Source organism: Eleutherodactylus coqui, chromosome 13, assembly GCF_035609145.1.
Source record: "Eleutherodactylus coqui strain aEleCoq1 chromosome 13, aEleCoq1.hap1, whole genome shotgun sequence".
Lineage (NCBI taxonomy): Eukaryota > Metazoa > Chordata > Amphibia > Anura > Eleutherodactylidae > Eleutherodactylus > Eleutherodactylus coqui.
This window is the reverse complement of record NC_089849.1, coordinates 95,993,619-96,065,707: the sequence shown is the minus strand read 5'-3', so window position 1 is coordinate 96,065,707 and position 72,089 is coordinate 95,993,619.

Sequence of the window (72,089 nt, the reverse complement as noted above, 5' to 3'; positions counted from 1 at the left end):
TAAAGATGTACAGAGGGCAATAAATAACAAAAAGAAAGCGTTTAAGCTACAAAAACAAGAAGGTAGTGTAGAAGCACTAAAAAGCTATAAGGAAAAAAAAATGATGTAAAAATACAAATAAAGGCAGCAAAGGTGGAAACAGATAGACTCATTGCCAAAGAGAGGAAAACTAACCCTAAACTATCCTTCAACTATATAAATATTAAGAATATTAAAACAAAGCGTTGTCCCTTTAAAAAGTAATGAGAGAAGACTTGTAGAGGGCGATGACGAGAAAGCAAATCTGTCAAATAGTTTTTTTGCCAATATATTCACTCAGCAAAATGAAATGCAGCGTGATTAAGTAAACTGTCCATTAAATCTCACCAGTCTAACCCAGGAAGAAGTGCAGAGAGTGTATGTATGTATGTATATGTGTTTGTATATGTGTGTATATATATAAAAGGCACAGACATAGAGTGATTAATTTGCACTTAAAACAATACCAGAACAGGAAGAGTAGAGGAGTAAATATTTAATTAGTCGACTGATAAGGATTGAAAAGTTATATGGTCTTTTAAATTGGTGTTAGGGGGTCACCAGGCCTGTGTGTTATCTCTACTATATAGATTTCTTGACGCTTGCGATGTTGATTCCAGTCTTTAGAGTGTCAAAGATGGTTATAAACTTGTACTCCCAAATTCTTCTATGACATTGAGATTTAAACTTCCCTTTTAACAGAGGAACCGTCATACGTTCTATGTTGTTTCCGTGGCTAGAAAGACGCTGAGCCACAGGTAATTTGACTGCATGATCTGCCATCAATATGGAGTTTGCCGTGATAACTTTGAGGAAACACATTTTTGAGCCACAAGAATTTGGTGACACCTATCAAGAAAATTTTCTTAGCTGTAAAATTTTGTGGAAAATCAACAAATTATTGAAACTTTTGGATGTGCGTTGCCATCTGTGACAGATCTGCATTCTGCACCAAAATATACAACGAACTCTAAAGCAGATCAGCGATGTGTGAATACACCCTAAACCGGAACCATCTGATCTGTTGGATTCAAAAATTCATTCAATTTCTCCTGTGTTGCAGGGTGAAGACCAGATGTTGGGACCAGAGTCTCATTTTATAGTGCCAATACGAGGGTCTGCTGATAAGTCTTTGGCTTTACCCAAAAAGAAACAAGATAGGAAGATGAATCTTTACATTTCTTCCACATACTCTCCACTGATGCCAACACACTTCTTACATCGGTATTCCAAGTTCTGTAAGCCTTGAAAAAAGAAGGATTTCAGTTGTGCCTCAAACCAGTCATCCGTAGCAGCCATGGCATCAGAAATGGTGTGAAATTTGGTACCCTTGAGGTGTTTCTTCAGGTTTGGAAACAGATGATAGTCGGAGGGAGCTAGATCTGGTGAATAAAATGAGTGGTCAACCAGCTGGAAGCCTAGCTCCACCAGTTTTGCAGTGGTCGCTTGTGCAGTGTGAGCGGAGGCGTTGTCTTGCAGGAACAAGATTCCTTTGGACAGCTTGCCACACCTTTTGGCCTTCAGAACTGCCTTTAATTGGTCCAAAAGCTCAACTAAATACCTTGCATTGATAGTGGAACCATTTTGAAGGTAGTCCACTAGCAGCACCCCTCCTTATCTCAGAACACAGACGCCATCACCTTAGTGGCTGATTTTTGCACCCTGAACTTCTTTGGGGGAGGAGAACCACTGTGCCTCCACTCTTTTGACTGCTCCTTGGTTTCAGGGTCATACAAATAAATCCAGGTCTCATCCATAGTGACCAGTTGATCCAGGAAGTTCTTATCAGTCCGGAAACGCTGACAAATGAACCAGGAAGTTTTCACTGGCATGCTTTTCTGATCTGTTGTCAAACATTTGGGGACCCACTCTGCAGATCGCTTCTTCATGTTCAAATGTTCCTGGATGATGACACAAACACATTCACCAGAAATCCCCATGATGTCTGCTATTCCTTTAGCTGAAATTGGCCGATTCTCCAGTATGAGGTTGTGCACAGCATTGACGATCTCCGGAACAACAACCTCTCTCGGTCGTCCAGGACGTTCCTCATCATTGGTGCTTAAGTGGCCCATTTTAAATTTGGCAACCCAGTTCTTAACTGTAGAATATGAAGGGCATTGATCCCCCAATGTCTGCGACATATCACCATGAATATCCTTCGCTGTGAATATCACCTTAGACTCCGCCATTTTGTTTTCCCACGTGCCTAGATCACTGTTGCCATAAGCTACAAACACAACATTTTAAAAACATATATTAGACACATAAGAATTTCATGTGATGTAACATTCGTTACCATAGAAACAAAAAAAGAACACAAAGCCAAAGGCTTATCAGCAGCCACTCGTACACATCTACTCTACAAAAAAATGAGATTTCTTATTCTGCTATGTTGGACTCTGGATCTGGTCGAATTTTTTTTTAATGATCTATGTAGTCCTAAGCTCTCGCTCATGACCTGAAGGTTGCAAGTTCAATCCCCGCTTGGTTCAGGTAGCCGGCTCAAGGTTGACTCAGCCTTCCATCCTTCCGAGGTCGGTAAAATGAGTACCCCAGTTGGTGGGTGGGTAATAAATAAATTACCTGAAAGTGCTGCAGAATAAGTTGGCACTATCCAAATAGATTTTTTTTTCATATATATGTATATATAAATATATATATATATATATATATATATATATATATATATATATATATATATATATATATAGGTTATGATAATAATGCATTGTTAATAAAGTCAGAACCTGTAGACATGGAGACAGTTCACCTCTATTGACACGGCCTCTTACTCATACCCCTTGCATCTTTTAGGTATTCATCGAGCCTAATCATCATGAAGTTACTCATTTTTCACTGACTACTTGTCCAAACGTCCTTGACTGTCTACTCACAATCCATCCATTAAATGGGAGACACATTGGAGCCTAGTTACTTAGATTGGCACATCCTACAACGGCCTAATAAAACTATAGACCAACCTCAGTGCAGCAAATGTATTAAGAGATGCAAGGAGCATGTAACCTTGTAAAAAACATTCTGGAAATGACTAGAAGACTGCCTCCAGGACGCGGTATGGACATTTTGAATATCTTGTGACGTATTTTGGATTTTTTTTAATGCCCAGCCACTTTCCAAAATTTAATCAGCAGTATTTTTAGGAACTTGCTGGATAAATTTGTATTGACCCTGGCATATTTAAGAGTGTTGTTTATTGGCCAACTCCAGCAGATGAAAAGGAAGTGCAGAGATTTATTGGTTTTACAAACTTCTACAGAACATTCATCCAAAAATTTTCAGGATCATTGCAGCACTTATTCAATTCACGAAGAAGACTTTTCACTTTGCTTGGACGCTAGAGACTTAGGATGCTTTCATTAAATTAAAGACGCCTTTTACATTAGCACCCCTATTAATTCATCCAAATTCAGAGCTGCCTTTCACTGTTGAGGTTGATACAGTTCTGCAATAGGAGCAAACTGGCTCAGCATCTTGAAAGAAGATGTTGTTACACCCTTGTGCTTACTTTTCTTATCAAATATCCTCATCTGAAAGGAATTATGAAATTGGAAATAAAGAACTTCTAGCAATTAAAAGTGCATTTTCTGAGTAGAGACGTGATTTGGAGGGAACTGCTAATCCTGTAACTGTACTTACTGATCTTAGAAATTGAAATTGATCCCTGATGCCAAAAGATTTTGCTCTAGAGGAGCGAGATGAAGTGTATTATTTTCTCGATTTCATCTTGTGATTACTTGATTTGTGTTCAACCAAGAGCAAAAACGGTAATGCTGACACTTGATCCAATATGTTCTCTGCCACAATTTTATCTAAAAATAACTTTTTATGGGATACACATTAAAACAGATGCTTAACAGACGAAGGGGTTCTGCTCCTCACTCTTCACCAGTATTCTAGACCAGTTTTTCCACGCCGCTGGTCCCCCTGTGGCTTCCATATCTTCAACTATGGTGCCACCGCTTCACTCTTGCTCCCCTCCACCTACAGTATCTGCAGACTCCAGATGAAATGATCAATCTGCTGCTAGATTGCCAGTGTCCATAATTTTTCTCTCTTTGCCAGCAGTGAGTCCAAAGCCTAGCTCCCCAGTGGGTCAGCCATCTTCAGACCACCAGCCCTACCCACCGGGACCTGTGGTAATGGTGCTGCCACTCCCCGTTGCTCTGCTCGGTATGCTGTGCCTAAACGAATGGGTGGATTTACACACTCATTTCCAGCAGAGCAGCCTTGACCTCTTCCTTAATCCTTGCCCCCAGATTTGCGGGGTACCATGCCTCTCCTCCCTACGGGGGGTGCTAACCGCAACAACCCTCTTGCTGCCTCCACATCTGCTGATATGGCACCAGGGGGGTCAGTCTGAGTTACAGCTTCTGTAGGCACTAATTCAGGTTCTGCCCATGAAGCAAGATCTGGATGCTATGGTGACACATTTGGAGCAGTCTCAGCAACAAGTCCAAAGCTCCGGCAGTGTGATATCGACGAACTTGCCTCTCCTAGTCAAGTAATGGAAATGGCTGCCTGTGCATTTAATGACTGGGTCACCACCTTAGAGAGAGGTGTCTCTGAATTGCATGACCAGGTGCAGGCCCTTACCCTTCTGCTCAATTACCATGAGAACCGGGGCTAGCATAACTATATTCGCCTGAAGGGCATACCCAAACATGTGTCGTAAGAGACTCTTCTGCATACTGTTACTACTGTCTTCAACATGGTGTGGTGGAGACCCTTAGATGCTACCTATATTGTTGACCGCATCCATAGAGTGGCGGTGAAAGCTGGCCCTATGGACTTATCTAACCTGTGGGATGTACTCTCCACTTATACTGACAAAGAGACCATTCTTTGCTGTGCTTGGATTTATGATCCCATTATTCTAGATAACTAGGAGGTTTGGCTGTTCCCTGATGTTTCAAGCTGCACCCTGGGGATGCGATGCTCGCTTCAACCTTTGCTAATCAAAATTCAGGAGATTGGGGCCTCCTACCAAAGGCGTTACCTTTCATTTAATTGTTATCTTCCGCTTTGCCATTACAATGAACTGGCTGGCCTTGCCACTTTCTTAGGGATTCTGCCAACTCCAGTGTCCAACTGGCTAATGGAGTCTGGCGTTATACTGCCCTCTCGCCATACTGAGCAGAGAACCCCACCTGCTTCCAGGCATCTATTCATGATATCAAGCCCCTTTTACCTAACTGCCCTCTCGCCGTGCTTGGCGGAAAACCCCACCTGCTTCCAGGCGTCTATTCATGATATTAACCCCCTTCTACATGGCCGCCAGCTGCTCAACTCTTGGCACCTGCTGCACCCCTCATATAGAAACTTCTCCTTCTACTCGTCATCCCATAACTCATATTCACAGATTATTTCTTATTGCAAAATCGGAATCTTCCTGCCCTACGATGCACGTGTATCAAAAATATCACTCTTTCCGATCATGCCCTGGTTTCCATCTTACCTTTTTTGTCAGACCCTATCCATCGTCAGTGGCAGTGGCTGCTGAACTTCACTACACTACCTGGAAGTTTTGCAGGATGTACAACAGTCTCTTTCGGAATACTTTTCTTTTAGTGTCTCCGTAACCTATAACCCATATATGGTCTGGGAGGCCCATAATTGTGTTTGCCGGGGAATATGGTAAAATATTATACCTGACTCAAGCGTGAGCGAGCCCTGGCCACGACTCATCTCTTTGATGGTATTTGCTTACTTCAATCCCGGCACAGACATAGTTCTTCCGCAGAGACCTGCCTTGCTCTTACTCAAAAATGTGAAACTTTGCGCTCTCTTCTCCTCCCGCACTGTAAAACAACCCTGGCCAAATATTGACGTGATTTTTACGAGTTTGGCAATAAATGTAGCAGATCGCTGGCCACGGCCCTGCAAGTGCAACAAGTATGTACCTACGTCCCAGAAATAACTAACACATCACAGGAGCTTAAAAACCTCCTGGCTGATATATCTGGGGTTTTTAAGAATTTTTATGCATCCTTATACTCTGCAGATAAATCAAACCCAAAAACAGTTAGGCCAGACTACGAGCTGTGTATTCCAACCTATCTACACAATTCTGTCTCCCCACTCTCAAGACAGTTTAACTTGAGGCACTGAAATCCCCAATCATGGGAAAATGAACTTAATTCGGCGATCAGAAACACACCGTCTGACAAGTCCTCTAGCCTGGATGCTCTTACTTAGTCCTATCATAGGCCTCTAACTATCCCCATTCATGTTAGTCTTCTGTAATGGAGGTATTCTTTGCTGAAGGCCTTCTTTTTTTTTTGTCACCAACCCCACCGTCTCTCTCTCGCAGAAATGCGTTGCCCTTGTACAGCTAGGAATAAAGGATTGCATGTTCTTATGTTGATGCGGCTGGGACGGGACTTTATGACATAAAGGAGTCGACACTTCTAGGAGGGGGATTCCGACATTTCATATCCCCCTCCTTCCGAGTAAGTGCTGTTCTCCTTTCTTGAAATGTTTTGCGACATCCATGGTTGATAACTTTACAGTTTAAGAGCGCAGATCCCTTTTTATTGATAGCTTCTTAATGTATCTTCCTTCTAATTTGTCATTTCCAAAATCTTAGATGAATTTAATAATGTATACCTGAGTGGTATGTCTCAAAACAGCTGGTTATTTAATGTCTATCTCTTGTAATGTTATAGCGCTCTATAAAGAGGCCAAGTCCCCTCTTAAACCCCTCTATTGGTTTTGCCATCACCATAGATTTTGCCCTCACCAGTACTGTACACATTCTAACTAATCAAAGTCCATCAAAAATAACCCGTGATATCATATCTGGATATACAAGACACTTGTGTCATGTTATGTGAACTCTATTGGGGTACTGTTGTATTAGGTCTCCAGTGGAAGCTAGGGGTGGAGATTTAATTGAGCTGGGTTGACATGCAGGTGACTCCCTCAGCTTGTGATTGACTGTCCCTACTGATGGGCTATCTCCGTTTCTCTGCTCTCATGTGCCGTCCAGATCCCTCTGTTGCCACTGTCCGTTGATTGCCTGTGCCCGCTGCTCTGCCATCTCTGGGACATGTAAGGTTCCTGCGGCCTCCATGCTATGTCACTCGCTGTCTCTTTCAGCAGCGTTTTCCGTGCTGCCCGTCCACTGCTGTGTCTTGTTCCGCTGCCCTCCATGCAATCATTCTCGCTGTCAGCGCTCCCTACCACCCATCCCCTTGACTCACGGATGTGTCCGCCTGAGTGCCCCAGCCGCTGTGCTCACACATGTCCCTGCCGGCAGAGGACAATGTGCGCTCCTGTCGCCCCAATCAAGCGGTCCCGCTGTCAGTGTCTCTCCCCACCACTGCGCTCTCACCCACCTCCCTTGCAACGCAATCACATGTCGCCTGCTGTCACCGTGATCAGCCAGCCCCACTGTCACTCTCTGCAGTGTGTCTTCGGGTTGCCTCTACCGCAGGTGCTGTCTACGCCGGCCATCACCCTGAGAAGCGCACACGTCTCCCACTTCCTGGCAGGGGGAATTCTCCCACTTTGGCAGAATCTCCCTGCCGCCGTGCTGACACATGTCGTCACCTGACTCCGCTGTTTGCTAGCGGAGACGCCGAGGAGTTACAGCCGGGGGAGCATGAGAACCTAACCCTAAACTTAACCCTAACCCTCACCCTAACCCCAAAACCTAAGGCTAACAGTCACAGTAAACCTACAGTGCGATACTGTGGGGTGTTAGATAGGTGTTTCCTGTCACTGTGCAGACCAACCCATGTCTCCACCCATACTTCCGGTGAACACATAATACAATAGTACCCTTTATTGGATAGTAGTAAAGACTTGGAAAACAACATAAATGGAATTGGCTGCACAGTATATACTTTGGCTTATCATGATTTTCCTATAGCATGTGATCAGTTTGTACCAAAGATGTGTTCTAAAAGTTAGATTACCACGTTTGACACCAGCACACACCGAACCTCAAGAAAGAGGGAGGAATCTTCAAATAAGTTTCCAATGTACACTCCTAATCCGGTCCTGGATCCTGGACCACTCAGAACCAGAGAATCCACATATGCATGAGCAGCATCCAGGGGTATTTTTCAAAGAATCATCTTTATTGTGCCCAGAAAAAATGACAACGTTTCAACCATGTATAACTGTGGTCCATGGACTTGACAAAGACCACAGTTATATGTGGTCAAAACGCTGTAATCTAAAAATCTAATAAGCCTCCCACCATAAAAGCTTTTTGCGCCACTCTTTACCTCTTTTTGGTTACGTACCCGTTCTAAAATTGAATAAATTTTGATAAATTCCACCCCCGTCCCACCCCTCCCATTGCAAATAGTGGCAAGGGGTGGGACGGTGGCGGGAGCTCAGTACACTGCTCCCGGCCAGGCCCGCCTCCTCCCCCTGCAGAGAAGGGCAGCGTATATCGGCCGGGCGCGAAAACCCGGCCCATATACACACGTCGGAAAAAGCCCTAAGCCACGTCCTTCCTGCTAATGCACACCCAATTTTCATTTGTGTTATGCCCCATTGTCTTTTGAGATGCAAAAAGTGTCTATAGCACATAATAAATGTGGAGGCGGGCACCTACACTGGTATTTGCGCAAATTGCAACAGCCATAAGACGCATTTAGCTTAGTAAATTTCTCTAATTGTTCCTAACTACTGACAGCAAGCTGATATCTGAAAAATAATTGAAACATTAATACAGCCAAACCTCTAGTTTCGTTCTCTTCTAGTTTCGCCGGTTTCCAGTTTCACTGATTTTTCAAGCCAGAATTTTGCCTCTAGTTTCGCTGGCTGCTTCTAGTTTCACTGGCGGCTGCCGGCCCATGTGGCCTCACTGCTGACGTGACCCCCGTGATCTCCTGCTTAGCGTCTCCTCCTCTAGATGCTGAAACGCTCCCCACCCTTCTCCAGTGTCACTGTGGGTGTTAGTAAAACAGTACTGTAGTGTAATGTAAGTGGTCATGTTTACCCAGGTAACACAGGGATAACGCTGAGGACAGATAATGATGTGACCTGCAGTCTTATGTAACAGCACAGATAACACACAGTAACATGTTCAATAACAAGTTAAATGTTCATTTATTCTTTACAGCAGTCTTTTATATTCATGTATTATTGTTTTTGGTATTAAAACCACATTAATTCTCTATTAAATGTGGTTTGGTGTTTTTTGGAATGTCTAGAACTAATTAATTGGATTTGCATTGATTCCTATGGAAATAATTGCCTTGCGTTTCATTGGTTTCAAGTTTGGCTGATTCTTTTCGGACATATTACCAAGGTTAGTAGAGGTTGGACTGTATTTCAGCAGCACAAATCTCTAACCTGTCCTGATGGTTTGGTGGTAACATTGTATTACTTCATGTAAAATGTATCAGTTTGGAGTTCAAACTGTTTATGTTACAGAGGATTGTTTAGTCCCAATACATTGGCAGCACATCGTCAGCTAGGCGAGTTGGATTAGGTCGGGATAACTTTTCTGCCTATGAATGGAGAAAAAAAATGGGGCAGATTAACTATTCCAAATGCCGACAATTTTCTGCCACAAGTTGCACCAGAAAATCAGTTTTACTTTATTGGCTCTACATTTATTATGTGTTTTTAGACACTTTTGGACACTTTTCCTGATTTGTCCAATGAGGCTTCAATTGTGCCTAAAATTGAAGCAAATTGCACAAAAGGTGGTGTAAATTAATCCAACTAATAGGTGGTATAAACTTAAACTAGACAGTCTTACAATTCAACAGATTTACCACCCAGCCGTGATGGACAGGCACATTTTAGGACTGTCTGTCTTACTTTGCACTGTCTAGACAGTATTGGTAAATCTTCCCCAATGTGTCTATTCATTGACCGTAAATGATCTTCATCTTGATCATGATGAAGAATTCAAACATTTTTCTTATATATTGATTCATTACAGGAAATCTGTTACCTGGGACAGGTATGCTATTCCCCCTGTGTATGTATTACATTGAAACTCTGCGGCGTTTTGGAATAAACACACTTTAAAGTTTGACTCAGAATGGAGCTTAGAATCAAAGACGCAGTCTCACGTCGAACTGTCTCCACCCACAGCTTGTAGACGGACAGCTCTCTCCCTATATACTAGCAGGGAAAGCATTGTCAACATGCTGCGGGCGGGGAGAGGCCAGAGCTGCTCTCCTCTCTGACTCTGAGCTCCCATCCAAGTCAAACTTTAAAGTTTGCATTCTGAAATGTTGCAGCGTTTCACAACAATACATACATGGCGGCAATGGGCATACCTGTGCCCGCTTTATGCTGCCCGTGGTTCAGGATCAGGAAGCATGAACCTGGTGAAGAATTCCCTTTAATGTCACCTCTGTAATTCTTGCAACCAATAATGCAGATAATGATATTTCAGGAATGTGGGATTTTGCTTAGTGTATATTAATGTTCTTCCCATTGTTAAGGGTTAACTCCTCCCAATACATAAGTATCTCTTTAAGAGAAGACGGCCTTTGGCCATCTACTCATAATGGACTGATGGTTAATCTGTAATGTGTCTGGCAGAAGTAAATTTCCCACTTTTGAGAGGAAGAAGAAAGTCTAAATTGCTCTGTAATCAAATTGGATTAAGAGCAGAAAGTCCATTTGATCCATTAAGTAATGCAGAGTGCAGATGGAGGGCTCCCCCGTACAAACCACAGGCCTAGAAAATCCATCACACAATAACTACCCCAAACCAACAGATTCTGCTGCATTATCATGCAGATGCTGGGAAGACCTTGTATAAAATGTTCAGCTATCGATCTCTTAGTAATAGAGGCGAAGTCCACCACAGATCATTCATGGCTGCCATTTTCTACCATTTGCTTTCTGATATGGGAAAGCTATTTTCTTGTTCAAGCTGTTTGTTTTCTATGCACAATTCAATATTCTTCACAAACAATGCACATAGATGTAAAGTCTGCACTGAACCAGAGGCGATCCTACAAGACTCTGGGTTTTGGAAGCCGTGATTCTGGTTTACTCAGAAATATAATCTACATAAAAGGGTTGGAGTCACTGTGTACATACATTACTTATCCTGTACTGATCCTTAGTTACATACTGTATTATACTCCAGAGCTGCACTCACTATTCTGCTGGTGGAGGCACTGTGTACATACATTACTTATCCTGTACTGATCCTGAGTTACATCCTGTATTATACTCCAGAGCTGCACTCACTATTCTGCTGGTGGAGGCACTGTGTACATACATTACTTATCCTGTACTGATCCTGAGTTACATACTGTATTATACCCCAGAGCTGCACTCATTATTCTGCTGGTGGAGTCACTGTGTACATACATTACTTATTCTGTACTGATCCTGAGTTACATCCTGTATTATACTCCAGAGCTGCACTCACTATTCAGCTGGTGGAGTCACTGTGGACATACATTACTTATTCTACACTGATCCTGAGTTACATCTTGTCTTATACTCTAGAGCTGCACTCACTATTCTGCTGGTGGAGTGACTGTGTACATACATTACTTATCCTGTACTGATCCTGAGTTACATCCTGTATTATACTCTAGAGCTGCACTCACTATTCTGCTGGTGGAGTGACTGTGTACATACATTACTTATCCTGTACTGATCCTGAGTTACATCCTGTATTATACTCCAGAGCTGCACTCACTATTCTGCTGGTGGAGTCACTGTGTACATGCATTACTTATCCTGTACTGATCCTGAGTTATATCCTGTATTATACTCCAGAGCTGCACTCACTATTCTGCTGGTGGAGTCACTGTGTACATACATTACTTATCCTGTACTGATCCTGAGTTACATCCTGTATTATACTCTAGAGCTGCACTCACTATTCTGCTGGTGGAGTGACTGTGTACATACATTATTTATCCTGTACTGATCCTGAGTTACATCCTGTATTATACTCCAGAGCTGCACTCACTATTCTGCTGGTGGAGTCACTGTGTACATGCATTACTTATCCTGTACTGATCCTGAGTTATATCCTGTATTATACTCCAGAGCTGCACTCACTATTCTGCTGGTGGAGTCACTGTGTACATACATTACTTATCCTGTACTGATCCTGAGTTACATCCTGTATTATACTCCAGAGCTGCACTCACTATTCTGCTGGTGGAGTCACTGTGTACGTACATTACTTATCCTGTACTGATCCTGAGTTATATCCTGTATTATACTCCAGAGCTGCACTCACTATTCTGCTGGTGGAGTCACTGTGTACGTACATTACTTATCCTGTACTGCTCCTGAGTTACTATTATACTCCAGAGCTGCACTCACTATTCTGCTGGTGGAGTCACTGTATACATACATTACTTATCCTGTACTGCTCCTGAGTTACATCCTGTATTATACTGCAGAGCTGCACTCACTATTCTGCTGGTGGAGTCACTGTGTACATACATTACTTATCCTGTACTGCTCCTGAGTTACATCCTGTATTATACTCCAGAGCTGCACTCACTATTCTGCTGGTGGAGTCACTGTGTACATACATTACTTATCCTGTACTGCTCCTGTGTTACATGCTGTATTATACTCCAGAGCTGCACTCACTATTCTGCATTTTAAGAGTTAAAATGTCCCAGCTTTCAATGTATTCTTATTCAATGTGTGAGCACAGCTTAAAGGGGTTGGACACTTTACAATTAATATTAACCCTTTCCAATCCAATTTGTATCCTGGTTTTCCTAGGGGGCTTACTCTTTTTCTGCCGTTATACAACAGCACTATATGCTGGCTACAGACAGTACTGCATGAGGTGACACGTTGGATAGGCTCCGACAGCAGAGAGGCTGGCAATATACAGTAAGAGAATCCCAGCGGATGTCTTCCAACATTGGAACTGTACAGCCTTAAATCATAATGTTTTCAGACGTCAGACAGTGGATTGGAAAGGGTTAAAAGATATTCGGAGTAAGATGCTAATGTACTTTGTATTCATGCACTCCTCAGTTCCCCTGAGACTGTGAAGCCCCACCCCCTGCTCCCATCCTCACTGCTGCACAGTCAATACAATGGCTGATTATGGAGGGACATGTGACCATAGATGTCACTCAGTCTCCTCCATGATAATACATGGCACACAGTCATAATGGAGGAGGCTGAGTCTTGTGTCTGGTCACATGCCCCTTTTGTAGTCAGCCATGCTACTCAGGATCACATTTATAAAGTACATGATTATATTTATATAGTAAAGTTGCTACCCCCTCTTTAGTCCTTTAGTGATTTTGGTGATTTGCATTCTCCAAAGTGTCACCTTCACATCAGGCATTGTAAGACCCAATGCACATGGCTGGATTTGCATTGCAGAATCTGGAGCTACCGTCCGCCTCCGGTTTCCGCAGCAAGTACCTGCAGTTAGCATGTAATGTAAAAGCAGGTTTTCATGCCCACGAGCAAAAATCAAGTGCGATTTTCCGCTCGCGGGAGAAAAAAATCTATCTTGAGCCGGATTCATCATTGCGGAAAGGCCATGGTATCTGCATCATCGCCTAGCAGTGGAGCGGCATTATCTGTACTGCGCATGCGCACCGGCCTACACATTCCCAGCACAGATAAGAATCCAGACAGGTACACGTGGGTCCCTGGCTGGGAACAGCGTTGGATTCCACTGCGGGATCTGACCCAGCCTAAAGTTATTTTCAGGCTGCCCCCTGCATTCTAGTAGCTCTGATATGTAGTTGGATGGAGGAAGGAGAGAGGAAGGAGAGAGGAAGGAGAGAGAGAGATCCCACATACAAAAATGCTCGAGTCTCCCATTGTAGTCAATGGAGTTCGTTACTCGAGTACAGCTTTCGAATATTACAAAAAGCTTGACTCGAATAATGCGGACCCGAGCATTTGGGTGCTCGCTCATCTCTAGAGATGAGTGAGCGTACTTGCTAAGGCAAAATACTCGAGCGAGTATTGCCTTTTGCGAGTACCTGCCCGCTCGTCTCAAAAGATTCAGGTGGCGGCGTGGGTGAGCGGTGAGTTGCGGGAGTGAGCAGGGGGGGAGGGGAGATATACGAGCGGGCAGGTACTCTCAAAAGGCAATACTTGCTCGAGTAATTTGCTTTAGCGAGTACGCTCGCTCAGCTCTACTCATCTCTAATTATAAACAAACAATCTAACTAAAATGTTAACTAACAAACATACCATTCATGTCTTAATTGTGCATATTCAGTTAACATTCACAGTGCAGGGAGAAAAGTAAGTGAACCTCTGTGTTAATGACTTCTGCAAGAGCTAATTGGCAAAAGGTGTTTCAAATAAGGAGGTGAGTTTGGAAGTTTGGGTGTTACAGGTGCTTTTCCCATTAAATAACGGCACACAAAGTCTTGGTTAGTGTGATCCACGCCTCAATGCAAACAACTTAAGGCTCATGTCCACGGCCGTGTTTTCACCGCATATTACATCTGCACTGCACAGATGCATGCTACACAGTGAATACAGTCAAAGAAAGTCGATGGACCTTCATTGATCCATGCACACCGGCATGTAGACACTGCGTATCGATACACACGAGATATAGATCGCAGCATGCTCTATTCCTCTGCCTAACACTCAGCGTGAGCTCTACATTTGTATGCGAGACATTTGTATAGAAGACATGTTCTAGAGTCTCATGAAGACGTGTTGGACATGAATATACACACATAGTCATCCTTCTAATGCCGCTAAGAGTTAACCTGCAGGCTTCTCATAAGTCTGATTTATGGCAGCAGTTTCCTCCCCTTTTACTACTAATGGCTGTTCCTGTGGTATCCTGAAGGTATAGAACATTCTCTTACCCTGAGGTTTCATTTGCAACAAAGGTTATGTCCTACATCCTGGTTAGATACAATTCATTATTTGTTGTTACAGTGTAAACAGTAGGGCAATGAAATGCGCACAGTAAGCCCTTAACGACCGCAATACGCCTTTTTTTGTAATGGTAAACGGATCTATAGGAACCACTGGTTTCATATAGAAGCGTTCACATGAAAGAATGTTAGACGCGTTAAATTCGCGCACCTAACAAAGATAGGACATGCGACTGCAAGTAGCATCTAAGCTCTGTGGTGCGCGCAAACATAGGACCTGACCTACCTTTGGTGCATGCTTTCCATAGACTCTTATGGGAGATGGAAAGCACACACCTCGGATCGTATGAGCGGGCTACTTCAGGTAGCAGGCATTACCCTGTTCACGCAATCTTTAGAGCAGTATAGCTGCGATCTGTGCAGGCGGCTATAGTGATCGTCTGAACGAGCCCTTAGGCTCAGTCTCTGGCTAAGCTTTATAGGCTTCATAGTACACTGCTAAGCTGCAGTATATTATAAGGGTGAAGTCACACAAACGTATATCGGCTCGGTTTTTAGCCGAGCCGATATACGTTGTCCTCGTGTGCAGGGGGGGAGGATGGAAGAGCCAAGTGCAGGAACTGTGCTCCCGCCCCCCTCTCTGCCTCCTCTCCGCCCCTCTGCACTATTTGCAATGGGGAGAGGTGGGGCGGGGCTAATTCTCGGAACTTAGCCCCGCCCCCGCCCTGCCTCTTCTCATTACAAATAGTGCAGAGGGGCGGAGAGGAGGCGGAGAGGGGGCCGGGAGCTCAGTTCCTGCTCCAGGCTCTTCCATCCTCCCCCCCCTGCACACGAGGACAACGTATATCGGCTCGGCGTAAAAACCGAGCCGATATACGTTCGTGTGACTTCACCCTAAGAATGATAAAAGATGGTGATTTTCAAGTTCCCTAGTGGGACAAAAATATAAAACATTAAAGTATTTTTTTTTTAAAGTTAAAACAAATAGAAATATCAAAACCCCACCCTTCTCCCTTTTACAATGTAAGCAAAAAAAACCCCATAAGGCCTCGGTCAGACGGGCGTTTTTTCGTGCGATTTCCGCATGCGCATGCGATCTACGCATATATAGAACCATTGCTTCGCAATGGGATCGGTCACATGTCCGCTTTTTATGCGGATGTGCAATAAATTTTAGGACACGACGAATCGCAGATCGCGCCTATCTGCATTCTGCGTTTAATTGTGCGCACCAAAAAAGCATTTACTGCAGCTAGCTGCGTTTTTTCACTGGCGAGCACGCCGCACTGTACTCCCGTCATCTGCCGAGTGCATAGTCTTCTAGGAAGTGAGAACTTGAATGAAATGGCAAAGGCTGACAAGGTGGTCGTAATATGGGGGCAACAGGTTATCTAATCAAATCTTTGCAATGTCTAATTTATAAAAGAGAAAAATTTCCGATAATAAAGTTCCAGCCATTCTAAGATTCATGCGCATTTGGATGTGCACGGCGATTTTACTCAGGTCAGACGGCCGTTTTGCTGCGACGATAAACGCGGCTAGGTGCAGATTTTTCGGTGATTTTTTTTTTTGCGCCGGTCACGCATCCGTCATGCGATCCGCAAATCGCGGCAAAAAAATGGTCGTCTGACCGAGGCCTAACTTCTCATGTTCGTGAGGACCCAGAGAAAAAAGTTAATACATTATTAAACCTGCCTGGTGCACACCATGGAAAAAAATGAAAAACATGCTGAAAAAACTAAGAGCACTCAAAATATCATGTGGATCAAGAAATAGTGTCATTAAAAAGTACAACTGATTTCACAAAGAAAACCTTTTCACAGCAAACTTCACAAACAAAGAAAAATTTTAGACATAAAAATCATTGTTGGCTCGTTCACTAATCATTCGGTTTAAATATTATCCATCATTTAGTCATGTGCGTTCACTTATACAGTGTGAATAACTGAAAGATTTCTCGTGTGAGCGAGTCAACGATGTATCTGCATGTATAAATAGGCTGCTCAAGTGCACTCTGATATTGTTCAAATGATAAATAAGCAGGTCTAAATGGACTCTTACTCTAGTATGGACAAGAATATACCAAGTATATAATGGCCCTTTTGTACAAGAATATAACTACTATAATACTGCCCCCTATGTACAAGAATATAACTACTATAATACTGCCCCCTATGTACAAGAATATAACTACTATAAAACTGTCCCCTATGTACAAGAATATAACTACTAATATTCTTGTACATAGGGGCAGTATTAGAGTAGTTATATTCTTGTACATAGGGGCAGTATTAAACTACTATAAAACTGTCCCCTATGTACAAGAATATAACTACTATAATACTGCCCGCCATGTACAAGAATATAACTACTATAATACTGTCCCCTATGTACAATATTATAACTACTATAATACTGCCCCCTATGTACAAGAATATAGCTACTATAATAGTGCTCACTATGTACAAGAAAATAACTACTATAATACTGCCCCCTATGTACAAGAAAATCACTACTATAATACTGCCCTCTATGTACAAAAATATAACTATTATAATACTGCACCCTATGTACAAGAATATAACTACTATAATACTGCCCCCCATGTACAAGAATGTAACTACTATAATACTGCCTTCTCTGTACAAGAATATACCTACTATCATACTTCCCCCTATGTACAAGAATATAACTACTATAATACTGCCTCCTATGTACAAGAATATAACCACTATAATACTGCCTCCTATGTACAAGAATATAACTACTATAATACTGCCTCCTATGTACAAGAATATAACTACTATAATACTGCCCCCTATGTACAAGAATATAACTACTATAATACTGCCCACTGTGTACAAGAATATAACTACTATAATACTGCCCTCTATGTACAAGAATATAACTACTATAATACTGCTGGTATGTACAAGAATATAACTACTATAATACTGCCCCCTATGTACCAGAATATAACTACTGTGATACTACCTCCTATGTACAAGAATATAACTGCTATAATACTGCCCCCTGTGTACAAGAATATAAGTACTATAATACTGCTCCCTATGTACTAGAATATAACTACTATAATACTGCCTACTATGTACAAGAATATAAGTACTATAATACTGCCTCCTATGTACCAGAATATAACTACTGTGATACTACCTCCTATGTACAAGAATAAAACTAATATAATACTGCCCCCTATGTACAAGAATATAACTACTATAATACTGCCTCCTATGTACAAGAATATAACTACTATAATACTGTCCCCTATGTACAAGAATATAACTACTATAATACTGTCCCCTATGTACAAGAATATAACTACTATAATACTGCCCCCTATGTACAAGAATATAACTACTATAATACTGCCCCCTACGTACAAGAATATAACTACTATAATACTGCCCCCTATGTACAAGAATATAACTACTATAATACTGCCCCCTATGTACAAGAATATAACTACTATAATACTGCCCCCTATGTACAAGAATATAACTACTATAATACTGCCCCCTATGTACAAGAATATAACTACTATAATACTGCCCCCTATGTACAAGAATATAACTACTATAATACTGCCTCCTATGTTCAAGAATATAACTACTATAATACTGTCCCCTATGTACAAGAATATAACTACTATAATACTGCACCTGTGTACAGGAATATAACTACTATAATACTGTCCCCTATGTACAAGAATATAACTACTATAATACTGCCCCCTATGTACAAGAATATAACTACTATAATACTGCCCCCTATGTACAAGAATATAACTACTATAATACTGCCCCCTATGTACAAGAATATAACTACTATAATACTGCCACCTATGTACAAGAATATAACTACTATAATACTTCCCCCTATGTACAAGAATATAACTACTATAATACTGCTCCTATGTACAAGAATATAACTACTATAATACTGCCCCCTATGTACAAGAATATAACTACTATAATACTGCCCCCAATTTACAAGAATATAACTGCTATAATACTGTCCCCTATGTACAAGAATATAACTGCTATAATACTGTCTCCTATGTACAAGAATATCACTACTATAAAACTGCCGCATATGTACAAGAATATAACTACTATAATACTGCCCCTATATGCAAGAATATAACTACTATAAAACTGCCTCCTATGTACAAGAATATAACTACTATAATACTGCCCCCTATGTACAAGAATATAACTACTATAATACTGCCCCCTGTGTACAAGAATATAACTACTATAATACTGCCTCCTATGTACAAGAATATAACCACTATAATACTGCTCCCTATGTATAAGAATATAACTACTATAATACTGCCCCTATGTACAAGAATATAACTACTATAATACTGCCCCCGGTGTACAAGAATATAACTACTGTAATACTGCCCCCTGTGTACAAAAATATAACTACTATAATACTGCCTCATATGTACTAGAATATAACTACTATAATACTGCCTACTATGTACAAGAATATAACTACTATAATACTACCTCCTATGTACCAGAATATAACTACTGTGATACTACCTCCTATGTACAAGAATAAAACTACTATAATACTGCCCTCCTATGTACAAGAATATAACTACTATAATACTGCCCTCCTATGTACAAGAATATAACTACTATAATACTACCTCCTATGTACCAGAATATAACTACTGTGATACAACCTCCTATGTACAAGAATATAACTACTATAATACTGCTCCTATGTACAAGAATATAACTACTATAATACTGCCCCCTATGTACAAGAATATAACTACTATAATACTGCCCCCTATGTACAAGAATATAACTACTATAATACTGCTCCTATGTACAAGAATATAACTACTATAATACTGCCCCCTATGTACAAGAATGTAACTAGTATAATACTGCCCCCTATGTACAAGAATATAACTACTATAATACTGTCCACTATGGACAAGAATATAACTACTCTAATACTGCCCCTATGTACAAGAATATAAGTACTATAATACTGCCTTCTATGTACAAGAATATAACTACTATATGGCTGGGGTCACACAGGGCGGATTTCCCGCGGATTGCCGTTGCATATCCGCACTGCGGCAAAACCGCTGCATTTGCAGTGCAATGCAGCACAAATGAGATTTGCCAAAAAGCTGTTCTCACAGGACGTATTTTTTCCGCACAGCCGCAGTGCGGATATGCAACTGCGTCGTGGTTTTAAAAGATGCAGCATGTTCATTCTTTGGTCGTTTCCGCAGCGCTTTTTTGTCCATAGACCTCTATGGACGCAACCAAAACCGCACCAAATATGCGACAAATACGCGACAAAAGTAAAAAAGCGCTGCGGAAAAAAACGCTTGCGGATTTTTCCGCACGAAAATCCGCAGAAAAATCCGCAAGCCCAAATTAACCTTTGAAGCGGTTTTGCCGCAGAAGCAGTTCTTCTGCGTCAAAACCGCAACGGAAAAACCGCAGCAAAACCGCAACAAATCCGCTCTGTGTGACCCTAGCCTAATACAGCTGTGCACAAGAATATAACTACTATAATACTGCCCCCTATGTACAAGAATATAACTACTATAATACTGCTCCGTATGTACATGAATATAACTACTATAATACTGCCCCCTATGTACAAGAATATAACTACTATAATACTGCCCCTATGTACAAGAATATAACTACTATATTACTGCCCCCTATGTACAAGAATATACCTACTATAATACTGCCCTCTATGTACAAGAATATAAGTACTATAATACTGCCCCCTATGTACAAGAATATAACTACTATAATACTGTCCCCTATGTACAAGAATATAACTACTATAATACTGCTCCCTATGTACAAGAATATAACTACCATAATACTGCTACCTATGTACAAGAATATAACTACTATAATATTGCTCCCTATGTACAAGAATATAACTACTATAATACTGCCCACTATGTACAAGAATATAACTACTACAATACTGCCCACTATCTACAAGAATATAACTACTATAATACTGCCCCCTATGTACAAGAATATAAGTACTATAAGACTGCCCCCTATGTACAAGAATATAACTACTATAATACTGCCCCCTGTGTACAAGAATATAACTACTATAATACTGCCCCCTATGTACAAGAATATAACTACTATAATACTGCCACCTATGTACAAGAATATAACTACTATAATACTGCCCCCTATGTACAAGAATATAACTACTATAAGACTGCCCCCTGTGTACAAAAGTATAACTATGATAATACTGCCCTATGTAAAAGAATATAACTACTATAATACTGCCCCCTATATACAAGAATATAACTACTATAATACTGCTCCTATGTACAAGAATAAAACTACTACAATACTGCTCCCTATGTACAAGAATATAACTACTATAATACTGCCCCTATGTACAAGAATATAACTACTATATTACTGCCCCCTATGTACAAGAATATACCTACTATAATACTGCCCTCTCTGTACAAGAATATAAGTACTATAATACTGCCCCCTATGTACAAGAATATAACTACTATAATACTGTCCCCTATGTACAAGAATATAACTACTATAATACTGCTCCCTATGTACAAGAATATAACTACCATAATACTGCTACCTATGTACAAGAATATAACTACTATAATATTGCTCCCTATGTACAAGAATATAACTACTATAATACTGCCCACTATGTACAAGAATATAACTACTACAATACTGCCCACTATGTACAAGAATATAACTACTATAATACTGCCCCCTATGTACAAGAATATAAGTACTATAAGACTGCCCCCTATGTACAAGAATATAACTACTATAATACTGCCCCCTGTGTACAAGAATATAACTACTATAATACTGCCCCCTATGTACAAGAATATAACTACTATAATACTGCCACCTATGTACAAGAATATAACTACTATAATACTGCCCCCTATGTACAAGAATATAACTACTATAAGACTGCCCCCTGTGTACAAAAGTATAACTATGATAATACTGCCCTATGTAAAAGAATATAACTACTATAATACTGCCCCCTATATACAAAAATATAACTACTATAATACTGCTCCTATGTACAAGAATAAAACTACTACAATATTGCTCCCTATGTACAAGAATATAACTACTATAATACTGCCCCCTATGTACAGGAATATAACTATTATAATACTGCCCCCCTATGTACAAGAATATAACTACTATAATACTGCCCCCTATGTACAAGAATATGACTACTATAATACTGCCTCCTATGTACAAGAATATAACTACTATAATACTGTCCCCTATGTACAAGAATATAACTACTATAATACTGCCCCCTATGTACAAGAATATAACTACTATAATACTGCCTCCTATGTACAAGAATATAACTACTATAATACTGTCCCCTATGTACAAGAATATAACTACTATAATACCGTCCCCTATGTACAAGAATATAACTACTATAATACTGCCCCCTATGTACAAGAATATAACTACTATAATACTGCCCCCTACGTACAAGAATATAACTACTATAATACTGCCCCCTATGTACAAGAATATAACTACTATAATACTGCCCCCTATGTACAAGAATATAACTACTATAATACTGCCCCCTATGTACAAGAATATAACTACTATAATACTGCCCCCTATGTACAAGAATATAACTACTATAATACTGCCCCCTATGTACAAGAATATAACTACTATAATACTGCCTCCTATGTACAAGAATATAACTACTATAATACTGTCCCCTATGTACAAGAATATAACTACTATAATACTGCACCTATGTACAGGAATATAACTACTATAATACTGTCCCCTATGTACAAGAATATAACTACTATAATACTGCCCCCTATGTACAAGAATATAACTACTATAATACTGCCCCCTATGTACAAGAATATAACTACTATAATACTGCCCCCTATGTACAAGAATATAACTACTATAATACTGCCCCCTATGTACAAGAATATAACTACTATAATACTGCCTCCTATGTACAAGAATATAACTACTATAATACTGCCCCCTATGTACAAGAATATAACTACTATAATACTTCCCCCTATGTACAAGAATATAACTACTATAATACTGCTCCTATGTACAAGAATATAGCTACTATAATACTGCCCCCTATGTACAAGAATATAACTACTATAATACTGCCTCCTATGTACAAGAATATAACTACTATAATACTGTCCCCTATGTACAAGAATATAACTACTATAATACTGCCCCCTATGTACAAGAATATAACTACTATAATACTGCCCCCTACGTACAAGAATATAACTACTATAATACTGCCCCCTATGTACAAGAATATAACTACTATAATACTGCCCCCTATGTACAAGAATATAACTACTATAATACTGCCCCCTATGTACAAGAATATAACTACTATAATACTGCCCCCTATGTACAAGAATATAACTACTATAATACTGCCCCCTATGTACAAGAATATAACTACTATAATACTGACTCCTATGTACAAGAATATAACTACTATAATACTGTCCCCTATGTACAAGAATATAACTACTATAATACTGCACCTATGTACAGGAATATAACTACTATAATACTGTCCCCTATGTACAAGAATATAACTACTATAATACTGCCCCCTATGTACAAGAATATAACTACTATAATACTGCCCCCTATGTACAAGAATATAACTACTATAATACTGTCCCCTATGTACAAGAATATAACTACTATAATACTGCCCCCTATGTACAAGAATATAACTACTATAATACTGCCTCCTATGTACAAGAATATAACTACTATAATACTGCCCCCTATGTACAAGAATATAACTACTATAATACTTCCCCCTATGTACAAGAATATAACTACTATAATACTGCTCCTATGTACAAGAATATAACTACTATAATACTGCCCCCTATGTACAAGAATATAACTACTATAATACTGCCCCCTATGTACAAGAATATAACTACTATAATACTGCCCCCTATGTACAAGAATATAACTACTATAATACTGCCCCCTATGTACAAGAATATAACTACTATAATACTGCCTCCTATGTACAAGAATATAACTACTATAATACTGCCCCCTATGTACAAGAATATAACTACTATAATACTTCCCCCTATGTACAAGAATATAACTACTATAATACTGCTCCTATGTACAAGAATATAACTACTATAATACTGCCCCCTATGTACAAGAATATAACTACTATAATACTGCCCCCAATTTACAAGAATATAACCCCCAAAACTGTGACTTTTTTTTACTGTAGAGTTTGGATTTATGTCTCATGTAAATGTATTCGATGCAGAACTCCGCTGCCTTAAGTGCACTTTTGACTCCGTAGTGACATAACTTTTTTAGCCTTAAGAGGCAGTAAATCATTTCCCCTTTGTGTTCCAGCTGTCAGAAATGCTTTATTTTTCCATCAGTGCAGCTGTATGACACCTTGTATTTTGCAGGACGAGTTCTAGTTTTTATAGAAACCAATTTCAGGTACCTGTAATGTATTGCAGAACGTTTATTTATTTTTTTGCTGTGGGCAATAGAAAAAAAGCTATTTCACCATTGTTTGTTTGCTATTTATTTTTATGGCATTCGCAGTGTGCTATAAATATGATGTTACCTTTATGTTACGGGTCATTAGGATTATGACAACCCCCAATTTATAGAGGCTTTATTATGTTTTACCACTTCTGCACAATATAGATTTCTTTTTTACAAAAATACTTTTTGTGTGGCGCCACATTCCAGGTCCAGATCATTTTTATTTTTCAGTTGACAGAGCAGTATCCAGCCTGTTATCTGGGGGACATCTTGTAGTTTTCATTGGTACTATTTTGAGATAATTACAATGTTTAATTATTTTTTATTCCTGTTTTGGGGAAGCAAAATGTTCAGAAAACGGGTATTTTGGCATATTTAAAAAAAAAAAAAAAAGGATTTTAAAAAAGGAACTTACTGTGCTGGATACATAATGTAATGTTTTCCTATTATAGATTTTTAGAGATGTGGGGATAGTTATTATGTGTTGGATTTTTTTTTTTTGTGTAGCAGAAATTAATCTTTTTTTTCTGTTAAAACGTTTAGATGCTACGATCAGCAACGACTGCAGGATTTGGGTGGTTCAACTGTGTAGAGGAGTAATTAGATGAGAACGTCCTCAGAATTTCACTCCTTTTCTGGGAAAAACCCATATGTGACAATTGGAGAGCAAATATGCTCAGTGATTGATAGGGGATAGGGAGGGGTGATAGCATGAATAAAAATTCATGTCCCTCTTCTGTGGGACAGGGGGACAGATGAAAGAATCACAGATCTTGTTTGCTTCCCAGCCCCACTTTAAACGGTTGTAGCTTCGGGCTCTGTAAGGGCTACCGACATGCTTTTGGTGGAATTTTATTTTTATATTTTTATTGAGATCTCAGAAATAGTTCTACAACTATATTCCAAAAGTGAATAATATCAATAATTAGCATTTTCACTGCTAGATAAAACAAAGGGTCAAACGAAATGTACAGTAAATGGAGTGGTGTGGTGCCGCACCCATTGAGGAAAAAACTGGAAGCTTGGGCCAAGGTCAGTTGTACAATCGTGACTGTTCTATAATAATTTTAAAAAATTTGGAACAGATAGCCCCCCCCCACTCTTTTGTGAATATACATCACCGATTTTAGAGATGTGTGGTCGTTGAGAATTCTAGATAAAATCAAAGACCTGTTTTTGTAAAGCGGTTAGATCCTGAAGAGAAGTGGGAATAGGCAATGTGCGGAAGAGGTAGAGTAAGTGGGACAATATAACTATCTTCATGGCATTGATGCTCCCAAATCACGTCAAATATGGGAGATTCCAGTCGGATAGATATGCTCTAATTTGTTTGTAAAGTTTAAGAAAGTTTAACCCTTTCCAAACCACTGTGACGTCTGAAGACATTGTGATTGAAGGCTGTACAGTTCCGATGCCGGAAGACGTCCGGCAGGGTATTCTTACTGTATATTACTGCCCACTCTGTTGTCGGGAGCCTCTCCAGCATGTCCCATAGCGCAGTACTGGCTCTAGCCAGCAGACGGCGCTATTGTATAATGGCAGAAAGAGATAGCCCCATAGGCAACCCTGAATCCAAAGTTGGATTGCAAAGGGTTAAAAGCATATAGTTTGTCTGCCACACAAATAGCCGAATAAGGCCGCCTGCAGACGAGCGGAAATCCCGCCGCGGGATTTCCCGCGGGATTTCCGCCGCTGAAAGTCTGCATAGGAGTGCATTACAATACGCACTCCTATGCAGATGGCCACGGTTTGGCCGCGCGAAATATCGCGCGGCAAACAAACCGCGGCATGTTCTAATTTTCTGCGGGGCACGCACTCACCCGGCTGCCGGCTCCGGTCTGCGCATGCGCCGGCTGCGCGGCAGCCGGCACATGAAAGAGCCGGGGCCGCCAGGCGCGGGTGAGTACGCGCTCGTCCCTGCAGGCTCTCGGGTCGGATCGCGCAGCGAGAATTCTCGCTGCCGTATCTGACCCGCTCGTCTGCAGGCGGCCTAAGGGAGATATCTAGCAGGGGATTAGAAGCCAAAGTTAGTTGAGTTTTTGCACAGAGGCAGGAGTTTTACAAAAAAGTATCTAATTTTCATTTGATTTTTTTTTAAGATCAGATACCAGGGAAAATGTATCTAAAATATAGAAGGTTGAGATGGGCCTTTATTTGGTGTTCTTAATAGCCTTCTATAGGTACAGAGAAGGATTGCGCTGATGGGCAAAAGTGAGCCTAGTGAGTTTAGTTTCTAGCATATTTTGCAATTTGTTGCGTTCACATTTTGTCTCAGAGGCTGCACTAATCAATTGGCCTCTAATGAAAGTTTTGTGAGCAATCCAAATCAGCCCCCGATCACCCCCACCGGAACCGTTTTCCCAAAAGTAACTACAGAGATCCCCCAAAATTTGCTGCTGCGCAAAGGGGTTAGTAAAAAGGGATTAATTCAGCCATCATGTAAACAGGGTGGAGCAACACCCAATTAAATCAAATTCGATGAGCACAATGGACATGGCGAATACAGAACGAATTATGAAGAGCACTTGCATTAAACAGCACCCAATCTATTCTGGTATAGTGATGTTGGGTGGGAGAAAAATAGGAGTAACCTCCTTCCATACATCTGATAGGGACAGAGAATGAACCACAGATAAAATAGAACATTGCTGAGTAGCCGTGCGCCGAAAGGATACAGTATGTGACTTAATTTACCATTGTGATCTACCAGACTACCAGTGTGATCTAATTTACCATGGATTACAAAATTTAAAGGGGTTGTCCCGCGAAACAAAGTGGGGTTATACACTTCTGTATGGCCATATTAATGCACTTTGTAATGTACATTGTGCATTAATTATGAGCCATACAGAAGTTATTCACTTACCTGTTCCGTTGCTAGCGTCCTCGTCTCCATGGTGCCGTCTAATTTTCAGCGTCTAATCGCCCGATTAGACGCGCTTGCGCAGTCCGGTCTTCTCCCTTCTTAATGGGGCCGCTCATGCCGGAGAGCTGCTCCTCGTAGCTCCGCCCCGTCACGTGTGCCGATTCCAGCCAATCAGGAGGCTGGAATCGGCAATGGATCGCACAGAAGACCTGCGGTCCACCGAGGGTGAAGATCCCGGCGGCCATCTTCGCAAGGTAAGTAAGAAGTCACCGGAGCGCGGGGATTCGGGTAAGTACTATCCGTTTTGTTTTTTTTAAACCCCTGCATCGGGTTTGTCTCGCGCCGAACGGGGGGGCTATTGAAAAAAAAAAAAACCCGTTTCGGCGCGGGACAACCCCTTTAAGTCACTGCACCAAAGCAAATGGCTGTATTGTAAATGTTCTATCTTGGCACATATAGATTAAAAAAATAGGCAGTTGGGTCAGTAGTGGGTGCAGAGGAATTAAACAGACCCTCTGGTCATACAGTGTACCTTACAAAATAATATATCGCCCCTATGGATCTACTGTATCCTCATGGACTATGCAGGGAAGGGAGCTACAAAGAAGTATGAAAACTACTCCACTTTTGGTAAAAAAAAGGAGACTCAGAAGAATCTGGAATAACTACGGTGAATCATTTTAGGGAACGACGTTTCAGTGAAATGAGACTCCTGAATACAGATTATATCAGGAGTCAAGTGGTCGTAGTCAAGGAACGCTTTATTGTGCTTAAAAGGAGAGTTAAAGCTTCTAATATTGTGTGATAATATCTTACACATCAAAACATTTAGAAAGATGCTATATATGGCAGGAAACTGCCTTGTGTCTGTCAGGGGTCACACCATGAACCACATTAGTAAAATAAGAGTTATAATGCGTCATAAAAGAGATCTCAGAGCAAGTAGTACAAGCATTTGCAGGAGTAAACCAATCGAAAAACTGCAAAGCTATTAACAAAGTTATCAAAACTCCTAACACCAAGGAAAGGGTGGACTAAACAACATAGTACCGAAAATGCCAAAAGCATAGGGATTACATGGTATTCTTAGGTGCAGGAGGGGGATGAAAAGAAAGGAATATACCATATTTTTTGGCGTATAAGACGACCTTTCAACCCAGGAGAATCTTCTTTTAAGTCGGGGGTCGTCTTATACGCCGGGTATAAGCTGTAGAAACAAAAAAAAACAATACTCACCTCCTGCGGCGTTCTGCGGTGCTGCTGCAGGCTGTCGCTCCTTCCTCCTTGCCCTGCCTCTAGAAAGCTAAAGCTGGCACTGCGTTAGCCGTTCACAGCCATTCAATGATGTCATTGACAATTTAGGAGTGGGAGTTAATTTGAAAGAATAACGCAAATGGGAAGCCCCATCGATATTTGATTTGTGCCTTTTGAAAAGCCAAAGTAATAGGGCGCAGGACTCTCCAGCGTTCAAGTGTGAGAGGTGCCAGGTCCGCATAAAGATACACTGGTTTCTAGTTACGAATAGAAGTGGGTCCTGGGTCTCAGGGTAGAGGAGATGCAGCACAAGTTCTCTTGGAATGTCAGGGTTGTTGGGCCTCGTTAATGCACGACGGGTGCAATCAAACCGCAGAAGCTCCAAGGAGATCTGCAGAAGAAAGCCTTGGAAAAGAGACGTAAGTGTCTCTTTAAGATTAGTAACATTTTCTGAAAAACCTCTCATCTGAATATTTGCCCGTCCTGAGCGATTTTTCAGATCTTCTATTTTCAACTTTAGCAGCCCAAGACTGTTATGGTTCTCTGCTATGTTCCGTCTTCCTCTAAGGCGTCCGCCAGCTCATCATCCTTGGTCTCCATATAATAATGTATGGCCCAGATCCTGCACCTGCTTAGTGAACTCGCCACAGCCTGTGAAAGTTTCTCTTTGTAAAGACACTGGATATTGTAGTACATCTCTGTGTGGTCTGATTTAGTCACCTTCCAGTCCTGAGGCTGCTGCGAGCCTTGAAATTCAGCATCGGCAGGCAGTGTGCTGGGGAAAGCAGAGCCAGATGGCGGCATGCTTGATGCAGAAGTGGCCCGTAAGATTTGCTGCATGGTTTGTGAACCGGGCTGTGAGCGGCATCCTCCTCCCTTACGAGCACCTGTGGGGTACTCCCCCAAGTAAACGGGAACCTCTCACCACTTTAGAGCTGCACTGCAGTGCTGTAGGTGGTTTGACAATAGTGTTGGGTGCAGAGCTCACATAAGGTGCGTCCTCACCCTTGAGCCGCACACACACCCCCCAAAAAATCTTAGCTTTATAATGACACCAAAAGAATGTTGCTAACCAATAAAATTGGAGATCCAGCCGGTTATAGTAGAACAAGATCTGTTCATCCTAAACTACAATGTCCTATTCCTGAAGAACGACCAGAGCTCGTCCTAAACTGCTGGGGGGGGGGGGGAGGGTGTTACAAGAAAACACAATAATTCTCCTTCTAAAATACAGCCTTACTGTATTTGTCTGAGCCTTCAATCCTTTTGAGTTCTGACTCCATTATTAAGAAATAGGAGCCTCTTTTATAGGTGACCTTATGAAAGATGGCTTTTCCCTCATATAGACAGTTTAACATTTTCTGCTACTTGACGCCATGTTCTATTGTCTTTGTGGTTTAAAAGCAATAGTGGATAATGCCAACTATTTAAGCCCTTTTTCGAGTTTCTGAAAGCTCTGGTATAGCTAGGTTGTCAAGTCTAGAGAGTCCTGTCCATTGCTGGGGGGGAGGGAACTGATGACTGCATGTAAACGTTAATGTGAATAAATATGGTAAACTAAGGAAGATGGGAAGTTGATTATTTCTCATAAGTGTTTCCTGAGGGATTAAATCTTTAATAGAGATGAGCGAGCATACTCACTAAGGACAATTGCTCAATCGAGCATTGTCCTTAGCGAGTACCTGCCGCCTCGGAAGAAAAGATTCGGCTGCCGGCGGCGGGTGGGGAGCGGCAGGGAAGAGCGGGGAGGAACGGAGGGGAGATCTCTCTCTCCCTCTCTCCCCCCAGCTACCCCCTGCTCACTGCCGCAACTCACCTTTCACCTGTGCCAGCAGCCGAACCTTTTCTTCCGAGCGGGCAGGTACTCGCTAAGGACAATGCTCGATCGAGTAATTGTCCTTAGCAAGTATGCTCGCTCATCTCTAATTTTTAACTTTAAGGAATTTTCCATTAAACTAGTTCCTATAAACTAAGCTTATGTCTAAAAGTAGGTGACTTGCTGAATCCAGGGATGCAGGTGTTATACTTACCTCCACCATCATTCCCCTGGTGTCAGCGCTAAAAGCTGCCCCCAATGCATTTAACGGCTCTGCTAAGTAGTCCGTTCATTACAAAATTAGAATTGGTGGACTACTTCGCAGCGACGCTCAATGCATTAAGTGGCTGCTTCCAGCGGAAGTATAACACTTACCTGCCCGGACTTAGTGGGTCACTTAATTCCAGCCTATCAGCTTAGCTGATAGGGCTAAAGGCCCTTTTACACGCAACAATTATTGCTCAAAATTCGTTCAAACGGACGAAAGTGAGCGATAATTGTTGCATCTAAACACGGACACTTGTGCACTATTTGTTCACTTGTCGTTAGCCGTGGGTTTTTAGCCGGTATAAAACAATCGTTCGGCCACTCAAAAGAGGTTTCATTTAAATGGAATTCGTCCAGTCTTTTGAGCAGCTGCAGGATGTTTTTGGTTTGGCTTGCATACACAATGAGTACACTGTTTACTCATGTTGGGAGGAGACAATGGAATCCTGCTGGCCAGATAATCCCTCGCATAAACACACGCCCTACTGAGCAAACAGCTACTGAGTTTACTTAAGCTAATGAGGGTAATGGAGAGGATTAAAAGCCACTATCTGTGTGTAATTTTATGCAAAAATGTTGTTCATTCATTTAGTCATGCGGCCATTTTAGTGATAATCGCTGGGCCTTTAACCCCTTCATGACACGCCCCCCCCCCCCTTTTTTTTCCATTTTCATTTTTTCCTCCCCCCTTTTTAAAAAAATCATAACTCCTTTATTTATCCATCGACGTCGCTGTATGAGGGCTTGTTGCGGGACAAGTTGTATTTTTCAATGGTGCTATTTACTGTACCATATAATGTACTGAAAAACTTTTAAAAAATTATAAGTGGAGTAAAATGAAAAAAAAAAATGACATTCCGCCATCTTTCAGTGCATCTTGTTTTTACGGCGCACAAACTAAAACAAAAGCGACATGATAACTTTATTCTACGGGTCAGTACCATTGCTACGATACCAAACGTATATATTTTTTTATACTATACTACATTTTTTTTTCAAAGACATTTAATTTTTTTTCAATTATTTTCTGCCGTCATCTTGTGCACGCCATAACTTTTTTTTTTTCCGTCGACGTAGTTTCCGATAGTACCAATTTGGAATATATACGACTTTTTAATCGCTTTTTATTGCGATTTATTGAGAAAGGGTGACTGAAAAAGTGCATTTCTGGCGTACTTTTTTTTTTTTTTCGGACGACGTTCACCGTGCAGGAAAAATAATGCGCTACTTTCATAGATCGGACGTTTACAGACGCGGCGATATCAAACATGTATTTTTATTTTATGATTTCGATTTTTCAATAATCGATATGGCAAAAGGGGGGTGATTCAAACTTTTATAACTTTTTTTTTGCAATTAATAAAAAACTTTATTGATTTTTTTTTTTTACTTTACTTTAAAGTCCCCCTGGGGGACTACAACCAGCGATGCTTTGATCGCTCCTGCAGTATGACGTAATGCTATAGCATTACATCATACTGCCATTTGACAGGCAGTCTATTAAGCCACCCCACAGGGATGGCTTGATAGGCAGTCTGCTAAGGCAGCCCTGGGGCCTTTCAAAACGCCCCCGGCTGCCATGACACCTGCACGGCTCCACCGATCTAACCGCAGGGGGGGGGGCATACAGGACCCCCGAACATTGTTCGGGGGATTTAAATGACGCTATCAGAATTGACAGTGGCATTGAAATGGTTAATAGCCGCGATCGGCCGAACAGCTGATCGCGGCTATTGCCCGCGGGTGTAACAGCTGACGCCCGCGCTGTATGCAGAGTGGTCACCCCGCGATCTCTCTGCATACATACCCCGACGCTCCAGGACGTACATTTACGAAGGGAAGGGGTTAAAGTAGGTTACAGATTCCCTTTAAGTTTAATTGGCATTTAATGAAAAAAGTTAAGCAACTTTTTCTACACTGGATATAGTTGTAAGAATCCATCAAATGTGATACAGTAGGTCTGCAAAGTTTTCAGTCTCTGAATGAAAGCAGACTTTTTCTGTTCACTGAAGGTAGAAATCTTTAAATTGCTGAGGAATTCAAACACAAAGTGTAGCAGGTCTTTCCATTATAAAATGACTAGGAAATGTTTTAATATAAAACAAATATCACTCACCTGTTAATTTGCTTGCCACTCCAGCGATGATGCTCTAGTGTTGCCAGCCATTCTTTGCTTATTGCTCTCAAGCATTAATGTGCCATACATCCACATGACCACTGCAGCCAATTACTGGCCTCAGCTGTGATACTAGCACATATATCAAATTATTTTGAAATTTGCGTAATTTTTGGAAAATCCATTTACTGTGCCCTGTGGGAAAATAAAAACCTCAAATATACTTACAGGCTTGAAAAAGACTATTTCTATCAACAACTCACGGCTTTCCCCACAGTTGGACCTCTGTTTGGAATGCCTGGTAACAGTCATTCAAATGCAAACATTTGTGACAGCCCTATGAATGCTATCTGACCCTACGTTCTGACCCGCTTCTGCAAAGTGACCACCAGCAGTAGGTGAAGCAGTGGGCTTTACTAAAAAGCTATATTTTTCAACATTGTATGCATTTTTTAAATATTTTTTTTATTTTCCTTCAACAAGCTAAATAAAGGTGGTTCTCCAAAATTGGACTCATTCTGGCTCATAAACCTATATTTTGCCTTTCTGCTAAGTTTTCCAGTTTAGTTATCCATTATTGAGAACTTTGATTAATGGTAGTTATAGGGGAATGACTGCTTTGGGAGAGAAAGAAGGAGTTCTTAGAAGAAATAGGGGTTAAGGAATCAATACTAGAGATGAGCGAGCACGCTCGGATAAGGCAGTTACTCGAGTGAGCATCGCTCTTCTCGAGTAACTACATTCTTGTCCAAGCAGGCTCGTAGGGTGGTGAGGGGCTGCGGGCCGCAGGGGGAGAGTGAGAGATCTCTCTCTCCCTCCCGCTCACCCCCCCCCCCCCCCCCGAGCCTGCTTGGACGAGAATGTAGTTATTCGAGAAGAGCGATGCTCGTTCGAGTAACTGCCTTATCCGAGCGTGCTCGCTCATCTCTGATCAACACCCCGAAGTGAAAGAATTGGCTTTGCATATTGCTGCTCAACATTACTGTACAATTTTTGTACCTTTTGATTTCTTACCAATTGACATAAAAAGCATAAACCTAAAGGGAAATGGTCAGATTTTATTTGTTCATTAAAGCCAAGTGTAAATAAATAATTTTGTCATTGCAAAGCTCCTATTAGTAAAAACAAATTCAATAATAAAAAATGTACATTATACATATTCCTTCCAAGCACGATGAGATATCTCATCCACCCACAGGGAAACCAAGCTTAATATTGGTCTTACATGAAATGGTCATGCAAGCTGTCTAGTGCGGTGGCATTCTCAATTTGTTAGTATGGACTAAAGGCACAAGGTCATGCCACCACTCAGGGAAAACGCAGTTATATATACGGCAATTCGATAAGCAACATTTTTCTTTAAAATGTTCCCTCATCAGTTCTTAATTAATTGGCAAATTGGCCACAGTTCGCTATGGCCTAAAACTCAAGGTCCCATAGAAATGTAAAGCAGATCTGTTTTTTGGTACACAAGATTATGTAATGTGAGACCTTCCATTTTCGAGATCACATTCTAATGAACTTGATGTTGACGTGTGAAGAACATCTTCATAGATCAATAGCTTTTCAAAAGTATTCCACCAACTTTGGAGACCTTGTGGATCATATTTTTCTGTCAAATGGGATTCTGATAATGTTTGATGTTAATGTGAACTCCATCCAGTTATATCACATTCTGAAGAACATGATGTAGATCACTGAAAAACATTTTTGTAGACCAAAATCTTGCGAAAACATTATATTTGTATAAAAATTCCACTTCCATTGAAGAGTCATCAGCTGATGTTAATGTGTGGGTAATAAATGGTGGCCACATAGGATACCGATAATGTTGAAGGTCAATGTGTAGATGATCTAGGTTCTGTGGCTCATTTCGATCAGCTTAATATAAACCACTGTAGAAGCAACACATTTTCAAAAACACAATATACATTCTGCTTCTTCCAAATGATAATGTGTGGATCACATTTGGTTGTCACATGGGATCCTGTTAATGTTGAATGTCATTGTGTAGACCATCAGGTTTTTACTTCTCTTTCTGAAGAGTTATGATGTGGATATTGGAGAACATTTTTGCAGGCAAACCTTTTATAAAAAATTCCAATTTTTTGGACACCAAGCAGATGATATTCAGCTGTATATCATTCCACTTTTGTTGGTCTTCAAAGTTTTCAGAAATGAATGAAAAACTGACGTTGGTGATGGTTGAAGAGTCGAGAGGTTGACCTTTGTTTCCTTTTCTTTCTGATGATTGGGACCCAAACCAAACCAACGATCAAAACCATTAGTCCAATCGAGAAGGCTACAGGTCCCATGTTTTTTGAGACTGGTGCGAAACAACCGCTTGATGCTTGGCACACAAAGTACATAGTGGTCAGTATAATCCCTAATAAGAACACTGATCCTCCAATAGACATGATGATAATGGGCTTTTGATATGTGTCCCAAGCACTTCGTTGTGCAGTGGTCCAAAGAGACTCACTTCTTGAACTACTGTACAATGTGCTTTCAGTCCTGCTGGTGACCAGGTCCTTGGATTCGGCAGATGAAGATCTTTCTACACTGCTGTACTCACTAAGAACAATGTGCTCTGGGGACCTGTCCATCTTAGCATTCTTTAAGTCAGCAACTAGTATCTGAAAAACATAAATCGATAAAAGGTTTAGTCTTAAGATTTTCATATTCTGCTAGATTTAAGCCAGTGATGTACTTAAATAATTCTCATCAAATTAAAGGGGTATTCTAGGGATATTCATTTATGGCTTAGTAGAACACCCCATTAATGTGTGATCATTGGTGGGACCTGTTGGAGTGCTCATTCTTATACACTTGCATAGGACAGAGCTATAGTACCCAGCACATCTGCAAGTATGGATGTGCCACTGTGTCCAGAACAAGCACCACAGCCTCTTCTTTCTGCTACTTGATTGGGCTCCTGGGGATTGGCCATCACTAAAAATTCATGGAAAAACCATTTTAAAGCAGTATTTTGTAAAAGTCCAGCCCTCACAACCCCCCAACAGGTCAGGTTTTCAGGATTTTCTCAGTATTGCACAGGTGATATAATTATTGTCAGCACTTCAGATGCTGCCACAGGTGTTCTTCCTACAGTGTCCTCCAATCAGGACTTGTTAGGGGTCACGAGGACTGGATTTTGGGAAACACTGCTTAAGGGCGAAATCAGACAACAGTTTTTTTGCATGCGCCCATGTGCGCACAAAAAGCGCATCTGATAGAACCATTGGTTCCCTATGTAGTGTTCACATGTCCATCTTTTACAGGCGCAAAATACACCTGCAAAAGATAGGACATCCATGCAGCGGCAAGGTCCATGCTGCATGTAAAATATCCCCGTAGGTAATGCCCTCATCGCTGAACACTGTGACAGCACCGGGATGAAGGATTCCCTTGCCACAGCTGTGGTAGAGGATCGCAATCTTCTCCCATTGCTTTCAATGGGGTCGACGCTGCAACTCCCATATTGATTTTCAAGGAAGGGCTTAAAATATAAGTCCTTCCCTAAAAATCATCCCTAACTGGTGTAAAACATAAAAAAAAATATATACATATATGTCGTGGCTCCAGCGCGTTTTCTCTCTTCCATGCCAGGACTGCTCTGAAGCACTTTCCGATAGCCGGGAAAGTGCTGGTCTGATTGGCTGAGCGCTCAGCAAATCACAGGCAGCGCTCAGCCACTCATTGAATTACAGCTGAGCGCTGCCTGTGATTGGTCACATCACTCAGCCAATAAGAGGCAGTGCTCAGCCCCTGATTGAATTCAAGGAGCCCTTAAAAGGGATATTCCAGTGATTCAGTGAAAGTTATATGTTTCATAAAGCGATAACGTAATTTTGCAATATAATGTTATAACTTTTTTTACAAAGCTGCAGCTATATTGCTTTACCTGTGGTCCCCCCCAACCCCGCTTAGTTCCCCATTGGTAACCAATGGTTTCAACCTGTACGCTTCGCTGTTTTACTGGTCATACATGGTCAGGGCCTTTAAATTCTGCAATGACAGCACAATTTGTAACAGTCGTTAATGCGCAGTCGTCAGTAACTTGCAATGGGGTATAATGGGAGATGTAGTTTTTGCACTCCTTGGTGGCCAGTTTTAAAAACAATCAAAATCTGCAGCAGGCTGGAAAACAGCGGTGGTGCAAGTCAGCAAGAAAAAGATACTGGAGTTTAGTTTGATGATTTAGATCAGGGGTGTCAAACTCATTTTCACGGAGGGCCACATCAGCCTTATGGTGACCTTCAAAGGGCCGACTGTGAGACAGTACAGTAAGGGCTCGTTCACACAAGCGTATTTGCATACATAATATGCAGTGAATAGAAGCCATTGATTTCAATAAGTTCATTCACATGATGTTTATTTTCACACAGTACGACCTATTTTGTTACATACTACGCATCCCAATAGGCCATTGCAGTGAATGGGCTGCTCAAATATGTAGTGAATGCACAGGAAACCTATGTAGTCACTGCATATTTGCGCACCATTTCAGTGGGCGTTCTTTTTTGCGGGCCCAAATATGCAGGCATAAGCGATTTTCGATTGCGCAAATACGCAGCGTATTTGTGCGACCGAAATACGATTACACCTGTGTGAACGAGCCCCAATAATGACCCCACAGTGGCCCCAGTAGTAATAGCGACCCCCACAGTAATATATACCCCCTCACTAGTAATAACCCCTCAGCAACATCATCCCCAGCAGCAATATTAACCCCCCCAGTAGCAATAATATTAACCTCCCCCCAGCAGCAATAATATTAACCCCCTCCAGCAGCACCAATATTAACCCCCTCCAGCAGCAATAATAACCACCCACCCCCCCCGCAGCAGAAATATTACCCCCCCCCCTAACCCTTAAACTTACCTCCTCCTTGTAGTCAGCGCCTCTCCCCCTCTGCTCACAATGATCCCGGTGCACACTCTGACGTCAGTGTGCGCCGGGAACAGCGGTAATAGCACGATTACCAGCGGGGAGTTGCGGCACCCCAGCTGGTAATCGCTTCAGTGGTGAGTGGCGTTGGCACGCCACGGGCCACATAACGCAAGGCAGCGGGCCGGATTCGGCCCGCGGGCCTTGTGTTTGACACGTGATTTAGATGGACGTGGTATAATAGCAATAAGTGGAAATGTTTAGGACATTTTGAAAACTTTTCTCAGTCTTCGGAATACTCTTTAAAAATAACTTGTAATCCCCTAAAATAGGCTCTGATAATAAGCTAGGATACCCACTAAATTACCCACAACTTTCTGGAAGTAAGTTATATGTAAATATATGTAAATCGGGTGTCCTGTTTATCAGTGAGCTCTTTTGGCCAATCAGAAACACACTTGTGTGGCCAGAGTGTTAAGGCAGCAGAATGCAGTCCTACGCTCTCACTCACGACCTGCAGGTTGTGGGTTCAATCCCCGTATGGATCAGGTAGCCGGCTCAAGGTTGACTCAGCCTTCCATCCTTCCAAGGTTGGTAAAATGAGTAGCCAGCTTGGTGGGGGGTAATAAATAAATTACCTGAAAGTGCTGCGGATTAAGTTGGCGCTATACAAATAACAAGTCCCTTTCCCCCTTATAAGTGACCATTGCCACACACTATAGACTTTCTGGGCAGGATATACTGCAGAAACTCCATCAGGTTATCACAAGAGCTATTTTGCACTTCTGCATGGCAGAAAATAGGCATTGAAAGCCTCTCCATAAGCACATGGATATTTTGTTTGCACCACCATGTTATCTTTATTAGGATGTCTTATTGATGTCCTCATCCTTGTGACTGATTTTTAATAACAACTGCAAACATTGATTTACAACTCTCGTTCCTCTTATGAATTCATGACATCATGCTCCAGGCTGCCAGGTACATTGATCTCTATTGAAACGTATGTAAGAAGGGAAGCTAGCTACTTCCTGCCTCACTTGAAGCACTAGTTTTTACATCAGCAAATCACAATGTAATATTCTACAATCATCCCCCAAAGACTGTTTTACATCCAATTGAGGCATCAACACAAATGACAGTTATAGATAAACAATAAAGATGAGCGAACACCAAAATGTTCGGGTTCGCGTTATTCGAAACGAACTTCCCGCGATGTTCGGGTGTTCGTTTCGAATAACGAACCCCATTGAAGTCAATGGGCGACCGGAACATTTTTGTATTTCGCCGATGCTCGCTAAGGTTTTCATGTGTGAAAATCTTGGCAATTCAAGAAAATGATGGGAACGACACAGCAAGTTCTCCTCTGCCACAGCTGTAACAGCTGTGGCAGAGAAGAACGATGTTAGCCCATTGAATTCAATGGAGCCGTCAATACAGCCGACTCCACTGAATGCAATGGGCTGCCGGCGATCGCGGGATGAATTGTCGGAAAGGGGTTAAATATATAAGCCCTTTCCTGCAATTCATCCAGAAATGTGTAAAAATAAAAAATATATATATACTCACCTGGTGCCGACAGACGGAGTTCAGCGCGGCAGGCTGCAGTTCTCCTGAACTGCTCTGAACAGCTGTTAGTAGTATTCAGCAGCCGGGGATTTAAAATCCCCGCCTGCTGAATAAGATGCCTCTGAATGGTCACAGCCTGACCAATCAGAGGCCAGCCCTCACTCACACCCATTCATGAATTCATGAATGGGTGAGTGAGGGCTGCCTCTGATTGGTCAGGCTGTGACCATTCAGAGGCATCTTATTCAGCAGGCGGGGATTTTAAATCCCCGGCTGCTGAATACTACTAACAGCTGTTCAGAGCAGTTCAGGAGAACTGCAGCCTGCCGCGCTGAACTCCGTCTGTCGGCACCAGGTGAGTATATATATATTTTTTATTTTTACACATTTCTGGATGAATTGCAGGAAAGGGCTTATATATTTAACCCCTTTCCGACAATTCATCCCGCGATCGCCGGCAGCCCATTGCATTCAGTGGAGTCGGCTGTATTGCCGGTTCCATTGAATTCAATGGGCAAACATCGTTCTTCTCTGTCACAGCTGTTACAGCTGTGGCAGAGAAGAAGGATTTGTCTTCTATATGTTCTCAATGGGGTTGGCGCTGCTGCCGCCGGCCCCATTGAGCGCATATAGAAATGATTTCTCAGGGAAGAAAGTTAAAGTAACCCGAACATCCGAACATCGTGTGGTGTTCGTTACGAATAACGAACATCCCGAACACCCTAATATTCGCCCGAGCATCAAGCTCGGACGAGTACGTTCGCTCATCTCTAATAAACAACACAAATAAATAAAAAAAAGAGTTAAAAAGAAACGTTTTGCCTCTCCTTGCTTTCCTATCCCCATCTCTCCCTCCTCTTAACTGTCTGGTAAGCATCTCCAGTTCTTCTTTCACAATTATATTTTTCAAAATAAGGTCCCAAAGTACATAAAAAAAAAAAACTTGCATTCTTTAACATACTAGTTTTTCAAACATGATATAGCAATTAAACCAAATTTTCTATAAAGCCCTCCACAGTGCAGCGCCCCCCTACATCGCCTCCCTCATCTCAATCCATCACCCAGACTGGGTTCTCCGCTCTGCTAACGAAACTAGACTGCACGCCCCTTTAGTTTGAACTTCTCATTCCCGCCTCCAAGACTTCTCCAGAGCAGCACTGGTCCTCTGGAACGCACTACCAAAGGCTACCTGGGCAATCCTTCAGGCGTGCTCTAAAAAACGCACCTCTTCAGGGAGGCATACCGCTTTCCCTAAACAAACCCCTCTGTACTCCGCCTGATAACATGCTCCCTGACCTATTGACTGCAATCCTTGCTAGCCTCCATCAACAGCGCCTGCAGTCATACCGATTCTGCCGTCACACGGCTTAATGTCTGACCATTGTTTATGTGTATAGCATCCCTCACTCTCCACCTCGTCATACCGTACATATCTCCAGCCCCTTTACCTCCTGTATCACTCCATAACTTGTAGTATGTAAGCTCGTTGGAGCAGGACCCTCACCCCTACTGTTTCCATCAATTGATTACTATGTAACCATGATTCTGTAATTTTTGTACTTTTGTCATTCTGTATCCCCCCTCTCTATGTAAGCGCTGCGGAATATGTTGGCGCTATACAAATAAAGATTATTATTATTATTACTAATCCACATACTTCCTCCATACAAAAAGCAATGTCCCCGCAGCCTTCTTTACATTACCATCCCTATTAATAGATGACAAAATAAAAATCTGTATCCTACAATTGATTCACTACATAAGCAGAAAAGGAAGTCTGGCAGCACTGGGTAAAAGTTTTTTATTTTTTTATGGCTCTGATCAAGAACAGTTGGATGTTTGAAATGAGTATACATGCGCCATTTTTACAGACTATGTCTTAAACTGATTTTATCCATTATGCTTCAATAAATGAACTTTTACTCAGTGCTGCTAGACTTCCTCGGTACTGGTGTATCTTGTCTCCACCGTAAGCTAGGGGTTCACCAGGCTTAGCTGGAGGGTACGCCCTGGCTTCTGGTGGTATAGTGCTGTTTCGTACCCATTTCAAAGACAGCAGCTGTGGCTGACAACCAAGCACACAGTGCAGAAGACAGCCGCACAGACCCCTGCAGCCGGCCCTGCTGTCACTCTCCCCGGTTCCCCCTGTGGCCACTGCAGCCGGGCCTGCTGTCATTCTCATCCCCTCTGGCACGTCGCTCATACCTGGTGTTCACTACGGTTCTCCCGGCGGCCGCTTCAGGTGGCCCCGCTGTCGGCTGTCACTCTCCCCGTTCCCCTGTGGCCGCTGCAGCCGGCCCCACTGGGACTGTTGTCCCCATAACGGCGCCTCGCTCATAGCTGTCCTTCGCTATGGTTACCCCTGTGGCAGCTACAGAGGGGAATGATGTCACTCTCCTCCCCGCTGTCACAGCTGGCTGACCAGCAGCAGTAGCGACTGCAGCTTCAAGGCTGGCCCCCTTCCAGTGGCATGTGTGTAGGGGCTGGGAGGATGAGGCAGGAGGTCGAGCTCAGGAGGGCACATCTGTGGCAACCAATCAACTACTGGGTGCGTGTCCTTCAACTAAGGACTGACAAACCATATCTCCACCCATTATTCTGGTGGAGACATAATGCACCAGTACCGACTTTCTCTTCTCATGTTTTGATCCTGGCTGGTGACCACCACTGTCTTGTGCACCTGGGAGATAGTGCCAGGCTAAGGTGGCATAGGAATTTTACATTGCTGTAAGCGAACCCGATATCTTTTCTTTTGTTGACTACACCGTCCAACAAATTTTTAAAAAGTTTTCATAACAGAAAGTAATTAGAGATGAGCGAACGTGTTCTTCCGAGCTTGATATTCGTGCGAATATTAGGGTGTTCGGGATGTTCGTTATTCGTAACGAACACCATGCGGTGTTCTGGTTATTTTCACTTCCTTCCCTGAGACGTTAGCGCGCTTTTCTGGCCAATTGAAAGACAGGGAAGGCATTACAACTTCCCCCTGTGACGTTCAAGCCCTATACCACCCCCCTGCTGTGAGTGGCTGGGAAGATCAGGTGTCACCCGAACATAAAAGTCGGCCCCTCCCGCGGTTCGCCTCAGATGCGGTGTGAGTTAGATGAGGGACAGTGCTGTTTGTACCGGAGCTGCTGTAGGGAAAGAATTGGTAGTTAGTGTAGGCTTCAAGACCCCCCAAAGGTCCTTATTAGGGCCACTGATAGCTGTGTGTTGGCTGCTGTTAGCAGTGGGAATTTTTTTTTTCTCAAAATCGCCTCTGCAGACCGTTGCACCTGGCATTAGGGACAGAAGTGCTGCATAGGCAGGGAGAGTGTTAGGAGTGAGTGTAGCCTTCAAGAACCTCAACGGTCCTTTCTAGGGCCATATTTATCCGTGTGCAGTACTGTCCAGGCTGCTGTTAGCTGTGCTGCATTTTTTTTTGCTTCTCAAAATCGCCTCTGCAGACCATTGCACCCTCCATTGATACTGCAGGGAAAGAATTGTATAGGCAGGGCGACAACACAGTTGTTATTCATTGAATATACGCAGTGCTGCCTTTTGGTGCCAAAAAACTGAAAACAAATCTATTTGTCCAGCCTCTGTCCGTCCTAAGGGCGGTGGAGACGTGTGAGCTGCGTGAACAACATTGCTAAATCAGACGCACCCAGCTACGCTTTACTGCTGGCTTCGCCATTTGCTTTCCTTAATTGGGAAAAAAATACCTGCTCTCCAAGAGTTATAATAACTCTGCTACCCTCACGTTCTGTGACACATAAGCAGGGACACAGCACAGTTATTAAACTTCTCATGTTCATTGAATATACGCAGTGCTGCCTTTTGGTGGAAAAAAACTGAAAACAAATCTATTTGTCCAGCCTCTGTCCGTCCTAAGGGCGGTGGAGACGTGTGAGCTGCGTGAACAACATTGCTAAATCAGACGCACCCAGCTACACTTTACTGCTGGCTTCGCCATTTGCTTTCCTTAATTGGGAAAAAAATACCTGCTCTCCAAGAGTTATAATAACTCTGCTACCCTCACGTTCTGTGACACATAAGCAGGGACACAGCACAGTTATTAAACTTCTCATGTTCATTGAATATACGCAGTGCTGCCTTTTGGTGGAAAAAAACTGAAAACAAATCTATTTGTCCAGCCTCTGTCCGTCCTAAGGGCGGTGGAGACGTGTGAGCTGCGTGAACAACATTGCTAAATCAGACGCACCCAGCTACGCTTTACTGCTGGCTTCGCCATTTGCTTTCCTTAATTGGGAAAAAAATACCTGCTCTCCAAGAGTTATAATAACTCTGCTACCCTCACGTTCTGTGACACATTAGCAGGGACACAGCACAGTTATTAAACTTAGATAATTCATTCACTAGAGGCAGTGGGGCCTTTCGTTTTCCAAAAAGGGCAAAAATTATATTTGGCCTGCAGTCTTGCGCCAATTTATTTCCTGCCTGTGAAATCAAATCACTGGTAATACAGCATGCTGAGGGGTAGGGGTAGGCCTAGAGGACGTGGACGCGGCCGAGGACGCGGAGGGCCAAGTCAGGGTGTGGGCACAGGCCAAGCTCCTGATCCAGGTGTGTCGCAGCCGACTGCTGCGCGATTAGGAGAGAGGCACGTTTCTGGCGTCCCCACATTCATCGCCCAATTAATGGGTCCACGCGGGAGACGGTTATTAGAAAATGAGCAGTGTGAGCAGGTCCTGTCCTGGATGGCAGAAAGTGCTTCGAGCAACCTATCGTCTACCCGCAGTTCTGCGCCGTCCACTGCTGCCAATCCGAATCCTCTGTCTGCTGCTCCTCCTTCCTCCCAGCCTCCTCACTCCACTACAATAACACCTGCTCAGGAGCGGGAACACTCCCAGGAACTGTTCTCGGGCCCCTGCTTAGATTGGGCAGCAGCGGTTCCTCTCCCACCAGAGGAGTTTATCGTCACTGATGCCCAACCATTCGAAAGTTCCCGGGGTCCGGGGGAAGAGGCTGGGGACTTCCGCCAACTGTCTCAACAACTTTCTGTGGGTGAGGAGGACGATGACGATCAGACACAGTTGTCTTGCAGTGAGGTAGTAGTAAGGGCAGTAAGTCCGAGGGAGCAGCGCACAGAGGATTCGGAGGAAGAGCAGCAGGACGATGAGGTGACTGACCCCACCTGGTGTGCAACGCTTACTCAGGAGGACAGGTCTTCAGAGGGGGAGTCAAGGGCATCAGCAAGGCAGGTTGCAAGAGGCAGTGCGGTGGCCAGGGGTAGAGGCAGGGCCAGACCGAATAATCCACCAAGTGTTTCCCAAAGCGCCCCCTCGCGCCATGCCACCCTGCAGAGGCCGAGGTGCTCTAAGGTCTGGCAGTTTTTCACAGAGACGCCTGACGACCGACGAACAGTGGTGTGCAACCTTTGTTGTGCAAAGCTCAGCCGGGGAGCCAACACCAACAGCCTCACCACCACCACCATGCGCAGACATATGATGGCCAAGCACCCCACAAGGTGGGACGAAGGGCGTTCACCGCCTCCGGTTTGCACCCCTGCCTCTCCCCCTGTGCCCCAACCTGCCACTGAGATGCAACCCCCCTCTCAGGACACAGGCACTACCGCCTCATGGCCTGCACCCACACCCTCATCTCCGCTGTCCTCGGCCCCATCCAGCAGTGTAGTTCAGCGCACCGTTCAGCCGTCGTTGCGCAAGTGTTCGAGCGCAAGCGCAAGTACGCCGCCACGCACCCGCACGCTCAAACGTTAACCGTCCGCATAGCAAAATTCATCAGCCTTGAGATGCTGCCGTATAGGGTTGTGGAAACTGAGTCCTTCAAAAGTATCATGGAGGCGGCGGCCCCGCGCTACTCAGTTCCCAGTCGCCACTACTTTTCCCGATGTGCCGTCCCAGCCCTGCACGACCACGTCTCCCGCAACATTGTGCGCGCCCTCACCAACGCGGTTACTGCCACGGTCCACTTAACTACGGACACGTGGACAAGCACAGGCGGGCAGGGCCACTACATCTCCCTGACGGCACATTGGGTGAATTTAGTGGAGGCTGGGACAGAGTCAGAGCCTGGGACCGCTCACGTCCTACCCACCCCCAGAATTGCGGGCCCCAGCTCGGTGCTGGTATCTGCGGAGGTGTATGCTTCCTCCACTAAAGCACCCTCCTCCTCCTCCTCCTCCTCTGTCTCGCAATCAAGATGTGTTAGCAGCAGCATGTCGCCAGCAGTCGGTGTCGCGCGGTGTGGCAGCACAGCGGTGGGCAAGCGTCAGCAGGCCGTGCTGAAACTACTCAGCTTAGGCGATAAGAGGCACACGGCCCACGAACTGCTGCAGGGTCTGACACAGCAGACCGACCGCTGGCTTGCGCCGCTGAGCCTCCAACCGGGCATGGTCGTGTGTGACAACGGCCGTAACCTTGTGGCGGCTCTGCAGCTCGGCAGCCTCACGCACGTGCCATGCCTGGCCCACGTCTTTAATTTGGTGGTTCAGCGCTTTCTGAAAAGCTACCCACGCTTGTCAGACCTGCTCGTAAAGGCGCGCCGGCTCTGCGCACATTTCCGCAAGTCCCACACGGACGCTGCCACCCTGCGCACCCTGCAACATCACTTTAAGCTGCCAGTGCACCGACTGCTGTGCGACGTGCCCACACGGTGGAACTCTACGCTCCACATGTTGGCCAGGCTCTATGAACAACGTAGAGCTATAGTCGAATACCAACTCCAACATGGGCGGCGCAGTGGGAGTCAGCCTCCTCAATTCCTTTCAGAAGAGTGGGCCTGGTTGGCAGACATCTGCCATGTCCTTGGTAATTTTGAGGAGTCTACCCAGGTGGTGAGCGGCGATGCTACAATCATTAGCGTCACCATTCCTCTGCTATGCATCTTGAGAAATTCCCTGCAAACCATAAAGGCAGCTGCTTTGCGCTCGGAAACGGGGGCGGGGGAAGACAGTATGCCGCTGGATAGTCAGGGCACCCTCCTGTCTATTTCTCAGCGCGTACAGGAGGAGGAGGAGGAGCATGAGGAGGATGAGGAGGAGGGGGAAGAGACAGCTTGGCCCGCTGCTGACGGTACACCGGCTGATTGCCTGTCATCCTTTCAGCGTGTATGGCCTGAGGAGGAGGAGGAGGAGGAGGAGGAGGAGGATCCTGATAGTGATCTTCCTAGTGAAGACAGCCATGTGTTGCGTACAGGTACCCTGGCACACATGGCTGACTTCATGTTAGGATGCCTTTCTCGTGACCCTCGCGTTGCACGCATTCTGGCCACGACAGATTACTGGGTGTACACACTGCTCGATCCACGGTATAAGGAGAACCTGCCCACTCTGATTCCCGAAGAGGAAAGGGGTTCGAGAGTGTTGCTATACCACAGGACCCTTGCGGACAAGCTGATGGTAAAATTCCCAGCCGACAGCGCTAGTGGCAGAAGGCGCAGTACCGAGGGCAAGGTAGCAGGGGATGTGCGTAGATCGAGCAGCATGTACATCCCAGGCAGTGCAACAGTCTTTAAGGGCCTGGCCAGCTTTATGGCTCCCCACCAAGACTGTGTCACCGCTCCCCAGTCACGGCTGAGTCGGCGGGAGCACTGTAAAAGGATGGTGAGGGAGTACGTAGCGGATCGCACGACCATCCTTGGTGACGCCTCTGCCCCCTACAACTACTGGGTGTCGAAGCTGGACATGTGGCCTGAACTAGCGCTGTATGCCCTGGAGGTGCTTGCTTGTCCTGCGGCTAGCGTCTTGTCGGAGAGGGTGTTTAGTGCGGCTGGGGGAATCATCACAGATAAGCGTAGCCGCTTGTCAACCGACAGTGCCGACAGGCTAACACTCATCAAGATGAACAAAGGCTGGATTTCCCCAGACTTCTGTTCTCCACCAGCGGACAGCAGCGATACGTAAGCAATACGTAGGCTGCACCCGCGGATGGAAGCTACGTTCTCTCTCACCATCCAAAACGGGGACATTTCTGCTTCATCAATCTGTGTCTAATATTCCTCCTCCTCCTCCTCCTGCTCCTCCTCCTGAAACCTCACGTAATCACGCTGAACGGGCAATTTTTCTTAGGGCCACAAGGCTCGGTCATATAATTTTTCAGAACAATTTTTATAAGTTTCAATGCGCTTAAAAGCATTGGAACTTTAACTTTAACCAATTTTTCGTTACACTGGGCTGCCTCCAGGCCTAGTTACCACTTAAGCCACATTAACCAAAGCGATTAATGGGTTTCACCTGCCCTCTTGGCTGGCCATGGCCAATTTTTGGGATGTACATTAGTACTGTTGATACAGCAATTTTTGTGGGCCCTCGCCTACAGTGTAATCAAATTAATTTTTAGCCCACCTGCATTACAGCTGACGTTACCTCAGCTGTGTTGGGCAATGCAATGGGATATTTTTATGTACCGCCGGTGGGTTCCAGGGAGCCACCCATGCTGTAGGTGCACACTGAGTTTTTAATACATCTGTACACTTCTAAAGAACCCGTCTGACTGGGGCATGCAGTGTGGGCCGAAGCCCACCTGTATTACGCACGACATTACTACCTCAGCTGTGTTGGGCAATGCAATGGGATATTTCTATGTACCGCCGGTGGCTTCCTGGCACCCACCCAGGCAGTGGGTCCACAGGGAGTTTAACCTACATGTGTCCACTTGTAAAGAACCCCAGTCAGACTGGGGCATGCAGTGTGGGCCGAAGCCCACCTGCATTAAGCACGACATTACTACCTCAGCTGTGTTGGGCAATGCAATGGGATATTTTTATGTACCGCCGGTGGGTTCCAGGGAGCCACCCATGCTGTAGGTGCACACTGAGTTTTTAATACATCTGTACACTTCTAAAGAACCCGTCTGACTGGGGCATGCAGTGTGGGCCGAAGCCCACCTGTATTACGCACGACATTACTACCTCAGCTGTGTTGGGCAATGCAATGGGATATTTCTATGTACCGCCGGTGGCTTCCTGGCACCCACCCAGGCAGTGGGTCCACAGGGAGTTTAACCTACATGTGTCCACTTGTAAAGAACCCCAGTCAGACTGGGGCATGCAGTGTGGGCCGAAGCCCACCTGCATTAACCCTTTCCAGTCCACTGTGTGACCTGTGAAGACATTAGGGTTTAAGGCTGTACAGCTCCGTTGTTGGTAGACGTCCGTCGGGGTTCTCTTACTGTATATTGCCAGCCTCTCTGCTGTCGGAGCCTATCCTACGTGTCAGCTCATGCAGTACTGGCTTTAGCCAGCATATAGCGCCGTTGTATAACAGCAGAAAAAGAGTAAGCCCCCTAGGAAAAACCATATACAAATTGGATTGGAAAGGGTTAAGCACAACATTACTACCTCAGCTGTGTTGGGCAATGCAATGGGATATTTCTATGTACCGCCGGTGGCTTCCTGGCACCCACCCATGCTGTAGGTGCACACGGAGTTTTTACTACATCTGTACACTTATAAAGAACCCCAGTCAGACTGGGGCATGCAGTGTGGGCCGAAGCCCACCTGCATTAAGCACGACATTACTACCTCAGCTGTGTTGGGCAATGCAATGGGATATTTCTGTGTACCACCGGTGGGTTCCAGGGAGCCACCCATGCTGTGGGTCGACAGGGACTTCACAATAGGGAGTTGTACCTGCCTGTGTCTATGAATTAAAAAGCCCGGTCTGACTGGGGCATGCAGACACCTTGACAGAATGAATAGTGTGTGGCACACAGGTTCCCCATTGCTATGCCCACGTGTGCAGCTCCTGATGGCGGTGGCACAGGATTCTATTTCTCATTGCTTCTGTACAGCATTGTGGGCTATCGCTCCGCCACTTTTAAAGAGGGTCGCTGCCTAGCCGTGCCAACCTCTGCAGTGTGTGCCTGCGGTCCCTCGTCATGGCAGACGCAATTCTAAATAGACATGAGCGTGGTGTGGCATGAGGGCAGCTGAAGGCTGCCCAGGGACACTTTGGTGTGCGCTGTGGGGGGGGAGGGGGGTTGGTTGGGCAGCATGTAACCCAGGAGAAGTGTCAGTGGAGTGTCATGCAGGCAGTGATTGTGCTTTGTTGGAGGTAGTGTGGTGCTTAGCAAAGGTATGCCATGCTAATGAGGGCTTTTCAGAAGTAAAAGTTGTTGGGAGGGGGGGGGGGCCCACTCTTGCCGGTATTGTGGCTTAATAGTGGGACCTGGGAACTTGAGATGCAGCCCAACATGTAGCCCCTCGCCTGCCCTATCCGTTTCTGTGTCATTCCCATCACTTTGTTGAATTGCCCAGATTTTCACACATGAAAACCTTAGCGAGCATCGGCGAAATACAAAAATGCTCTGGTCGCCCATTGACTTCAATGGGGTTCGTTGTTCGAAACGAACCCTCGAGCATCCCGGGAAGTTCGTTCCGAATAACGAACACCCGAACATTTTGGTGTTCGCTCATCTCTAAAAGTAATTGATACGCTTCTGTAAAATTAAAACCTGCTGATTCCACCGGTAACATTGAATACTAGCAGCGCATCTCACTTCTAAGTTACGAACCATTTCCTTTATTTAAGATGATAACTGTTTGGATGCGCCTGATATTACTTTTCAACTGTTTTTGGTGGAAAATGGCGCTTGGATCTTGACTTCCTCCTGTAAGAAACATGACTGTCCCTCTGTAAGAACCAGCAAAAGTGGCCCATCATATTCGGATTGTACTTCCCTTTGTAACGGTCTTCAATGACAATCGCAATTGGATTAGATAATTCCCCATAACTAGAAAACTGTACGTAGCAGAAAATAACGGATATAATATTTGAATTCAGCGCAATAAAGTTATTATAAGCCGCTTATCTGCTTATCGGTTACAAAAGTTGTGTTGGACAGCGTTAGTTACTAGAGATGAGCGAAGTACTCGTCCGAGCTTGATACTCATTCGAGTATTAGCGTGTTCGAGATGCTCGTTACTAGAGGCGAGCACCACGCGATGTTCGAGTTACTTTCACTTTCATCTCTGAGACGTTAGCGCGCTTTTCTGGCCAATAGAAAGACAGGGAAGGCATTACAACTTCCCCCTGCGACGTTCAAGCCCTATACCACCCCCCTGCAGTGAGTGGCTGGCGAGATCAGGTGTCACCCGAGTATAAAAATCGGCCCCTCCCGCGGCTCGCCACAGATGCGTTCTGACATAGCTGAGGGAAAGTGCTGTCTTGCTGGAGCTGCTATAGGGAGAGCGTTAGGAGTGATTTTAGGCTTCGAGAACCCCAATGGTCCTTCTTAGGGCCACATCTAACCGTGTGCAGTACTGTGGAGGCAGCTTTTTGCAGTGTTGCACATTTTTTTTTTTTGTATATCGGCCGTGCAGAGCATTGCGCCCTGCAGTAATTATACATAGTGCAGGGCCAGTAGTGGTGAGGCAGGGACAGAAGACATATATTGTGAGGCAGGGACAGAAGACATATACAGTGTATATAGGCAGTGGGCCATTTTGGGAAAAAAATCTATTTGGGCTGCCTGTGACTGTCCTCAGTGTTCTGGGTCTGTGCTGGGTGTAGTTGTCCTCCTAATTCATACGCAGCCAGCTAAGTGTTACAGCAGGCTTGCGCAAAATTATTTCCTGGCTCTGTGTTGGCTGTTAAATCACCGCTGTATTCCAGTCCACAGTGCAACAGTCTGCAGTTATTTGACATACTCCAGGGACAGTAGTGGTGACGCAGAGAGAGAAGACATATACAGTGTATATAGGCAGTGGGCCTTTCCAAAAACATTTGGGGAAAAAAAGCTATTTGGGCTGCCTGTGACTGTCCTCCGTGTTCTGGGTCTGTGCTGGGTGTAGTTGTCCTCCTAATTCATACGCAGCCAGCTAAGTGTTACAGCAGGCTTGCGCAAAATTATTTCCTGGCGTTCCGTAAGCGAAGTCAGCCTCCAACCACAGGCCAATAAGCGGCACATTTAATTACAGCGTTCTGTTTCTGCATTACTGGTAATACAGCATGCTGAGGGGTAGGGGTAGGCCTAGAGGACGTGGACGCGGGCGAGGACGCAGAGGCCCAAGTCAGGGTGTGGGCACAAGCCGAGCTCCTGATCCAGGTGTATCGCAGCCGACTGCTGCGGGATTAGGAGAGAGGTACGTTTCTGGCATCCCCACATTCATCTCACAATTAATGGGTCCACACGGTAGACCTTTATTAGAAAATGAGCAGTGTGAGCAGGTCCTGTCGTGGATGGCAGAAAGTGCATCCAGCAATCTATCGTCCACCCAGAGTTCTGCGCCGTCCACTGCTGCAACTCTGAATCCTCTGGCTGCTGCTCCTCCTTCCTCCCAGCCTCCTCACTCAATTACAATGACACATTCTGAGGAGCGGGCAGACTCCCAGGAACTGTTCTCGGGCCCCTGCTCAGATTGGGCAGCAATGGTTCCTCTCCCACCAGAGGAGTTTATCGTGACTGATGCCCAACCTTTGGAAAGTTCCCGGGGTCCGGGGGATGAGGCTGGGGACATCCGGCAACTGTCTCAAGACCTTTCAGTGGGTGAGGAGGCCGATGACGATGAGACACAGTTGTCTATCAGTGAGGTAGTAGTAAGGGCATTAAGTCCGAGGGAGGAGCGCACAGAGGATTCGGAGGAAGAGCAGCAGGACGATGAGGTGACTGACCCCACCTGGTTTGCTACGCCTACTGAGGACAGGTCTTCAGACGGGGAGGCAAGGGCAGCAGCAGGGCAGGTTGCAAGAGGCAGTGCGGTGTCCAGGGGTAGAGGCAGGGCCAGACCGAATAATCCACCAACTGTTTCCCAAAGCGCCCCCTCGCGCCATGCCACCCTGCAGAGGCCGAGGTGCTCAAAGGTCTGGCAGTTTTTCACTGAGAGTGCAGATGACCGACGAACAGTGGTGTGCAACCTTTGTCGCGCCAAGATCAGCCGGGGAGCCACCACCACCAGCTTCACCACCACCAGCATGCGCAGACATATGATGGCCAAGCACCCCACAAGGTGGGACGAAGGCCGTTCACCGCCTCCGGTTTGCACTGCTGCCTCTCCCCCTGTGCCCCAACCTGCCACTGAGATCCAACCCCCCTCTCAGGACACAGGCACTACCGTCTCCTGGCCTGCACCCACACCCTCACCTCCACTGTCCTCGCCCCATCCACCAATGTCTGTCAGCGCACCGTCCAGCCGTCGCTAGCGCAAGTGTTGGAGCGCAAGCGCAAGTACGCCGCCACGCACCCGCACGCTCAAGCGTTAAACGTGCACATAGCCAAATTTATCAGCCTGGAGATGCTGCCGTATAGGGTTGTGGAAACGGAGTCTTTCAAAAGTATGATGGCGGCGGCGGCCCCGCGCTACTCAGTTCCCAGTCGCCACTACTTTTCCCGATGTGCTGTCCCAGCCCTGCACGACCACGTCTCCCGCAACATTGTACGCGCCCTCACCAACGCGGTTACTGGCAAGGTCCACTTAACAACGGACACGTGGACAAGCACAGGCGGGCAGGGCCACTATATCTCCCTGACGGCACATTGGGTGAATTTGGTGGAGGCTGGGACAGAGTCAGAGCCTGGGACCGCTCACGTCCTACCCACCCCCAGAATTGCGGGCCCCAGCTCGGTGGTGGTATCTGCGGCGGTGTATGCTTCCTCCACTAAACCACCCTCCTCCTCCTATGCAACCTCTGTCTCGCAATAAAGATGTGTCAGCAGCAGCACGTCGCCAGCAGTCGGTGTCGCGCGGCATGGCAGCACAGCGGTGGGCAAGCGTCAGCAGGCCGTGCTGAAACTACTCAGCTTAGAGGCACACGGCCCACGAACTGCTGCAGGGTCGGACAGAGCAGACCGACCGCTGGCTTGCGCCGCTGAGCCTCCAACCGGGCATGGTCGTGTGTGACAATGGCCGTAAGCTGGTGGCGGCTCTGCAGCTCGGCAGCCTCACGCATGTGCCATGCCTGGCCCACGTCTTTAATTTGGTGGTTCAGCGCTTTCTGAAAACCTACCCACGCTTGTCAGACCTGCTCGGAAAGGTGCGCCGGCTCTGCGCACATTTCCGCAAGTCCCACACGGACGCTGCCACCCTGCAACATCGGTTTCATCTGCCAGTGCACCGACTGCTGTGCGACGTGCCCACACGGTGGAACTCTACGCTCCACATGTTGGCCAGGCTCTATGAGCAGCGTAGAGCTATAGTGGAATACCAACTCCAACATGGGCGGCGCAGTGGGAGTCAGCCTCCTCAATTCTTTACAGAAGAGTGGGCCTGGTTGGCAGACATCTGCCAGGTCCTTGGAAACTTTGAGGAGTCTACCCAGATGGTGAGCGGCGATGCTGCAATCATTAGCGTCACCATTCCTCTGCTATGCCTCTTGAGAAGTTCCCTGCAAAGCATAAAGGCAGACGCTTTGCGCTTGGAAACAGAGGTGGGGGAAGACAATATGTCGCTGGATAGTCAGAGCACCCTCCTGTCTATATCTCAGCGCGTTGAGGAGGAGGAGGAGCATGAGGAGGATGAGGAGGAGGGGGAAGAGACAGCTTGGCCCACTGCTGAGGGTACCCATGGTGCTTGCTTGTCATCCTTTCAGCGTGTATGGCTTGAGGAGGAGGAGGAGGAGGAGGAGGAGGAGGATCCTGAAAGTGATCTTCCTAGTGAGGACAGCCATGTGTTGCGTACAGGTACCCTGGCACACATGGCTGACTTCATATTAGGATGCCTTTCTCGTGACCCTCGCGTTACACGCATTCTGGCCACTACGGATTACTGGGTGTACACACTGCTCTACCCACGGTATAAGGAGAACCTTTCCACTCTCATACCCGAAGAGGAAAGGGGTTCGAGAGTCATGCTATACCATAGGACCCTGGCGGACAAACTGATGGTAAAATTCCCATCCGACAGCGCTAGTGGCCGGAGGCGCAGTTCCGAGGGCCAGGTAGCAGGGGAGGCGCAGAGATCAGGCAGCATGTACAGCACAGGCAGGGGAACACTCTCTAAGGCCTTTGACAGCTTTCTGGCTCCCCAGCAAGACTGTGTCACCGCTCCCCAGTCAAGGCTGAGTCGGCGGGAGCACTGTAAAAGGATGGTGAGGGAGTACGTAGCCGATCGCACGACCGTCCTCCGTGACGCCTCTGCCCCCTACAACTACTGGGTGTCGAAGCTGGACACGTGGCCTGAACTCGCGCTGTATGCCCTGGAGGTGCTTGCTTGTCCTGCGGCTAGCGTCTTGTCAGAGAGGGTGTTTAGTGCAGCTGGGGGAATCATCACAGATAAGCATACCCACCTGTCAACCGACAGTGCCGACAGGCTTACACTCATCAAGATGAACAAAGCCTGGATTTCCCCAGAGTTCTCTTCTCCACCAGCGGACAGCAGCGATACTTAAACAATACGTAGGCTGCACCCGTGGATGGAAGCATTGTTCTGTATCCCCATCAAAAACGGGGACCTTTTCGCTTCATCAATCTGTGTATAATATTCCTCCTCCTCCTGCTCCTCCTCCTGAAACCTGACGTAATCACGCCGAACGGGCAATTTTTCTTAGGCCCACAAGGCTCAGTCATATAATTTTTGTAATTTTTATACGTTTCAATGCTCATTAAAGCGTTGAAACTTGCACCTGAACCAATTTTTATTTTAACTGGGCTGCCTCCAGGCCTAGTTACAAATTAAGCCACATTAACCAAAGCGATTAATGGGTTTCACCTGCCCTCTTGGTTGGGCATGGGCAATTTTTCTGACGTACATTAGTACTGTTGGTACACCAATTTTTTGGGGCCCTCGCCTACAGTGTAATCAAATTAATTTTTTGCCCACCTGCATTAAAGCTGATGTTACATCAGCTGTGCTGGGCACTGCAATGGGATATATTTATGTACCGCCGGTGGGTTCCAGGGAGCCACCCGTGCCGTGGGTCCACACGGAGTTGTAACTGCATGTGTCCACTTCTAAAGAACCCCAGTCTGACTGGGGCATGCAGTGTGGGCCGAAGCCCACCTGCATTAAGCACGACATTACCTCAGCTGTGATGGGCACTGCAATGGGATATATTTATGTACCGCCGGTGGGTTCCAGGGAGCCACCCATGCTGTGGGTGCACACGGAATTCCCATTGCGGAGTTGTACCTGGCTGTGACTATTTATAAAAAACCGCGGTCTGACTGGGGCATGCAGACACCTTGACAGAATGAATAGTGTGTGGCACATAGGTTCCCCATTGCTATGCCCACGTGTGCAGCTCCTGATGGAGGTGGCACAGGATTGGATTTCTCATTGCTTCTGTACAGCATTGTGGGCTATCGCCCCGCCCCTTTTAAAGAGGGTCGCTGCCTGGCCGTGCCAACCCTCTGCAGTGTGCCTGCGGTTCCTCCTCATGGCAGACGCACTTATAAATAGACATGAGGGTGGCGTGGCATGAGGGCAGCTGAAGGCTGCGCAGGGACAGTTTGGTGTGCGCTGTGGACACTGGGTCGTGCGGGGGGGGGGGGGGGGGGGGGTTGGGCAGCATGTAACCCAGTAGAAGTGGCAGCGGAGTGTCATGCAGGCAGTGATTGTGCTTTGTTGGAGGTAGTGTGGTGCTTAGCTAAGGTATCCATTGCTAATGAGGGCTTTTCAGAAGTAAAAGTTGTTGGGAGGGGGGGGCCCACTCTTGCCGCTATTGTGGCTTAATAGTGGGACCTGGGACCTTGAGATGCAGCCCAACATGTAGCCCCTCGCCTGCCCTATCCGTTTCTGTGTCGTTCCCATCACTTTCTTGAATTGCCCAGATTTTCACAAATGAAAACCTTAGCGAGCATCGGCGATATAAAAAAATGCTCGAGTCGCCCATTGACTTCAATGGGGTTCGTTACTCGAAACGAACCCTCGAGCATCGCGATAATTTCGTCCCGAGTAACGAGCACCCGAGCATTTTGGTGCTCGCGCATCTCTATTAGTTACACAAATCAGAATTCATTTATACAATTGCAGTCAATCAAACTCATTCATCCCCCACTGCAAATTAGGTTTTTTTTGCCAAATTTACAAACTTTCATCTGTTTGCAAAAAAAACAACAAATCAAACAAGAACAGTTTAACCCCTTAGTGACCAGCCTATTTTGTGCATTAAGGACCAAGTGATTTTCATTGCCGCATCGCATAAGCCATAACTCGTTGACAGGGCCGTATGAGGGCTTGGTTTTATTGGGACAAGTTGTATATTCTAATTGCATCACTTTTTGGTACAAATAAAGTGTTTTATCATTTTTATTTCATGTCCGGGGTGGGGGTGGGGGGGGGAGCAGATAGGACATTGTTTTTTTGTTTTTTTATAGCATTCACTATTTGCTAAAGATAATACGAGAATGATTTTATCTGGATCAGCATGATTACTGCAATACTAAGTTTATATGCATTTGAAAAATATTTTACTTCTTCAGCACAATAAAAACATGTTTTTAAAGAAAAACAATTGAATCTGCATCGCCGCATTCTAAGGGCTCCTGCGTTTTTTTAACGTGATTGTCAATGGGACTTTCTAATGTTAAAAACACATCACAAGTTTGTGCTTTGCAATCTTTGTGTGATGCGTTTTTTAACATTAGAAAGTCCCACTGACATTCGCGTTAAGAAAACGCAGCGATATCACGTGAAAAAAAATGCGCAAGAAAAACGTAAGTGGGTATTCACCCTAATGCTTCTTTTACATGAGCGCATATCGGCCCGCTGTTTTCACGGTCGGCTGATATGCGCTGTGATCTGATGCATTGGATTCCAATGCATCAGATCACATAGGCGTATTTCTGAGATGTAAAAATGCCGAGGCAAGCCAATATAGCGCCAGATGTTTTTATGTAGGGCCCAAAAGATAGTCCTGGAACTATCTTTTTGGCTGTAATATATCAGCCGCTGCATGGGCTCATATGGGAGCCCATGGCAGCGGTCGCAGGTGGGAGGGAGTTTAGCAGCGTGGCTAGCACCTCTGTTCTCCTCCCCCGCGTGCAGGCTCACCTCTCATTCCTCCCCACTCATTCTGTGCAATGGGAGGGGGCGGAGCTAAGCGCACGCTCTCTCCCCCGCCTCTTGTCCATAGCCATTAATGGGAGGAGGCGGAGTAGACCTGCACTTAGCTCCGCCCCCTTCTCCCCTCCCATTGCACAGAACTAGCGGGGAGGAACGAGAGGTGAGCCTGTGATGGGGAGGGAGGGGAAATGGGCCTAGTGAGCTCGGTGCATTTGCGATGGCCTCACCAGGCCATATGAACGGGCGCACAAACGATTAATTTGTGCGCCGGTTCACCAGTTTTTTTCCCCCACGTAGCGTATATCGGACGGCTGTATTGGTGGTTATTGAGGGGTTAAATAATTCATGACTAATGTAAAAAGTGGTTTCTGCAAATTCAACACGAAATGCCACTTTTAATGACTCCTGCAGTCTCAGAGTTAGACCTCTTTCACACGGGCGCTGCACTTTTCGGCCGCCCACATCGTGGCCAAAAATCGCATGAGCGGGAGAAAGCTGTGACCAAGTCACAGTTAAATCTCCTGTTTTCTCGCCTGTTCACACGGCCGGGCTGCAGGGTATATACGCCGTGGCCCGGAATTCTGTGGGCGCTGCTAATGTCTCTCCCCCTCCCTTTCCGGCTGATAGCGGCAATAGAAGCTCCCATAGGAGTTTATTGGAATTGCCGACATATTCCCGCAAAAAATACGACAAGTTCAATCTCTTGCGGCCGCGGCTGTCCAGAATGCGCCCCATATGTGCTATCTTTTCCGGTAAAATAGCTGCGATACAACGCTTGTGTAAAAGAAGCCTTAATCAACCCCTTCATGACAAGCCTCTTTATTACATAGTAGAGCATCTATTGCTTTTATGACCTTCTGGAAATGTAAAGCATAGCCAAACACCAGCTTCTGACAGCTTTCGGTTTCATTCACACGATAGTATATCGGCCACGTCTTCACGGCCGGCCGATATACGCTGCCTATCTGATCCATTGGTTTACAATGCATCACTTCAGATGGGCGTATTCCTGTGACATAAAAACGGACGGCTGGCAACAATAGCGCATACGGTGCGCATTCCAGTTGGGCGTTTTTACGCCAGCCAGAAAAGATAGTTTAGGAACTATCTTTCTGCCAGAATATGTCAGTGGCTCCCATAGACTCCAATGGGAGCCTTTGGTAGCTGCTGAAAAAGGGAGGTGGGAGGGAGTTTAGCAGCGTGTCTGCTAAATTCCCACGACCTTTCCTCCTTCTTTTCGCCCCTTGCCAGCTGTTTGCAATCAGAGGGGGCAAGATGGGGCGAGAGCTAGTTGCTAAGCTCCCGCCCCCTCCCATTGCTAGCAGCCAACAAGGGGTGGAGAGGGGGTTGGAGCTTAGCGCACTAGCTCCCGTCTCGCCCCCTCCCCTTGCTGAGAGAGGCAGAAGGTGGGGGGGCAGTTTAGCAGAGCTAGACTGTCTCCCCCCACCCAACGGTATCCCAGGCTCGGCGTATACTCGCCAGACCCGGGCCGCCTGAAAAGGCGACAAACAGGAGATGCAGCAATGACTTGGTCATGGCTGCCTCTTGTTCACAAGATGTACAGTCATGCTATGGCCTACGCTCGTGTGAAAGAGCCCTTTAGCTCACTTATATTCTTGGGTGTGTTTTGCCCTTCTTATATGCTGTAATGCCTGTTACATATCCTACACAGTTTTTACTTTTCACATATCTGGGGTGCTGGAACTTCTTTTACAGTTTCAGGATAGTGGCTTTCTGTGCCCTCAGTGGGAGAAGGTCAGTGAGGCGGGGTGAGTTGGCGTTCTTTCCTGGCTACTAATTTGCAATGGAGATTAAATAATTAGGATTGCAAATGTACATGAATAAGTTCAGAAAAGATGACAAATCAACCGCATCACAATAACCACATTTACGACACGCTAAACCTCTTTCTGGATAGAAAAAAAATCATCATCTCTAAAATTTGATCTATATTCTAACTTCCCACATCCAGACCGCGGGGATATAACAAGCTGATTATTGCAGAATTGCTCCTCAGGAAATTCAATTGGTTTGCCGAATAATAAGAATGAATATCTGGTACCGCCATACCTCCCCCATCAGAGGGATGATGAGTAAATTCATTTCATCCTGGGCTAATTTCTCTACTATACCATTTCTCTAAACATTCCACCAAAAATCTTTAAAAAACACTAGTGGGGTCTTCAGATTTTAAAATTCCAGTAATTAAAGACTCATTAAATTTGGTTATTATTAGAGATGAGTGAGCACCCAAATGCTCGGGTCCGCGTTATTCGAGTCGAGCCTTTCGGAAAATTCGAGAGCTCTACTGAAGTAACGTACCCCATTGGCTACAATGAGAGACTCAAGTATTTTTGTATGTGGGGCGCCGGGTGCCGAGCTTTTCTCTCTCTCTCTCTCTCTCTCTCTCTCTATCCTTTCGTTATAGCTGTTTTCCAGATCCATATCAATTTATACAAAAACACCCTTTTATGTTTAACCCCTTAATGTCACAGGTTGTAAGTTTACGTCCCGGCAGGGTGGTACTTAACGCAACAGGACATAAACTTATGTCCTGTGGATGGCACGTGCTCAGAAGTAAGCCTACACTACCTGCAGCGGGAGCCAGCTGTGACTAACAGTCGGCCTCCCACTGCTTTAGCGGAGATCAATTAGAACATCGGTCCCACTGTTAACCCCTTATATGCCACAATTAATGTAAATTGCAGCATGTAAAGAGTTCATAGAGAGAGCGTGCTCCCGTTGTAATGTCATTGGCCCTCTGCTATTTAATTGCTGAGGGTCAGTGGATTGCCATGGTAATTGGATGCCAGACAATGGTGTCTGGGCCTGCCATGGTCTGTGATCGCTATTGTGAGTGATAATGCATGGCAGCGCAGAAGTCCTGCAATACATTATCATAGTGACCATGGCTTTTCTGGTTCAAGTCCTCTACAGGGACATAAAAATGTAAAAAGAAAATATTAAAAAAAGAAAAAAAACTCCCTTTTGTGCACTTTGCCCTCTTTGTATGAAAGAAATTAAAACTAAAAAAATCCCACATATTTGGTATTATCGTATCTGTAATTACCTGTACAATAAATTGAACACACTCCACCCTGCACGGCAAAAACTGTAAAAAACAAAAAAACAAAGTCAAAATGCTTATTTTGTTTATTTCACCTCCCCAAAAAATGCAATCAAAAAATTTGCATGTAGCCCAAAATTGTACTAATACAAACTACAGCTCTTCACACAAAAAACAAGCCCTCACATTGATGGGAAAATAAAAATGTCACAGGACTTTGAATGCAGCAATGCAAAAAAAAATTATATATTTTTTTACCCCAAAATAATGTTTTTTATTGTGGAAGAAAACTAGAAAAAAAATGTTGGTATCGTAATTGTACCAACCTGCGTTAAAAAATTGTCATTTAGGCCTTAGTCAGACGGCGTTTTTAGCCGCGATTTGCGCATGCGCATGCGTCCAGCGATTTTTAAAAACCATTGCTTTGCAATGGTATCGGACACATGAGCGCTTTTTATGCACTCGTCCGATAAATTATAGAACAAAAAATCGCAGATCGCACCTATCTGCGATCTGCGATTCCTGTTCTCTTCTGTATATGCGCTCAATGGGGCCGGCGGCAGCAGCGCCGACCCCATTGAGAACATATAGAAGACAAATCATTCTTCTCTGCCACAGCTGTAACAGCTGTGGCAGAGAAGAACGATGTTTGCCCATTGAATTCAATGGAGCGGCAATACAGCAGCTCCATTGAAAGCAATGGGCTGCCGGCGTGCGCGGGGTGAATTGTCGGGAAGGGGTTAAATATATAAGCCCTTCCCTGCAATTCATCCTAAAATGTGTTAAAATAAAAAAAAATTGTCTACTCACCTTTCCGCTGCAGCCGGAGTCCAGCCGCGGCCGCTGTCAGTTCTCCTGAACTGCTTCTCGGCACTATTCAGCTGGCGGGGCTTTAAAATCCCCGCCTGCTGAATGATCTGACTCTGATTGGTCACAGCCCTGACCAATCAGAGGCTGAAAACACTCACACACCCATTCATGAATTCATGAATGGGTGAGTGACTGCTGCCTTAGGGGCAGGTCTGACTCACATCCATTCATGAATGGGTGTGAGTGAGGCATGCCTCTGATTGGCTCAGCGCTGAGCCAATCAGGGGGCAGGTCTGACTCACACCCCCTTCACACCCACTGCAGGACGGCCGCGCGGAGCTTCGGCTGCCGGCAGAAGGTGAGTATACAATTTTTTTTTATTTTAACACATTTTAGGATGAATTGCAGGTAAGGGCTTATATATTTAAGCCCTTACCGACAATTCATCCTGGGCTCGCCCGCAGCGCATTGCTTTCAATGGAGACGGCTGTATTGCCGTCTCCATTGAATGCACTGCGCTGGACAGCTCCGGCCCGTTTCTAATGAAACGCGGCTAGGAGCAGATTTTTGGGCGATTTGCGGGCGACTTGCGCGCACCGGTCACGCGATTTGCGGATGCGCATCCGTCATGCGATCCGCAAATCGCGCGAAAAAACGCCCGTCTGACTGAGCCCTCATGCTGTATGATTAACGCTTTAAAAAACTATGGATTTACAAAGTTCACACAGTTTTACAAAATGGTTTTGCAAGGTTTTACATTACACGTACCCCCCAAAAATTGTACCAAAATGGATTGTCTTACATAAAACAAGCCCTCATATGGCCATGTTGATTGAAAAATGATGTTGAAAATCCCCAAAAAATCATTGCGTCCTTATGGCCAAAATAGGCCGTGTCCTTAAAGGGTTTTTTTTCATTAGAAAAAATAAATAAATCAATGCTCACCTATTCCACCCCAGGCAGTCTTCTTACTGCATCTTCTCCTGTCTCCTGCAGTCCTCCGTGTCATGTTACCTCCAGCCATCCTGATCCTCTTCTTCCTGCTTGGGAGCGTCCATTAGTTGCAGTTTACTTTCTGCAGGGCAGTGTACGCTACTAGTGACGTAGCATTCACTGTCTAGCAGGGAATGCCGAAACACTGGCAGCCTGCTTTAGTGCGCATGCGCAATATCTTGCCACTGGCGTTTCACATAGTAGCAAGACATCACGCATGCGCAGTTGGGCTGAAGCAGGCTGCCAAGGATTCGGCATTCCCTGCTAGAAATGAGCACTTAGTCACAGGAAGAAGAGGATCTGGTCGGCTGAGGGTGACGTGACCCAGGGGGAATGGAGGAGCCAAGAGAAGATCGGCGAGGTGAAGATCTGGTAGGAAGGCTGCCTGGGGAGGAATAGGCAAGTATAGATTTTTTTTTAATGACAGAACCCCTTTAAGCATTTAAAGGGGTATTCTGGTTACACAAAGTTGCTGTCATATGAATGATAATCAAATGCTATTAAAGTTTGCAATGTGGTTCTGCTTTGGATTTTGTGTCTGTAGCTTAGAAACCATTACCTTCTTCTGACACTTCAGAAGTGTTTATTCACAGGGTGCCTTGGATACGACCGGTAGGCAGCACTGCAGATTGGCCTCGCTCAGTAGGAACGACCATGGATGGCTTTTTTAATATTCAGTTCTTATAACTGGATTGCTGACCAATAGCAAGGCAGTGTTTAGGGACGATATCTACAGGAAGGAAGTACAGAGCAGGGAATTGTGGGAAATGTAGTTTCAAGCTGCATGTCAGCACGATGTGGTGTCATCTTCGAAAATAACCATGTAGGGAAACATCAGAAATGGAGGGCAAGATAAGAAGGTAATGGCATCGCATTTATACCCATAACCAGCTGCGCATAAACACCTGTTAGATCTGGAATTTTTGAAAATTTGCTTTACAACCAGATTACCCCTTTAACAAAAACCTCCTAAGGGAGACCATCCATTCCAGTAGACTTATCCCCTGGGATCGTACACAAAACCATATCAATTCCTGAACTTTTATAAGGGCATCTAAAATTCAGCTTGCTTCTTAGTAGAGGATTTTGTACCTGATCCGGATGTCTAGTAACCTGTATATTCATAGATACTAGGAAGAAATATACATCTGAAAAATATTGAATACATTTCTGAGTGATGTGATCTTAATGACATAATTATTGCAATTTTTTCAACTTTAGTTTATTAATGGCAGTGATTTTATTCTAATTTTGTACCAGAGATACTAGAAGTTTCCAGGGGTTTGTGCTTCTAAAAGATATTTGTCACTTCCGTGCGGCACATGAGCACCACGCTTAGCACGGAGGCAGGGTGACGTTCCCACTACTGTAGCTGTAACACTTTGCCCTGTAGAACAGTGCGCGCCACACCAGAAATTTGAAAGCCAGTGTGTAAAGCCCGAATGGCAAAAGAGCCCCACGCTCAGCAGGGTGCAGGATAACATAGACACTGCGGGAAAATAGGAAAACACCACACTATGCAGATCAGTAGCACCACTCCAGGGGGTGAAGGAAGCCTGGTCCTAACCTAGCAGGGTGGTGAAGGGTCCCTGCCTGAAGCGGAGTCATCGCCTTGATAGAGGCGGACCCATTGTCTTCTTCCTGGGCCCTGATTGTCCCTATAGGAACCTCTGGAGAGATGAACCGACACCACCAAGCAAAAACAATAAGGGAAACCAAAATCCAAAATACAACTGATAGCAAACAACAGAACTTATCTGTATACGTAGCAATTCACCCTGCCTAAAGGAACACCAGACTCCAGTCTTTTCTCTAGGGAACTGAATAAGCAGCATAGAGCAAAGGGAGGGGGGAGAATACAAAGGCTCTCCACACATGAGGACTGGCAGAGCAATTAGAGAACCACACCTCAACCTTCTCCCAGGAATGACTAATAGTCAGCATGCAGCATCGCGAGACATCAACCAGCAGTCCCTGCACATAGTGTATTAACCCTTTACCTGCCTAACCAGGGGACAGGTCTTGGCCTGTGTTGAGGCCACCATGCCATGGCGCTGTCGCGACCGACAAGCCGCAACAATATTTTTGATCACATGATAAGAATAGTTTATTCACATTACAATATAGTAAATTCGTATAACTTTCTTGTGCATCTGTCCATATTTTTTTTTTCTTCAGTTGGATTATCCAAATATTACCTTGACACAATTCACCGGTAGGGCAGCATCGGTCTCCAGGGTTTTAATATTTTCTTAATATGAGATACTTTAAAAAAGCTTTAACCTCATTCAACACTATCAAAAGAGAAGCAAAATTTAAGTTTATATCAAAAGAGGAACACAAATCTCCAATAATTCCATTATGATTGTCCATCAAGGTTAACCACAACAGACTAGACTTCAATCTTTTTAGCTGCCCTCTTCATCCATTATGCATGATAAAGGATGCAGGACATAATCTGAGATACCTGTGGTCTCATACTTTATTTTAATGGTGCTATGCATTTCCAAAACATTCTCTATTACTAAGTCTATCTGAGAAAACGAATTACATGTTTTAGAGTAACATAAGAATACCTGCGCAGATGTATTTTTAGATTTTCAAAGATCAAGCCATCTAAATTCAGTGAGAACGTCTGCAATCTTATTATTAACACGCTTCTGATCCAATTTACCAATGGTTAGGATATCGATTTTATTATCTAAACCCTAGTTAGTCTCCCACTATAACCATTGCATGATGGTGTTTATCTGGCAAAATACCATAACTTTTAAGTTTGATCAAAATCTCTGGGGAGAAAGTTGGAAGAATATATCAGGTTGACTGAAAAAATTAAGCAAAATCAAACATCCGGTAACATTTGTAGGAATGCAGTACACAAAATGGCCTGCAGAGGGTGGTAGACAGGTATTCAGGCTGCAGAAACAAGAGGTAACACCTGTGGGTGTGGCAAGAGGCAATATAAAAATGTCAGTTCCTGTCACACTCTGGGAGAAGTTAGCTGAGAGCCATAGTGAGAGGTGGTGCCAAGATGCTGCATGTTTGTGACCGCATGTGTCAGCAATGTGCTGCTTCATGAAAGTTAGAGCCCAGGCACAGGAGCAGTAGTGTTCATTCAGGTTCAGTTGAATCCCAGAAACAAGAGCAGCTGGAGCAGAATCTGAGAATCACAATAGGAGAAAGGACCCTGTGGTCCTGGCACAAAGCATCCACAGGCCACCATCATCACTAAACAAGACCCAGAGTTGGATAAATGCCAAAGTTACCAGTGTCAAACAGTGTCTTCTGCTTACATGGTGCAGTTGTTATTGATTGTGGCATGTAAGGGGTTAAACTACCAGGATCGAATGTTTCTTCACTACCAGTGGTTGGCCAAGCCACTGCCTTAGGCTTTATTGAAACAAGCGTTTTATTGTGGTGATTTTGCTGCGAAAATCGCAACCATCTGAAGCATTGGATTCCAATGCATTAGTTCAGATGGGTGATTTTGTGGCGCATAAAATAGTCTGTCTGGAAAAAAATAGCACATACGGTGCTATTGTCCTATCTTTTGGCCACGATTAACCAATGGGAGCCGCCGGCAGGCAGAGGGGGAGGGAGTTTAGCGCAACTAGTGCTGCTATGTGCCCACCGCATCTCGCCCCCTCTCCTTGCCGGCAAGGGCTGGCGAGGGGGAGAGAGTTAGGCACAATAGCTCTGCTAAGCTCCCGCCCCCTCCCTATGCCGGCAGCCGACAAGGGGCAGAGAGGGAGAGGAAGTTTAGCAGTGCTGAGATCTCTTTCCCCGGCCGATAGTATTCCGGGCTGCGGCCACAGCCGGCTGTCTCAATGGGCAAGAAAACGGGAGATGCAGACGCGAATTGGTCATGGCTGCCTCTTGTTCATGTGATTTTCAGCCAGGATGCATGCGGCCGAAAATCTTAGTGGCCGTGTGAATAAAGACTTATAAAGATATATATGCGAATTAAAAGCTCATTAGTGAGGTCAGTAAAAAGGCACATTGATCATCACTAAGGGGTTAAGTTAGTTCCAGTCATACCAGTTGCTGGTCTCCTCAGAAGTACAGAGACTATTTCCAGTGGCATGCATGTTCTGCATACATATTGCAAATATCTTAAGCATCTTAAATAAAGCATTTTCTGCATAAAGGGTTCAAGTCTGTTCGTTACCTGTCTGGCTGCACCTAACAATTAGGCGCTAGTTGGCAGGATGGGTATAAATTACGTGACTACAGCATTGGCATCGCTCTCCAAGCCTGACACATTCCATGATACGTGCATGAGCCTTTCTGAACAATTTAGTGAACATAAAGGGTTAACAGCTGCGACCAGCAGGATCGGGTGGGTGTCAGCTGTAAGAAACAGTCAGCACCCACATTGTATGTAGTGGGAGTGACCTAGATCCTTGCTCACTTTATTTTAAGCTGCACTCCAAGATTTAATTTCCATACAGGGAAGCTCCAATTGTGAAAGAGCAGGTGTCGCTAATAAAGTGGCTCTACAGTGTATATTGTAAGGGCACATGCCCAACTGGCCAATGGCAGGTGTTGACGCCCCTTATTATAATGAAGAAGGGATTGAGGGTGCCTAATTGCATGCACATCTTGGGGAAGGAAGAAGTGGGGCATGATGGTATCCTTAGCTTTCAGAGGTATTCGAGTGTAGGGTGGTCTCCTTTAAATTGTTTATATGGGGGTTGTTTGAGAGGTTATAGATATCTATTTCATGAGCTGCGGTAATCATGGGTAATGGAAAGATGGCGGGGGCTGAGTGGTCTGGTAACCCACAGGAGGAGGCGTTGGTGCAGATGTGCTGATGTACTGATGCTACCAGTAAGCCTGGGAAGGTAATGAGGGAGGAAGCACCTACTCAGCCTCTCATTTTCTATGTGCATTATGGAGTTTGGTGGTTGTTGAGCTGAGAAGACCAGGTGGAATGGCCTGAGGATGCTGTAAGAGATCACAGCAGTAGGTGGACTAATCTGGCACAAGTAGTTCCAGCTCGATCAGAATAGCGCCAGAAGCATGTGCCAAGGGAGGATTGAATATAGGACGTGAGAATCTGGAAGTGAGCATAACAGCAGACCAACCAAATAAGTAGACTTATAATTCACCAGACACATCACACTTAGGCTGAGCTCACACGGCAGTAAACTTAAAACGCCACGGGGCTATGGCAGCGTTTTACAGCTCTGAGCCCGGTACTGACCCTGCGTATGGCAATCGAGAACAATGGGCTCTATCTCATATATATATATATATATATATATATATATATATACACACAGCAAAATAGAACATATGTAACGTCAAACTGGGACATGAACACTCAGCAGAGTTTTACCAGCACGTGAACTGCAGAACTGCAAACAGGACACGAAACTCGTTGGCAGGTGAATGTAGACTGAACCGCAGAACTGTGGACTGGACTTGGAAACAGTGGACATAACTGAGCAGCAGACATAAATGCAACGCCACTCACACTCAAGAACTGGGGAAACCAGACCCAACCGCAGAACTGCAAAACGGACTTCATACTCGCGGACAGACATAAACCAATGACTGACAAACACTCAAAACACTCACCTGCATACCTGCAAACATAGCCAGATGGAATACCTATAGAACGTACGAGGTATTAGTTCGTATTTTGGCCAAGATACTTAAGCCTGCGAGCCCGACTTCAAGGGTCCTCGTTATCTTGCGGGTCCCTACACTAATGAGACAACTAACCCCAGGAAAACCTGCCTGCAATGTGGGCCGATCGTCCCAATAGGGTTCACCCTGTGCTGGAACCTAGGGACCTACCTCGTCCTAGATGATTAAGGACCCACAGCAAGACACAGTTCATACCACACACCCTGAGAACCGCAGACTCGCAAGAGCATGACACCGTTCACACGGAACAGAACCTGCAGAGATGCAGGAGCATGACACAGTTCACACGGAACATCCTGAATGCTGCACAGACACCTCATATCCAGTCACATGCACAGAAGATAGAGAACACTACACAAACATGAAAGAACATAACATAGTTCACACTAAACATGCTGAAGCCTGCACAGAGAAGCAGGAACAAACACTGTACACACTGGAAATACAGAACAAGCACAGAAGATACAGGAGGTTGCACAGACGTGCAGAAACATGACACAGTTCACACAGAACAGAACCTGCACAGAGACGCAGGAGCATGACACAGCTCACAGCAGAACAGGCATGCAGAAAGTCCAGCAGCCTCTAGCAAAGGAACTGCTATGTATATATAAGAGCACAGACCTTGGGGATTAGCTGGTTGGAGCAAGACACACCCAGCCAGCTCAATCATTTATCACCTATGGGGGTATGCTGCTGAAAACCTATGTAGTACAACAAATAGTGCAACCCTAACATGCTGCACTCTATTTTGCGCTTGCAGATTACGCAATTCTGATACACTATAGGTAGTTGATTGCCTGCGAGCTATCGCATGTTACACGGGTATACAGAACCCACGTAATATGCCCTTCCAATACGGTTGTGTGAGCCTGGACTAAAGAGGTTTTTTCAAGGTATTTGTGGCTTGTAACTGCAAGCGCAGCTCCCATTGATTTCAATGAGACCCCAACCTGCAGTTAGAAGCCATCACATAGGGTCCGACCCCTGTGTATTTGCAGCGCTATCAGCAGGTGCCCAATCTGTTTATTAGCCAGAGTCCGGAGCAGTGGACCCCATCCGATTAAATATTGAGGATAGGTCATCAATAATATTTTCCCTGGGAAAAAACCCTTCAATAGCAATCATGTTTTGCAGTTTGGATTTCAAGTAATTGAGGCAATGAGGACATATATGTGATATCCATTTACCAGAAACCACAAGGGCCCTGCAGCATATTAGTTTATGTCCAGAACTGTAATACGCAGAGTGTTGTCATTTTGCTGCAAAACTTAGCAGACCTTGAGGATTGGCTGGTTGGAAATAGAACAGTCTTGTCACCTGCAGTCCTAAAAATGGTTCCCCCCTTGGCCTATAAGAGGCTCTCAGAGGCTCCTTGTGTTTAGTGACCTCTTCTTCCGCTTGTGTAGAGCTTGTTGGCCACTAGACACCTCTTTGACGCAGAGAAGAGATTTCACCCCGTTACCAGAGTCTGAGAGGGGCGCATTATTGGGATGTGAGAAGCTGGATGGTCGTATCAACGAATTGTCACCCACCGGCCATTCTAACCAAATTGTTAGGAGGTGGTGGGACCAGTGGATGCGTGAGGGCACACAAGGAGACCGGGCTCAGGACCCCCCGACAAACCACCAGTAGACAGGAGCGTCTGATTGTCTGACAAGCGCAAGCAGCTCTGTTTCATTGTCCACCATCCAGAGACAGGTGGTGCCATTGTTACACCCCGGTGTCTGTCTAAACCATTTCCAGGTGCTTGGCTGAAGGAAATTTAGTCTCACGGTGTCCATTACATCTATGGCCTTTGAAACCCACTGTCGCCTTAATTTGCAGTGGTGTTGTGAATGATGAAACTGGACTACTTCGGAGTGGAACCAGGTTGTCTTCAGCAATAAATCCAGGTTTAGTTTTGGCGCTGATGACAACCGCTTTTGTGTCTGGAGACCTCGGGGTGAACACCTCAATCCTACCTTTGCTGTGGAGCAGCACACTGTCCCCTACTGGTGTGATGGTCTGGGGGCCATCACATACGACAGTTGGTCACCCCCAGTAGTGGTACAAGAGGCAATGACAGCTCAGCGATATGTTCAGGACATCCTGCAGTCACATATGTTCCTCTAATGGCGGCTTCCAAGAGGCAGCAGGATAATGCTCGGCCGCACAAACAAGGGGGGTCACAGGAATGTCTCCTCAGCATTCTCATACTTACATCGCTGCCCGGTCGCCAGATTTATCACCAATAGAACATGTATGGGACGCCAACTTCAACAACCTATGAATTTGCACAATCTAGATGCTCAGTTACAGCACATGTGAACTGATATGCTGCACAATACCATACAGAAACTTTATGCCTCCATGTCCACCCGTAGCACATCAGGCATTCAAGCTAGAAGCAACCCAATAGGGTGTAAGAGCCTCCATACCTGCCTGTATCACATCTTAAATCCAAGCTAGAGGCGGTACAACAGGGTGCTAGAGCCTCAATGCCCACCTGTATCACATCTTGTATCCAAGCTACAGGCAGTACAACAGGGTGCTAGAGCCTCCATGCCCACCTGTATCACATCTTGTATCCAAGCTAGAGGCGGTACAACAGGGTACTAGAGCCTCCCTGCTGGCTAATATCTCAACTTGTATCTAAGCTAGACGTGGCCCAACAAGGTACTACAGCCTCCATACCCACCCATATTACATCTTGTATACAAAGTAGTGGCAGTACAACAGAGTACTAGAGTCTCCATGCCCACCCATATCACATCTTGCATCCAAGCTAGAGGTGGTACAGCAGGTTAGTAGAGCTTCCATGCCTGCCTGTATTGCTTCTTGTTTCCAAGTTAGAGGCAGTACAACAGGGTACTAGAGCTTCCATGCCCACCTGTATCTCATCGCGTATCCAACCTAGAGGCAGTACAATAGGGTACTAGAGCCTTCATGCCTGCCCGTATCACATCGTGTATCCAAGCTAGAGGCGGTACAACAAGGTACTAGAGCTTCCACGTCTTCCTGTATCGCATCTCGTATCCAAGCTAGACGCGGTACAACAGGGTACTAGAGCCTCCATGCTCCCCCATGTCACATATTGTATCCAAGCTAGAGGCAGTACAAGAGGTTACTAGAGCCTCCATGCCTCCCGTATCACATCTTGTATCCAAGCTAGAGGTGGTACAACAGGGTACTAGAGCCTCCATGCCTCCCGTATCACATCTTGTATCCAAGCTAGAGGCAGTGCAACAGGATACTAGAGCCTCCATTCAAGTGTCCAGCTTTCTGCAATAAATTTAGCTTTTGCTCTGATATTGTAACCATATCTTATATCAACGTTACAATCACAGAGAGACAACTTCTTCTAGGGGAGGGATGTTTTTTCTTTAAATGAGTAAATGCTAACTTGCATTAGAGCTCATTGTCCTTTGATTAGCGATCAGTGCAATGGCACCAGTTTTTTGAAGTATTTTTAGGTTGCCTGCAGACGAGCGGGTCGGATCCGGCAGCGAGAATTCTCGCCGCGGGACCCGACCCGAGAGCCTGCAGGGACGAGCGCGTACTCACCCGCGCCTGGCGGCTCCGGCTCTTTCATGTGCCGGCTGCCGCGCAGCCGGCGGCCGGGTAAGTGCGAGCCCCGCACAAAAATAGGACATGCCGCGGTTTGTTTGCCGCGCGAGATTTCGCGCGGCCAAACCGCGGCCGTCTGCATAGGAGTGCGTATTGTAATGCACTCCTATGCAAACTTTCAGTGGCGGAAATCCCGTGGGAAAAACCGCCGCGGGATTTCCGCCCACGTGCAGGCGGCCTAAGTCTTAGGTTTTTTTTTGCTTCCATTAGATTGTTTTTATCTTTAGTTTTTTATTTGTCTTCCATCTTTTAGTATTATAAATATATAATTGATATCAATCATTTATACTGCGTGGAAGCCTTATTAATCTAGTGATTTCAAGAGTGCAAGTATTTGTATAGCTGATAGGAATTTAGGGGCACATGAGATGAGTTGTGGTCATTTGGAGGCCTCATTTCAGGTTCCCATTGAATACCTCCGTCCAGCATGTTATCATAATGCTTTTGTCCAGTATGGATTTGCTCAGTGTCCTGCACCTAACTAATCACAGGCAGGATATTTTGGAGGAGATCAAAGTCCAAAAGATAGAGGAACACAGGGTGATAATTAACCCCGATCTCTGAATCACTGAATGACTCATGGACTTGGTTGAAGCTTGTCAGAACATTCCTGACCAGGATACGTGATGTCAGATTAGCCGGCTTTTTGTATTCTGCCAAGCCGACTTGTACTCCAGTCCAAAATGATATAAGTGGAATTGTGTCACTTGGCCGCAGTCATAGGAAACTTGGAGAGTCAACACCGAGGTTATTAGTAGATCAGTTAGGGCCCCGTTACAGGGAATAATCATTGTTAAAAAATAA